At 35.0% G+C, this 72,089-nt stretch overlaps 2 protein-coding genes across 2 annotated transcripts; both read left to right on the forward strand.

The window, feature by feature from the left end:
* The first annotated feature begins 15,609 nt into the window (after positions 1 to 15,609).
* On the forward strand, positions 15,610 to 17,382 carry LOC149247052 (clavaminate synthase-like protein At3g21360). The gene is made up of 2 exons (XM_089455818.1): positions 15,610 to 16,226; positions 16,782 to 17,382. The coding sequence occupies exons 1-2, from the start codon at positions 15,964 to 15,966 to the stop codon at positions 17,029 to 17,031; spliced, it is 513 nt and encodes a 170-aa protein (XP_089311944.1). The 5' UTR covers positions 15,610 to 15,963; the 3' UTR covers positions 17,032 to 17,382.
* A 17,781-nt stretch (positions 17,383 to 35,163) lies between these two features.
* LOC149247053 (adenylate-forming reductase 06235-like) lies at positions 35,164 to 36,570 on the forward strand. Its single transcript, XM_089443233.1, has one exon. It carries the CDS (start codon positions 35,164 to 35,166, stop codon positions 36,568 to 36,570), a length of 1,407 nt encoding a protein of 468 aa, XP_089299359.1.
* The last annotated feature ends 35,519 nt before the right edge of the window (positions 36,571 to 72,089 follow it).

Raw genomic sequence — 72,089 nt, forward strand, 5'->3', positions numbered from 1 at the left:
CTCCCCCGACATACGGAAATTGATTCACAAACGAGATTCCCCTCCAAGCCCGCCCCCAAGAAAAGGGAAATTCTGCAGTGTTAGAATTTCCACACTACCAGAAAATGAAAGCAAATGGCCATGTTGTTAGCCACTGTGAGTGATTCCTCTGATTTTTCACCCCACAGTGAAAAATAGATATCCATAGATAGACATGTTATATCAGCCAGACGTGTTAAATTTTGGTAAAGAATGCATTCGATGGAAAATAGTGACACAATAATGGAAAAAAAAAGGTTGATGGGTTACGACCGAAAAGAGATACCATGAATCACAAAGTAACCACAATCAAGGTTCATTTCAAGGAAGATCAACAGTCTAATTTATTGGGAGTATTAGTTTTTGTCACCTTGGATTGGCTTGAATCATGTTTGACATGTAAAGTAGCGTTTCACCTATCTCACATTCTGTCCTAAAGCAAGTAATGAGAACGGAATTGGTAGATTTTGGAAATATATTTCAATATGAGGAGTAAGAACAAAATCAAATAAGTATGGTGTATCAAATTTTAAAATATTTTCAAATTCCACAATAAAATGTTTATAATATTATGGCAACTCGTTTCACCCATTACCGCTTTACTTATCATTTTTAATCAAACGCAGAATTTTGCAGCTAATCTCTATGGAGATAATGTGAGGTTATCTACTTTTATGGGTAGTCTTCTATCCATCCTTTCGTACCAATACAGTTGATTAAAGTATGTAACATCTAAAGATCAATATGTATCTTTTCCAAGTGAAAATCGGTCACTAATGTGTCGATACTCATAATTTATTATTTGTTTGTCTTTATTGAAGATATTAACCAGTGTTCTATGTACCATCGTTAACTTAGGCAATCAATCGTTGGTAGATCAATCAATAATTATTTAGTAAATATAAACATACACATTTGAGGTAATTTAAATCGGCTATCATATTAAGTTTATACAAAGTGGAGTTTAGCTTTAATATGATGTAACATTTCATCCTTGTCTTTAATAGAATAATTTATTATTTGTTTGTCTTTATTGAAGATATTAACCGTTGTTTTATGTTGGTTGGTAAGTTAATCAATAATTATGTAGGTAAATATAAACATACACATTTGAGGTAATTCAAATTGGCTATCATAATAAGTTTATACAAAGTTGAGTTTAGATTTAACATGATGTAACATTTCATACGTGTCTTGAGTAAAATAGGAAAACTTTTTTAGATAGGTTCACTATTGGATAGATTTAGATAGATTCATATTTTTAAAGCCTATTTTTTTTTTTTTTTTTTTTTAAATTTGATTAATCAAATTTTTAATTAATTTGTATAGTTTAAATTATGGTTAAGATATTAATAAATTATAGTTAAGATATTAAATTTATATTTAAACTTTATTTGAATTTTTTTAAATTTGTTTTTAAAAATTTAATTTTTGAAAAATATATATTAGTTATTAAATAAGTTTTGTTAAATAAATGTAAATGCACTTTAATATTCTCAAGTATTTATATTTTTCATTTACTTTAATTTTGGATCTAAGAAGCACTAATAATGTTTAGAGAGATCAAATATGATAAGATGAAAACATCTTTTTAACTACAAAATTTGAGGAAAAAATTGTATTTCTCTTAACTACTATTAAATTGAGAGTCATATTTTTTTAATTAAAATTTTAAATGTTATATATACACAACATTAAAAAAATTATAATTATGGATTTATTGTAATTATTTATTTTTTATATGTTTATTGGTTAAATTTCTAAATTGAGACTTCTGTGATCCATATCAATTGGAGGTCGTACCTATCTTCTTGCAAAGCTTCTAGCTTTAAAGCTTAAGCCCTTAGTTGGTCATACCTCGTCCTTCGTCAAGGACTCGGCTTCCTTTATTGAGGAACTCAAGGACATCAAGCTTGACTCTGGAGACATCATGGTCAGTTTTGATGTTGTTTCCCTCTACACTTGCATCCCTATAAATGAGGCCATGGATGTGATCTTCCATCTAACTGATCCTGATACCGCTCGGTTAGTTGAGATCTGCCTCACCTCTACCTTTTTCAGTTTTGAAGGTGAGTTCTTTGAGCAAACTTGTGGGGTTGCCATGGGCTCACCCCTCTCCCCTATTGTTGCTAATCTTTTTATGGAGGATTTTGAATCTAAGGCTCTGAACTCAGCCCGTCTCCTTCCTAAGCTTTGGAAAAGGTTTGTTGATGACACCAATGTCATTTGGCCTCATGGCCAGGATGAGTTAGATCTCTTCTTCAATCATCTTAATAGTCAATCCTCAGCCATTAAGTTCACTAAGGAATAAGAAGTTGATGGTTTCCTCCCTTTCCTTGATATTCTTATCTCGAAGAATGAGGATGGTTCTCTCTCCCACCGAGTGTTTCGCAAGAAAACTCATTCGGAGCAGTATCTTCATGCTAGTTCCCACCATTTCCTGGCCCAGAAGTTGGGGGTTCTCAACACCCTTGCAACTCATGCCTTGAGGATCTCTGATGAAAAGAGCTTAGAGGAGGAGAAATCCCATCTCCTTAGTGTCTTTGTCGAGAATGGTTATAGCAGACACTTGGGACAAAAGGCTTTCCTCAGAGCAGCTAAGAGTTCGTCAACCAGAAGGGGGTCTAAAGAGCGGATTCCTGGTGTCCTTCTTCCATATGTTCAAGGGATCACGAATAAGATTGTGAGGGTTCTTAAAAGGCATAATATCCCGGCCACGTTTAGACCTCTTAACACCATTCGTAAATCCCTAAGATCGGTTAAGGATCCCATCGACCCCAAGGACATGAAAGGAGTTTATGTTATTCCTTGTTCTTGTGGGACCCCCTATATTGGTGAGACTGGTCGCTCCATTAATCAAAGGATTAGTGAGTACGCAGCAGGCCTCAAGCATATGAGAACTAAAACTTCTGCATTAGCAAAACACGTGGAGAAAACCAAACATCATGTCTGCATTGATGAGGCTAGTGTGGTTGCTAGAGTGTCCCAATTCCATCACCGGAAATTTAGGGAAGCCCTTGAGATTGAAAAAAGGCCGAACAATCTTAATAGAGAAGATGGCTGGAAGATTAGCAGTTGTTGGGTCCCAGCCCTCTCCTCCTAGTCGTCTTCTTTCTTTTCCTCCCTTTTTATTGCTAGGTTTGTGATTTCTTTATTATTATTATTATTATTATTATTTTTTACTATTTATTTAAACTTGATTTATTTATAAATTTACTAATATCAATTAATTAATTTAAACTATTACCATTTTTTTTCTATGTTATAATTTAAAACTAATATTCTATTTTAATTTTTAATATTATAATATTTCTTGGGCGAATATTTATAAAAATATATATTCTTATTGTTAACCATTTCTATTTATTACTAACTAATATTTTTAACTAAACTCTTTGTCTATTAATTTTATTTTTAATTTACATAAAATAAATTTAAAATTAATCTATTTTATAATTCAAAGCTAATATACTATTCTAATTTTAATATTATAATACTATAATATAATTAACTATTACTCCATTTTTATTTATTACTAACTAATATTTTTTCGAAATTAATTTATTTTACATAAACTTTTAATTTATATTCATTAATATATTTACATCATTTATATATTAATTCTAACATTGTCCCTTACATTTTAATTTTAATATTAATAACCAATAAAATTTTCTTTTTAAAATTAATTAAAATAATAAAATGAATAAAAAATTTATATATATTAATATTAATTGACCCTTTATCTGAGTCAATCTCAATTCTAGCTGTTGGTTGTTAACTGTTAAGTCATGGGATTCTCTGCCCTATCTATTTATTGTGCTTAGTGAGATCTGCTCATTCAACTTGTCCTGATGATGAACCACACTCACTGGTTCTAAACGCGTAGACAAAAGTTTTTCTATGTGATTTTCGCCGAAGATTCCTCAAACAATTGATTAAATTTCTTTTAATGATATATGCATATTATGATTTTTTCTTCCAATTTATTTATTAGTATTTTATTAATAAAATTAAAATTACAATATAACAAATTGAATTGATTATAATTACTATTTTATTACTTTTTCTTCATCACCACCACTCCTTTATGACATTTCCCATATATTAATTAGAAAATCATCTCCAACCATTACAATAACTAAAAATTAAACTCTATTTTCTATTTTTTAAATTTTTAATTAATGTTAATAATTGATAATAAAAATGCATACCTCATATTAAATAAAATAACTAACATTTAAAAAAAACCTTAAATGTAATGTTCAACTCAAGTTATTACAAATATTTTTTTGCTGTTTTATATGAAAAACTATTAATAAAACACAAAAGTATTAGGGGCGGTTCAATTGGCTATCAAAATAATGTGAGTATCTAATAACTAAGAGTTCCAAGGTTCAAATCCTTCGGTTGAGAGATAGTTTAGATAGAAGATGGCGAATATAGACGCCGAAGGTTTATTGGCTACAGGGTTCCTCTCCGTTAAAAGATAAAAATAAAAATAATAAACACAAAAGATTCTCTTTCCAACTAACCAAATACTATTTGATGATAATGAATCTACTTTCACTATTAATATACAAATAATATACAATGTACTAACTTCTTTTTAATAATGTATCAACAACGTTTACTTATATGGTTATTGCTAATAAAATTTAAACTAAAAATCATTGATCATATTTCACATTCATTAAATTTTCATTTCACAAACAAAGTAAGTTTGAAAATCCAAACCTACTACAAAATAAACTTGTAATTACAAAAATAATTATTGCTAATAAGATTTAAACTAAAAATCATTTAACATATTTAACCTTCATTAAATTTTCATTTCACAAACAAAGTAAAGTTGAAAATCCAAAGCCGGGTACAAAGTTAACTTGAACTTGTAATTGCAAGCTAACTGCAAGGTGAACTTGTAATTGCAAGCCTCGCTCTATACCTCATCTCCTCATAACAGCAGATTGCTGAGTAATATAGGATAGATGTATATACTCTATACCTCATATTCGTACACCCAATACTCTACAATTGATCTTCATACACTTTCGGTGGATGATTTGTCCTCTTTTTATTCATTATTTTCAACATCACATCGTCACTTGTCATGTAGCTCTCGACATGACGGTGGTCATTGTTCTAATAGGGTTCTTGAGACCCACGCAATTTGTGCGACTTCAATGACTTTCCTAAGTCTCATATTCATATATATATATATATATATCACCATCACCAGTCCCAACTACATCTCAACCCACCAATATCCACAACTCAAATTCATTCCTCCCCAGCCTTCCAAGATTCCGACGTACAGAAATCGATTCACAAATGAAATTCCCTTCCAAGCCCACCCCCGAGAAAAGGAAAATTCTGCAGTGTTAGAATTGCTACACTACCAGAAAATAAAAGCAAATGATCATCTTGTTAGCCACGTGTCAGTGATTCCTCCGATTTTTGCCCCCACAGTGAAAAATACATATTCATAGACAGACATGTTATATCACCAACACTTGCTAAGGAATGCACTCGATGGAAAATAGCGGCCAAATAATGGAAAAAATAAAAAGAAAATTATGCCATAGGTTGAGGATATTGCATTTTTAAATCCTAAAAATGAGATTTATATAATTTTAACCTATTTTTAACTAAAAGTCAATGGAAACCTGTGCGCACCATCTGACCTCACAACTTTCATTGATCTTTCCATTTTTTTTTCCACACAAATTTATATTTCCACATACTCTAAAAAAAATGGTAGAAGACTTAGAAAGGTAGACGCGAGACTTCAAAAAGATAGTGGAGGACTTAAAAGGGTAGACGCAAGACTTTAAAAAGATAGTGGAGGACTTAAAAAGGTAGACGCGAGACTTTAAAAAGATAGTGGAGGACTTAAAAAGGTAGACGCGAGACTTTAATATGATGTAACATTATTAATTTCATCCATGTCTTTAATAAAATAGGAAAACTTTTTAGATAGGCTCACTATTGGATAGATTTAGATAGATTCAGTTTTTTTAGCCTCTTCTTAAAAAGTTGATTAATCAATTTTAAATTATAGTTAAGTTTTTAAATTTATATTTAGAATTTATTTTATTTTTTTTACATTTGTTTTTAAAAATTTAATTTTTGAAAAATATAAATCAGTTATTAAATAAATTTTGTTAATATATGTAAATGCATTTTAATATCGTTAAATATTTATATTTTTTATTTATTTTAATTTTAAATTTAAAAAGCAATAACAAATCTTAGAGATCAAATATCATAAGATGAAAACATTTTTTCAACTAGAAAATTTGAGAAAAATATTTGTATTTCTCTTAACTATTATTAAATTCAGAGTCCTATTTTTTAATTAAAATTTTAAATGTTATATATACACAACATTAAAAAAATTATAATTATGGAGTTATGAAATCTTATAGCTATATATGATCAAATTCTCGTATTTAAATTTATTTAATGATATATGAATATTATGATTTTTTTCTTCCAATTTTTTTTTTGTAACTTTATTAATAAAATTAAAATTACAATATAACAAATTGAATTTCTTATAATTACTATTTTATTAATTTTTCTTCATCATCATCATCACCACCACCACCTCTATGACATTTCTCATATATCAATTAGAAAATCATCTCCAACCATTACAATAACTAAAAATTAAACTCTATCTTTTATTTTTAAAGTTTTTTTTTGTTAAGCTTTGCAGATCCATTAATTTTCTATTATATATTAGGCAAATTTACACCACACAAGTTGAGTGGGTGGCTTCAACTTGCCTAGAGGGGAAACCAAGTCTGTTGGCCACCGGTCAGTGTTATAAGCCATCCAAAAACAAAATTGTTTCAGTCTTTCTAGCCAAGCTAGATAAGTCTCAGTCTCATGTCGAGATACTACATAACTATAAAAACAAACATATGCAACAGGAAAATTAAAAGGTAACCACATAAACAAAAACTATGCATGGGGAGTTTAGTCTTTCTGCTCATCTGAAACTGAGGCAACAGGAGCAGGATCTTCAGCAATCACCCCTGGCATTCCATACAGCTCCAGGATTTAAGGGATGTGGCGGTCGATTCGATCCATCCTGATGTCCTGTTTGTGTAACTGGAAAATGATTTTCTCCATGTCTTTTTATAGTTTGGCATGCCTTGCATTGTAACGCCACCCCCACAGAGATTTGTTCCATCGCTTTTCCAAGAAGGCTCTTCATTAAGAAATATAGGTAAAGGGTGTGTTTAAATTGAGTGATTCTCCCATGGGTATTCCCTGGGTCTGGGACCAGCGACCTCCAATTGTCGAGTTCTTCCTCTGATTCACTTTCCTGCTTAATCTTTGCTTCCTAGTCTTCGATCAACTTCCGAATTCCTGCGTTTGTCCTCTCTCAGTATGCCGTTGTTGGCTCTGCTATGAGGTGCTCAACAGGCTTATGACCCCTGCGAGCTTCCGACGTGCTCAGCCCCTTGTTTGTCCAGGGGGCCGAACCTCTTCTACCCCGCCCTCGTCCTCTCATTGCTCGAGTCATAACCTGTGCAGTATAACCCTGTTGACATCCAAAAGAGGTTAGGTTCATCAAACCTTGCTCATAATCCCATTTGTGCCATTCATATAGTGTCACTCTCACATTCTTCTCCGCCTGAGTATTAAGGTATCCCAGAGCCCACAAGTGGCCAAGGGAAGTGGGTTCCAGACTCTTCTCCTGGGGCTCCTCATATTACCCCTCCCCCTTGCTATGGCTTAATTGCCAATTGTCCCGCTGCATCTAGACCCATGCCCACAGGCTCTTCCAGAGCCTAGCAGTACGCCTGTAATTATACCTGCTTTTTGCACCCTCAGCCAACAGATGCGAGCCATGGCTTTGCTTCCCCCTCTGCACAGATTGCTGCCCGGGTTCCCTAGCTTTGCCCTCAGTGCTATCCAGGTGCCCAGTTTCCCAAGTGTCTCTTTGGATCCTACGACCATGGCTGAATTCCCATCCCCCTGCCCTCAGCGCTTTCGTGCCTCTCTCTTCAGCACCCAACCCCCATAGGAATGGAAATCCCACTATCCCTTATTCCCCTGGCTTGAGAGACTAAGGATAAACCTACATTTCTTCTGAGCCCGCAATTGCCAATTCCACAACCAAGGTTCTGGTTCGATTTTGGTAGAATAAAAAGCTAGAACCAGGCCATGGCATACCCTTTCCGCCCCCAATGCATCCCATACAAAGCTAACCCCATTGCGCTGGCCGCTTGCCCCTCCCTTCCCCCCAGCAGAACCCCAGCTATATCATGGAATCAATACAAGAGCGGGACCAAATTATATACCGGGAATCCGTTTCTTGTACGCAGCCAAGGTTCCTTGCTTGCCTTTTCCCCTCCCCAGCTCTGAGTCACCTCCCGTCTCCACAACTTCTCTATCCTATCCTGCACGTTGAATTCCTTAACCTTCTCTGCCACCCTTCCTTATTCCTTTCTCTACCACCTTGCTCACTCACCATCCATGCATTCATTTTGAAGGACACTGCACCTGCTGGCTTGAGCATGTGGGGGTCGGCGGTTGTTATGGTCTTCGTACTACCCATATCACATCCGAGCTTGACCTCTCTAACATTTTTTTTAAGTTTTTAATTAATGTTAATAATTGATAATAAAATGCATACCTCATATTAAATAAAATAACTAACATTTTAAAAAAACCTTAAATGTAATGTTCAACTCAAGCTATTACAAATATTTTTACTCTATTTTATATAAAAAACTATTAATAAAACACAAAAGTCTTAGGGGTGGTTCAATTGGCTATCAAAATAATGTGAGTATGTGATAACTAAGAGTTCCAAGGTTCAAATCCCCTAGTTGGGACCGAGTTTAGATAGAAATAAAAATAATAAACACAAAAGATTCTCTTTCCAACTAACCAAATATTATTTGATGATTATGAATCTACTTTAACAAATAATATACAATGTACTAGTTTCTTTTTAATATTTCCATTAATTAAAATGAAAAATAATCTATCAACAACTTTTACTTAGATGATTATCGCTAATAAAATTTAAACTAAAAATCATTAGTCATATTTAACATTCATTCAATTTTCATTTCACAAACAAAATAAATTTGAAAATCCAAACCTGCTACAAAGCAAACTTGTAATTACAGAATTGTAATTACAAATATGGTTATTGCTAATAAAATTTAAACTAAAAATCATTCAACATATTTAACATTCATTAAATTTTCATTTCACAATGTTGAAAATTCAAACCTGGCTACAAGGTGAACTTGTAATTACAACCTAACCGTGAACTTGTAATTGCAAGCCTGGCTCTATACCTCACCTCCTCGTAATAGATTGCTGAGTAATATAGGACAGATCTGTATGCTCGCACCACTTGGAGCCTTTTACTACAACTTGAAAAGTGGGGCTTTATTTTGGACGAACTATATACCTGATATTCGCATACCCAAGACGCTACAATTGATCTTCATACACATTCGGTGGATGATTTGTCTTTTTTTATCATTATTTTCAACTTCACATCGTCACTTGTCATGACCTTGGTCATTGTAATTTAGCTCTTGACATGATGGTGGTCATTGTTTCTAACAGAGTTCTTGAGACCCACGCAATTTGTGCGACTTCAATGACTTTCCTAAGTCTCTTTTTATATATACATATATCCCATCACTAGTCCCAACTACATCTTAACAAATATCCACGACTCAGATTCACTCCTCCCCAGCCTTCCAAGATTCCGACGTACAGAAATCGATTCACAAATGAAAATCCATTCCAAGCCCACCCCCCGAGAAAAGGAAAATTCAGCAGTGTTAGAATTGCTACACTACCAGAAAATAAAAGCAAATGATCATCTTGTTAGCCACGTGTGAGAGATTCCTCTGGTTTTTGCCCCCACAGCGAAAAGTACATATTCATAGACATACATGTTATATCATCAACACTTGCTAAGGAATGCACTCGATGGAAAATAGCGACCAAAAAATGGGAAAAAAAAAGTTGATGTGTTATGACCGAAAATAGGTACCATGACTCACGAAGTAACAATCAATGTATCATTTCTAGGAAGATGAACAGTGTATCCCATGTAACTTATTGGGAGTATTAGTTTGTGACACCTTGGACTGGCTTCAATCTGGAAAGTTAAAATCATGTTGTCATTTAAATGAGCATTTCACTTGCCCCACATTTCATCCTAAAGCAAAAACAACGATGAGGATGAAGTTGGTAGTAAGCGTAATGTCAATGTTGTTATTTTAATGGTAGATTTTGAAAATATTTCTGAATGTTAGGAATAACAGCAAAATCAAACATGGTGTGATTAAAATTTTTGAAATATTGTGGAAATCTACAATAAAGTGAAATATTTATAAAAAACTATCAAATAGATAAATAACCATATTACTATCTATTGTTCTAATGGTAGATTTTGAAAATATTTTTGAATGTTAAGAATAACAACGAAATTAAATATGGTGTGCTTAAAATTTTTAAAATATTTTAGAAATTTACAATAAAGTGAAATACTTATAATAACCTATCAAACATATAAATAACCATATTACTATATATTGTTTTAATGGTAGATTTTATAACAGCGAAATCAAATATGGTGTGCTTAAAATTTTTGAAATATTTTGGAAATCTAGAATAAAGTGAAATAATTATAAATGCTATCAAACAAATAAATAACCATTCAAACCATTAAGCAATATTGTATTAAAACATAACCCCTAAGGAATTTTGCAAGATGACATAACCTTTCATGACTGTCACTTGTGTTCATACATGGCCATACACATTTTGTATCGTCACACATGGTCAACCATAGTGAACATGCTAAAAATTGGTCAGCTATAGCGAAACATGGAAAATATAGGTCAACCATGGTCAAATATAGCCATCCATTGTTACTTATGGTAAACCCTAATCAACATGGTCTTCCATAGTTGACTATGGTCTACCTCGATCAACCATACTCAACTATAGCCAACCAAAAACAACCTTGGGTAAACATGGTTAACATGGGTAAGTAGGTGAGTTGTAGTTTATTATAGTCTACTATAGTTAAATGTGGAGAAACAAGGGTAACCATATTTAGCCATGGGTAAACATGGTTAACATGGATAAGTAGGTGAGTTGTAGTTTATTATAGTCTACTATAGTTAAATGTGGAGAAACAAGGGTAACCATATTTAGCCATGGTCTACCATAGTGATCCGTAACTGACCATATTCAACTCTCATAGACCTAGCCAACCATAATCAACATTGTTAATCATAGATAACCATAGTCAACATGGTCAACCATTTTCGACTATAGTCACATAAGTCAATGATGATCTACCATAAGCCACCATGGATAGACATAGTCAGCCTTAGTCTATAATATTCAACCCTAGTAAACACACGTAACATGGTCATTATTGTCAAACATGGTCAACCATGGACAACCATCCTCAATTATCACCTTTCATGGGAAACATGGTTAAGAATGGCCAGGCATGATCAAAGATGGTCATACATAGTTTACATTGTAAAACATGGTCAATGACTCTTTAGATTGCCAATAGTGTTAAATCATATTGAAATATGATCACCCTTTGTAAAATATGGTCAATGACACTTTACATTGTCAATAATGTAAAATCATATTGAAATATGATCACCCTTTGTAAATAATAATTAGTCGTGGTCATACATAGCCAATAGTGGTCAAGAATGGTCAACCATAATTAACCATGGTGTACCTTGATCGACCATATTCAATCACACTCAACCATGGTCAACTATAAGGAACCTTGGGTAACCCTTATAAACCATATTCAACCATATTATGGTCAACGATATTCAAACAGTGTTAGCCATAGCAAACCATAGCCAACTTTCATCAACCATATATAACCATAGTAACTCCCATTAACCATAATCGACCATATGTTGACCATGGCCACCCATGGGCAACATTGTCTTCAATAATTAACGATGGTCTACAAGTGACCAACCATATTCCACCATAGACATCCATGGTCAACCATAGACATTCATGGTAGACAAGCTTGGACAACCTTGTCAGCCATCATCAACCATAATCAATGATATTCAACTATTCTTGACCATAGTCAACCTTGTTAAACCCTTATCAATGATATTCAACCATGGTTAACCATTAGCCAAACATGGTCAATTGCGATCAAGTATAGTCAGCTATAGTCAACCATACTTTTCCTCCACATCAAGTAGCAACAAGCACTTAGATAAAAGTGGTTGATATATTAAGATCATACTTGAACTTTTGAAAAAGAAAAAACTTGTGTATCAACAACTTTTGTTTAAGTTGTTATTGGTAGGAAAATTTCAATTAAAAATCATTCAACATATTTAACACCCTTAAATTTTCATTCCCCAAATAGAGTAAGCTCAATTCCAAACCCGACTACACAATGAGCTTGAAATTCCAAAGATTGAAATTCCAAACCTTACTACAAGATAACTCATTTTACAACCCACTATGAGGGTAAACGTGGAGTTGAAACGTGACCCTTTTAAAATAAAAATAAAATTTCTTTAAATTTAAATGTGGAGTTGAAACATGACCCCTTTAAAATAAAAATAAAATATTTTTTAAATTAAAAAAAATGTTCACTATAATCAAAATTAAATCAAACTAAATATAAATATTTAGTTTGTTTTACTTAAAAGTATTATAAAACATAGCCTTACTCTAATTGTGTTGGATTTATTAGTCATTAATATTACAACCAGATACAAAGGAGACATCTTACTCTTACTCTTACTCTTAGTTATAAATAAAATATTTCTCTTTCTCTTAGTTATAAATAAAATATTTCCCGATAATCTTATATTTCTTAAAATTATTTTAATGTAATAAAAACAAAAAACAGATAAAATTGATATTATTTATATATTCATATTTCATTTCAATACTTAAATAAACCATTTTAATATCCATGTTAAATAATTTATTTTAATATTAAATTAGAAAAACATAAAAATATATTTATATATATGAACTATTTCAATATGAAAGAGAATAAATAATTAATTTAAAGTAGTATTGAAATGTATTTAAAAATATATTAATAGAAAGAAAAAAAATTCTAACATGGGGAATGTAATCCATACATAAAATATCTCAAAGTTTAAGTTAACTAATTATTGTGACTTCAATTGCTTTCCTAAGTCTCTTGTCACATATCTATCTATATATATATATATATATATATATATATATATTCCGAACAACATCTCAACCAATATCCACAACTCAAATTCACGCCTCCTCCGACATACGGAAATTGATTCACAAAGGAGATTCCCCTCCAAGCCCGCCCCCCAAGAAAAGGAAAATTCTGCAGTGTTATAATTTCCACACTACCGGAAAATAAAAGCAAATGGCCATCTTGTTAGCCACTGTGAGTGATTTTTGACCCCACAGTGAAAAATAGATATCCATAGATAGACATGTTATATCAACCAGACGTGTTAAATATGGGTAAAGATTGCATTCGATGGAAAATAGTGACACAATAATGGAAAGAAAAAAAGGTTGATGGGTTACGACCGAAAAGAGGTACCATGAATCACAAAGTAACAATCAATGTTCATTTCAAGGAAGATCGACAGTGTAATTTATTGGGAGTATTAGTTTTTGTCACCTTGGATTGGCTTGAATCTCGAAAGTTAAAATCATGTTTGACATTTAAAGTAGCGTTTCGCCTATCTCACATTCTATCCTAAAGCAAGTAATGAGAATGGAGTTCGTAGATTTTGGAAATATATTTGAATATCAGGAATAAGAACAAAATCAAATAATTATGGTGTATCAAATTCTAAAATATTATTTTCAAATTCTACAATAAAATGTTTATAAATTACCATACAAGTTACGCACTTATAAATTATATTATTGCAACTCGTTTCACCCATAATTGTACGCGTTTACTTCTCATTTTTAATCAAACGCAAAATTTTGCAGCTAATCTCTATGGAGATAATGTGAGGTTATCTACTTTTATGGGTAGTCTTCTATCCATCCTTTCGTACCAATATAGTTGATTCAAGTATGTAACATCTAAAGAGCAATATGTATTTTTTCCAAGTGAAAATTAGTCCCTAATGTGTCGATACTCATAATTAGGCCGATAGGCCTTCCTATGAATTAACAATCGTCAACACTTTTACCCTGCTCCGTTAGATCAGGTGAGACACTTTCAACCATTGATTTGAAGTGTGACTGCTTTTTCCAAATATCGGTTGAGTTTCTTCTTGGCATGGCAAGATATTTTTACTGCTTTTTCCCATTTTTTTATGTCACTCTTGAAGATATTTTTACTGCTTTTTCCCATTCTTTTATGTCACTCTTGCCCTTTGTTTCTTTGGTATGCCAGTTGTTGTTGTTGTTCTTCTTCCCTGGCTTTTGGCAAGCACTGATTAGTATTAAATTATATACCCCATACACCCATTAAAACTACCTGCGGCGAACTCTTTAGCTGTATCTCTGCAGACTTAATCCCCAAACCCCCAAAGCCGTGATCTGGTGCATCTTGAAGTTGTGTTTCTAAGCTCTATAGCTGCATGGTTCATTCATTATCGTATTTGAACTAAACTGATAGAGCATTTCTCAAATTTTGGATTTGAATGTCTCATTTTAAGCAAAATCTCGAATTTCAGGTTGTTTGAGAGGAAGCGAAGCCCAGCTAATCTGCACATTTAAATTATAGTAATGTCATCTCGCAAAGAGATTGTGTTACCTACCAGCCCTGACCTTTTAGTCGTCTCGTTGTTCTGCAAAAGCACAAGGTTCCCTCGAGTTTTGTATTTTGTTTTGTAATTTAGAACATGGAGATTGCATCTGAATCATTTGCAACCATGCACACTTTCTTAGAAGGTCGAATACCAGAGCAGAAGATGACGATTGCAGGAGCGTCGGAAGAAAACAGATTATTCCCCAAGGTTCTTCTCCCTGCTCAGCAATGCGCTACCTCCCACGATCGCAAAGGAGGGATTGCAGATGTAACCCACAACATACGCAATAACAGAGATTGGATACAACGTCAACTCACGGATCACGGCGCTCTGCTTTTCAGAGGATTCCCTCTCAGATCCGCCGCAGATTTCAGCTCATTTGTTAAAGCGTTTGGGTGGGAGGAGCAACGTTATGAAAGAACAAGTCAAAATATCATTCAGCCTCTTATAATATCTAGGAAATATATAAAAGATATGTTATTTGATAGATGTACAAAGATATGTTATTTGAAATACAAATCTTCAATGCCTTGTTTCCCTAATCTATTATTTGGTACCAAGTGAACTTCAACAACTTTTACAACAGATTTCCCCCTTTGGTGTTATTCAATTTTAGACCTATACAATAAATTGCCCCTTTTCTATTATTCAATGTGAGACCTATACAATAAAATGACCCTTTTCTGTTTTTCAATTCAATTTCTGTTTGCCACAATTGAATTTAAAAACTTCTGCAACAAATTTTCCGCTTTGCTGTTACTCCACTTTTGAGACCCACATTTTGCTGTTACTGAATTTGGTTACCCTCTTATCCTCCATATCTCCAGAATATTCCAAAACCAGGAACGAATTCTCTCTTTTGCTGTGTTAATTTGAATTCTCCCAACAAATACTGCCATCTCACCAATTAGAATGCCCAAAGTTTTGGGGTTTTCTAAATCTTGGGATAGTTACCAAAACCCAAGCTAGAATGGATTGATGTCTATTATTCATTTATGGGTTAATATATCAAGATGGAAATGAACCTATAGCTAAACATGGCCATGAATTTTGGGGTTGGGTGTTTCAGTTTTTAAGAGCATGGATCTAGCTGAAGTTGAAACTTGTGTTGTGCCAATTTTCCATCTTTGTCTACTATTCAATTTTCTGTTACAATGGTTCGATGCAGATGGATGAGTGGCCGTCTAAGCTGTTTTTCTTCTGCGAGACTGCACCTCCCACGGGTGGAGAGACTGCCATAGCTCTCAGCCAAGGCATTGCGCAGCGAATGGAAGTCAGAATGCCTGAATTTGTAAGAAGAGTGAAGGATACAGGGTTGGTCATGTCTAAAGTAATGGCTCCCACCCTAAACACATTTGCTTCCTTCTCTACCGGAAACTGGCAGACTTTTCTGGAAACGAACGACCCAATTGAGGCGAAAAAGAGGTAAGTGCAATGTAGCTGCTAGAAGGCATTAATTAGCGTAAGTCCATTTAAAGTACCACCTGGTATAGCTTTCAGAATCTCAATTCACATGGTGTGTATACCAGTTGGTTTCACATGGTGTGTATATTAGTTGGTTTTAGTGGGTTTGGTCTCAGTTTACATTATAAATTTAAACCTTTTGGGAAGGGTTGAAAATGAAAATTTGTTGGGAATTAAATTTCCCCAATCTTATCTAGCCTCCCCTAAACTTTCACACAATTCTGATAATAAACATCCCATTATATAAACAAACTTCGGTACCAACGCGGCAATTTTGGAGGTGCATATAATTTTATCTGGCAATTTTGGAGGTGCGAACTTCACAGTTTGAGGATGGGTATTAATCCTGGGTATCAACTTGACATGATCTTCAGATGAGACCTCAGGTTCACATGGCTTTGTCATAACTTTATTATTTCACTGCATTTAAGCTCATCATCTCATTTTTCATTTTGTTGTTCAGTTATTATTGCTTTCAAAGTTTAATGCCTCTGCATTTGAATGAATGATAAGCAGAGCAGTAGAGGTGATGGGTTGTACGAACTTTAAGTGCCTAGAGGACGGATCAGCTGAGTTCGTGTTCGGCCCTCGGGAGGCGATCAGAGCATTCGAGGGATATGGAGGGAGGCGAGTCTGGTTTAACACCATAACCGGCTATGGCGAAAGAAACCTGTCACTGTCTTTTGGAGATGGGTGTCATATTTCTGGTGAAGCAGCGGAGGCATTCAAGGCCATTGTTGATGAAGAGTGCGTAAATTTAAGGTGAGAGGAAGGGGATGTATTGTTGCTGGATAACCTGGTTGTTCAGCATGCGAGAAGACCTTCGAAGCCTCCACGTCAAGTACTGGTTGCTATGTGCAAGTAGACGTTATTCTCTGGTAGAGAAGGAACCTGAGATTTTTGCACAGGAAGATGATTTAGACGTAAAGAGTTTTGCATTTCATCTGTTTGTATCTAAACATCAAGATGATTTAGACGTAACGAGTTTTGCATTGCATCTATTTGTATCTAAAGAATAACTATTTGCATTCCCTCTACATAACTCTTTCACAGTTGAAATATGCGTTATAGTGTATAGTTTTTTAAACTATTTATGTTTGGTTTTTAATTTCATGAGTAGAGATATTCTTTAATATAGACTCAGTTATCGAATGGATCAGCAAACCCTTCTGGTTTTTTAAATTTCCGTATTCAAATTCAGATATTTTTAATTAAAGGAGGTTACATTTTTGTTGGAAACAATGGAATTTCAGGTATAATTTTGATAAAATCAGGTGGAAATTTTGGGAAATCTTGGTTATAACTGTCAAGTTTCACAATTTTGGGAAATCCTGGTTATAACTGTCAAGTTTCAGAATTTTGGGTGCTCAGAAATTTTTGATAGTGCTGATTCCACTTCCACCATAAAAAAAAATATTCAAACAATTCCATAATCACAAAAACAAAAAACAAAAAACAAAAACCAAAACCAAATTTGAATGAAAAATGACTATCCTCAATAAGCAATTCCTTATCAAATTACTCCCTTTATAAATCAAATTTCTTTGGAAAAAATTGCTTATCAACAACATAAAATATATCTCTAACATATTATTCCCATTATTTTATACCTTCGAACCCCAGTTCCCCTTAAAAAAAACTCCCCATTTAGAAATGTGTAGAATGTCTGTAAAAAGTACCAATATTTTTAACCAAATTTCCAAATTCTTTACAAAATAATAAACGTCTCTAACAATAATCTTTTAACGCCAATCAAAACAAAGTCAGAGACATAAAAACGAAATCCATAAAAATCCCCATTGAAAATTATAGCTTTTAAAGTAAAGTTAATTAAAATATGAAAAGACATGTTCAAGACTAAGGGCGGTAGCTTTCAATCTTCTCATTTTTCTTGTTAAATTCTCTTTCTATATGGACTCCCTCTTCTCTCTTGCATCGGTATTCTTCTCTTATTAATTTTATCAAACTTTTGCCCGTATTCTTTTCCTATTAAATTTATCAGACTAAATTTTGATGCTTCCAAGGGAAACCCTAGTCCTTCATGTTACGGGGAGTCATTTGCTCAGAAACATGAAACATTATTATTTTATATTTTGTTAGATTGATCATAATAATAGAACTTAAAACTCTTGAAATGGGTCTAGAATTGTCTCCATCATCAATCTCTCTGGTCTAATTTTAAAAAGTGATTTTCGTTTTGTTATTTCTTTGATTATTAAGTTTTTTTGGACTTTTCCCTCTCAAAATTGTCAAATATTAAAAATAAGTGAATCTTGTTATTTTTTTATTACTAAATTCTCTTATAGATTTTCTTTTTTCAAAATTACCAAAAATACCAAAAATTAAAGACTCTAAAACTCTTTGAATCTCATCGAACAATTCATTCCTTGAATCTCTACCGCCATTCCTTTACACATCCTTAGATTTGCATATCCATTAGCCGACTAAAGATTGTACGACTCTCTCAATGTTCAACCACTCTCCCCCACTTCCTCACTAAAATAAAAATACCATAAAATAACAGCCTCGAGATATCATTACCATAATAACTTCAGCTAGATCCCTTTTCCCTTTTACCATAATAATGGGGAAATGAAAAATAAAGACAATCCACCACTTTGAATATCACAATTTATTCCAAACTCTTAGCCTCCTTGAAGTCTATAGTTCTAGACATGTGAAATTTATTTGAGCACCAACTTCAATAGCCTTGAAGTGTTTCGTTGGAGTACACAAGATTTACAAGGGCCCTATCATACCGCCAGAGACAGCTTCTCCCGAAAAGGAATACAACGAATCTGACTTTGGCCTTGTGAAATAAATGCACGAATGCACCTGCAACTCGACACTCAGCTCTGAGTAGAAAAATAAGGGATTTGATGAGCATAAAGTTTCAACTTCAGCTAGATCCATGCGCTTAAAAACTGATAATAATATCAACATGATATAATAATAATAATATCATGGTTTCTAATGGAATTAATTTTTTAATAGCAATATATCAACATGTTTTCTAATATTATGTTTTGACTTTCTAAATGCAATATACAATTATGGTTTTCAATGAAATATATTGGTAGGGGATAGTCATGGTGGTTATTGCCTCGGTCACTAGCAAGCTTCGTATATGCTTGGCCATCTATAAAGGTTTCTTGATTTTGGGTAATTAACTTAACCTCTTGATTTTGGGTAATTAACTTACTCTAAAATGAAATAAGACATTCAATGTGCTCCTTGTAATATAGATATAAACAAAACATTTAAAGAAAAGTAATTTCACAATGATCCAGTCCAAGAAAACAAGGTTTTCCACAAACCAATTAACTCTTCTAAAAAAATTCAACACTTCCAATTTAATAATCTTATCGACCTCTCTTTGTACCTTTTGAGACAATCGCTAGTTTATTATTTGTGTATCTTTATTGAAGATATTAACCCTTGTTTTATGTACCATCCTTAACTTAGACAATCAATTGTGGTAGGTCAATCAATAATTACTAGGTAAATATAAACATACAGATTTGAGGTAATTCAAATTGGCTATCATATTATACAAGGTAGTTTTTACAACGTTGAGTTTCGATTTAATATGATGTAACATTTTATCCGTGTCTTTAATAAAATAGGAAAACTCTTTTAGATATATTCACTATTGGATAGATTTAGATAAATTCAGTTTTTTTTTAAGATAAATTCAGATTTTTTTAGCCTGAAAAAGTTCTTAAAAAGTTGATTAATCAAAATTTTAATTAATTTTATAATTTAACTTATAGTTAAGATATTAAATTTATATTTAGAATTTATTTGAATTTTTTATATTTGTTTTTAAAAATTTAATTACGCCGTAAGGCGTTTCCCTCTGAGATGAATTCCCCTAAATGTCTTTCTGTCATAATCTTAACCGTCAGATCTATTGTTAGATGATTGAACAATTATCTGCCGTCCAAAGAAAACATTAAAAAATCAATTAAACCTAGCGCATCCGTCCGTCTACCTTTTTGTGCACGAGCTTTTTCTGCATGAGGAGGAGGAGCGCCAAATGGATGAGGAGAGCCGCTTAGGGCGGATTTTTCTGCAGGAGGAGGAGCGCTAGGCCAGGTTTCTTGCTTTGGGCTAGGCCAGGTTTCTTGCTTTTACTTTTTTGTTTTGTTTTTAGGGTTATCTTTTTTTCCTGGTTTTCTGGTTTTTGGTCTTTTGAGTATTGTTTACGTTTTGTTAATAAGATCTTTGTTAATCTTATCACATATTTCCTTACAGAAAATTGGGTTTATCTTTGAAGAAATTGCAGGGCTCATTAGATTGGAGAAGACTTCAAAATTGTAAATCTCTGTTCTCTACTTGTGCATTAACTTGTTATGAGTTATTTTCTTTGGTTTACTTTTAAAATATATGCTTTATTGGTTGCTTCCAATGAATGACAAAAAATTTGTCCACAGTTTGTGGGAATTGTATAAAATGGAAGCCTAGTGTGCTATATTGCATCTCAGATCCGTGTGTTGTTCTTCTTAATCTTCAACCTTTTTGAAGGCCTACCTCTCCTACGTATCATCCCTCTCTCCTAACTCTCACATGTACCAATCACAGTGTAATTCCCTGGGTTTATCATAACTCTCACATGTACCATTCACGGTGTGCTCTGCCTTCTCTTTAATCTTCTCCTTGAAATGAGAAAATTTTTGTGTGTCAGAAACTACCAAGTGCTCAGATTTCTCGATTTTATTATGTCCTCTCTCTTTGTATGATTGAAACTAATTTATTCAAAGCATTTGAGAGCTGGAATTATTCATGATACTTCATAAACTAGACGCCAGTAGCGAGCACGTCTTTTCAAAACCATCTGAACTTTTGACGATGGCAGGAATATTTCAAAAATGACAATTAGGAAAGGGTCAAAGAATTGGTCCTCTGCTGATAATCAAATTTTGAGATATTCCCAAATTATACAATTGACATAAATATACCAGTCAAAATCTTGATTCTCATATATGAACATTTTCTTTATAAATTCTGCCAAATAAGTTGTGAATACCACATTTCAACTCAATTTGAAATGAAAGGCTGAGAGGCTAGAGTTTACCTCTCTTTTCTATTACTTGCATCTCGCCAAATTGTATTGGCCTCGAAAATTGTTGTAGTCATCCCTTTGCTATCAAGTAAGATAGCTCTCATGCCAACTACGGGGTTACACACTGAAGCCTTAACAATTTTGACTCACTTGGTTCGTTGTGTTCACTGCCACTGTCTGTTCTTTTTCTATTATCAGAAATGAGATTGCATAACTTTTTTTTTATCGATTTTGAAGCCTCTCCTTAGAGTGCCAATGATTTAAAAATATTTTTTCATGTTGATATATTTTGTGCAACATTCTCATATGCAGAAAGCTGTCAGTGCAGAAAGTTACTACTAACAGTTTGACACTTTCCATGTTGATATATCTTGTGCAACATTCCCAAAAGCAGAAAGCTATTAAAGCAGAAAGTTACCACTAACTGCAAGAAAGTTAGAAGGCACGATCCCAAGTCTAGCTGCAAGAATTGGGCAGACTGATGGAGAAGGTGTTGGATACTACTGGACTTCTTGCTGAACATCTGAATTTGAAAGGAGTGTGATTTGGTAGGAGATTGATACAGCACGAGGTGACAATTTGGGGAAATTGTTGGTATTTTTTGCTTTCCTTCATCGAATAGGAACTGTACACCACCTTTCTGTTTAAAGATTCCTGGTCAGTGGTATGTTTTCATTGGATCAACTAATATAGTGCTTCCCGCTTCTTTCTTAAATCATTTGAATCCACCGGCACTTCTGATCACTTGCACTTCTTATACCATTGTATTGATGATGTAAAATATGTAAATAATTGTATAGCAAATTCAATGGAGTTGGCCTGTAGATGATCATAGTTCATTGTTTGTGATCGACTTGACTGGGGGTGGCCTCTATATACCTCTGTATCCTATGTTTCTTTATCAGCCCATAATAATAAAAGTTTATTACAAATGTGTGTGGTGCTTGTTTTTGCTATTGTTCTTTGTATTATGTTTGGCACTTTTTATGAAGTAACCGCGATGATGATACTTCAGGTATTTCATGGCAATGTTGATTTGCTCTGTCTGATTTATAAGATTTCTGTTGTTATTTCATTGGAGGTTGCTATGCACTGTATCATCTCCAAGTGCAGCCGAGGATAGTTAACAACAAATCGTGAACTCCTATGGAAAATGAGCTTTCAAAGGATCTAAAGAAAGTGAATTCTCAAGGAATTTATGTCTTATTTTTAAAACTAGGGTTTTAAGTATATCACAATGTTCTTTAAATTTCCTCAAGTCAATGGCAATGGTTGTTAGAGAGTTGTGGACTTACAGGAATGAAGAATAATGAATTTCAAGAAAATGTTGTGTTCAAAGATATCCTTACAGTGTTGAAGTACAAGTAGGCATTGCCTGACATAAAATGGATAACTAAATAATTTTAATGATAAGACAATCGGTATGGTTTATATATGGTTTAAAATTAAAAGTAACTCATCTAAAATAGGAAAAACAATCAACATTAATCATCTTAAATGCATTTGAATCTTCATCTCAGATACTTTGATTTGCAAAGCTTGGGGACCTATCTTAGATACTTTAACTTACAAAGCTTGGGGACCTATCTTAGATGCTTCGACTTGCATAACTTGGGGACCTTGGACGAATCTAACCAATTAGTAATTTGACCTTCCATTGTGAATCAACAATATCCATAAAAGGTCAAATTGTATGATGAAATTGATGTTTCAAAGCTCATTTGTCAACACAACTATCTGAAACTTTTTATAGTTGAAATTGTCTTACGTACACTCTACCATGATTGCAATTTTTTAAATCCAAAAAATAGTTCAAAGTTTCGTAAACTTGTCTTTTGTTAATGACTCTGCAAAAATATTAATGATGTGATCACTTATCTTGCAATAAATAAGATTCACAATATCTTTATTTTGTCAAATAATGGGCATGAAGCCTCCACATACACTATCTTACTATGAGCAAGAAGATTCACAATATCTTTATTTTGTCAAATAATGGGCATGAAGACCCTAGGTCTCAAGGCTGCCTGTGATGGTTTATTTTTGGTGGCTCGGTCTAACATTACTTTATTTGTTGTCAATCCTCTCACTACCAAGTTCAAACGTTTGCCAAGGATACGTCCACATGCTAGAGGCTGTGATAAATTTTTCAAGTGTCTCATTGTTCATGGAACAGCTAAGCTGCAAGTTAGTAGAGATTCAGGGGATTATACAGTTTATTTGTTTGGTAATTGGCAGGACAGAAGGTATTTGATGTTGTGTAAACTTGTCTGCTTTTTGATCTGGATCTTTGTTGCTTTCAATGAGCTCTCTCTTGATCTCTGTAATTGTAATTTGAATATGCACTATACGGTTTTACTATCTCATCATTTTGGTTTCTTACAAGCGACTTGACTTTTCATAGGATCTTTGTTTTTTTTCAAATGTTTAATTCCTAATTTGATTTTGTTAAACCAGGTATAGGTGGTTTCAGATCACATCCCTAATGGGATTAACATTGAATCTAAATTAGGTTAAAGAAGATTTGGGGTATTTATTTCCGTTCTTCTCTTTTGTGATACAGGAGTACTACATCAGGCATACTGATGGTTGCCCTGTGTATTCAGAAGCAGAGAAGCAGCATGTGATTCAGTGTTTGGAGGCTACCATTAGACGAAGAACATCAGAGGTATGAGTCCAAGGATCAAATCCATGGGGGAAATTTATTCAAAACCCTAAGACTTGGGATTCCCGGTGCATTCAAATTTGATCCTTTTTAAATTTTAGTCAGTTTAGTGTGAGTTTTGTTGATGATATTTTATGAATTCAGGGTATGCGACTGGAACTCTGCACCAACGACCGTGTTGGGCTTCTGTCGGAGGTGACTCGCATATTTAGAGAAAATGGGATGTTAGTTACAAAAGCAGAGGTGTCAACGCGGGGTGATAAGGTAGCTGATGTGTTCTATGTGACTGATACAGCTGGAAACCACGTTGATGCCAAGACAGTAGAAGTTGTTCGCCAAGAAACTGGACTAACAATTTTTCAAGTAAAAGACAACTGTATGCATACAAAATCTCCTCCAAGGGAACCTGCCATCCAATTCTCCCTTGGTGATCTCTTCAAATCAAATTCAGAGTGTTTTCTCTATAGTCTTGGATTGATAAAATCCTATTCTTAGATGTTGTATTTTGGGCCTCTTGCAATGGAATTAAGTAATTGCCTTTGAAGGTTGTATCAGTATGTATGGACGATGGTTCTCTAAAAACCATCGTCGTTCATCTGTTTTCCACTGTGACAATTACCTTGCTAAAGACAGAAATTGGGTACAATAATGCCAAGATCTGGAAAGCACAATACCACTGGGATTTGCCAAATATGATTTGTTGATCATCGAACAGAAGACCAGAAATGGAGAAATATTCACCACACTGGCTGAACATGGCCCTGTCATTTGATGACCCAGGAATTGTGAAATTGACCTCATCATAGAGAAGTCTGTAAAATTGGTAGAACTAAAAGAAGACAGTGCTAATTACAGTGGTGGTAGGAGAAAGGAATTAAATCCACCTAATCTAGAATTGCTTATACAATTTGTACAAATTACAAGCTGATAAATAGTCTTTTTTCTACAGAATGACAACTCTTCAAACTACAGAGGTAAAGACCATTGATGAATCACAGTGTTAACATAGATTCTAGTGCTTGACATAGATTCTTAGCACTTCTTGGCCTTGTAGGAAGTAAAATACTCCTTTTAGCCACTGGAGTTTCCTTTGAAAGTAGAAGGCATGATCCAAAGTCTATTTGTAAGAATTGGGCAGACTGATGGAGAAGGTGTTGGATACTACTGGACTTCTTGCTGAACATCTGAATTTGAAAGGAGTGTGATTTGGTAGGAGATTGGTACAGCACGAGGTGACAATTTGGGGCAATTGCTGGTATTTTTTTCTTTCCTTCATCGAATAGGAACTGCACCCCACCTTTCTGTTTAGAGATTCCTAGTCAGTGGTATGTTTTCACTGGATCAGCTAATACAGTGCTTCCTCCTTTCTTAAATTATTTGAATCCACTGGCACTTCTGATCACTTGCACTTCTTATACCGTTGTATTGATGATGTAAAATATGTAAATAATTGTATAACAAATTCAATGGAGTTGGCCTGTGGATGATCATAGTTCATTGTTTGTGATCGACTTGACTGGGGTTGGCCTCTGTATAGCTCTGTATCCTCTGTTTCTTTATCAACCCATAATAATAAAAGTTTATTACAAATGTGTGTGGTGCTTGTTTTTACTATTGTTCTTTGTATTATGTTTGGCACTTTTTATGAAGTAATCGCGATGATGATACTTCGGGTATTTCGTGGCAATGTTGATTTGCTCTGTCTGATTTATAAGATTTATGTTGTTATTTCATGGGAGGTTGCTATGCGCTGTATCATCTCCAAGTGTAGCCGAGGATAGTTAACAACAAATCGTGAACTCCTATGGAAAATGAGCTTTCAAAGGATCTAAAGAAAGTGAATTCTCAAGGAATTTATGTCTTATTTTTAAAACTAGGGTTTTAAGTATATCACAATGTTATTTAAATGTCCTCAAGTCAATGGTAATGATTGTTAGGGAGCTGTGGACTTACAGGAACGAAGAATAATGAATTTCAAGAAAATTTTGTGTTCAAAGATATCATATCTTTACAGTGTTGAAGTACAAGTAAGAATTTCTTGACATAAAATGGATAACTAAATAATTTTAATGATAAGACAATCGGTATGATTTATATATGGCTTAAAATTAAATGTAACTCATCTAAAATAGGAAAAACAGTCAACGTTAATAATCTTAAATGCATTTGAATCTTCATCTCAGATACTTTGATTTGCAAAGCTTGGGGACCTATCTTAGATACTTTGACTTGCAAAGCTTGGGGACCTATCTTAGATACTTCGACTTGCATAACTTGGGGACCTTGGACGAATCTAACCAATTAGTTATTTGACCTTCCATTGTGAATCAACAATATCCATAAAAGGTCAAATTGTATGATGAAATTGATGTTTCAAAGCTCATTTGTCAACACAACTATCTGAAACTTTTTAGAGGTGAAATTGTCTTATGTACACTCTACCATGATTGCAATTTTTTAAATCCAAAACATAGTTCAAAGTTTCGTAAACTTGTCTTTTGTTAATGACTCTGCAAAAATATTAATGATGTGATCACTTATCTTGCAATAAATAAGATTCAAAATATCTTTATTTTGTCAAATAATGGGCATGAAGCCTCCACATACACTATTTTACTATGAACAAGAAGATTCACAATATCTTTATTTTGTCAAATAATGGGCATGAAGACTCCACATACACTATTTTACTATGAACAAGAAGATTTTGTATTGCATAATACATTGAATCTATTGCTCAAATGAGAAGCCAACCTCATCCATTATGTGGATTCACATTGATTTTGTCAACATTAAATGCACCCTTATATTCAATTTTAGTGGTCAATAGTTCTGCCTGCTTCTTACAAGACCAAAGTAACTGACTAGTTTCATATTCTTAATGCAATACTTCATATTGTGCTAATATGTATCTTTCATAAACAACCCTTTTTGTGGCCTCTAAGCAACTCTCTTTCATATCCTACATGATTTTGTAGACCACACTAACATCAAATAATATATCAAATATGCTATGAATCAAGTAAATGAGGCTCCAGTAGTCTTCTTGTACTGAGTACCATTAATTTTCAAAGGCACACTCAGTCAATTTCTCTCTTGATTGATATGGTGCCAAAAATGGTTTATAGTGTTCCATCCTAAACATGTATAATGAATGGCGATTTATATTTAGGTAAATAAATATATTGTTATCCATTTGCAAAACTTGCTTCCATAAGGAAAAATACAACACACTCAGGTTTGTAATTGTAAATATCTCTATTTATTGTTTTTTCAAACCCAAAATTAGGTTGACACTACTTCAATTTATGATTAAGTCACCAACATGTAAGTATCATCGTTTGCAAAATATAAACACTACAATCAAATTCATGATGCTTGAAACCAAAACTAATAATCAATCAATCTTCTTATACCACACTATGGAGGCTTGCTTCAAAGTGTAAAAGGATTTCTTTAGTAGACAAACAAGATTGTGGCCCTTCTCAAAGCCTTGGGTTGCTCCATATAAATCTCCTCATTGAGAACACCATGTAAAAAAATTGCTCCATATAAATCTCCTCAGTGAGAACACCATGTAAAAAAACACTATTGACATCCAATTGATGTATGTTATAACTCTTATACAGAATGAATAATGTGTGAAAGAATAAGTAGATAAGAGTTCATATTTGTAGTAGGTGCAAAGATTTCAATGTAGTCAATATGAATATGATCTTGTTGAGAGAAGATTTTTGTGATGAGTAAATTTATGTTTCTCAATAACACTTGCAGATGGTAAATTTAGTCTTGTAGACCATTAGACATTTAATCACATTCTTTCTTTATGCCTAGGGAACTAAGTATCAACTTTTATTTTTCATCAAAGGAATTGCACTCTTTAGTCATATCATTCTCCCATTTAGATTAAACTTGTGCATCTGAATGTCTATTGAGATCAATTCCTTTAGGATACATGCCATGAAAGCAACAATAACACACGATTTCTATCAAGTCTTTCTTGAGTCATTTATCATACCTACATTAACATCGACAACTTCAATTGTCTTAGTCAACCATTGGAGAAGACAAATGTCCCTTATAGATGGAATTTTTGTATCAGATTCACCATGAGAATTCATAGTCAAATGATTAGATAATCCATTGCTTGTAGTCAATTATATTGGAAAAGATCCACTCGAAGTGAAATCCATTACACTAGTTGATTGCCTAATGGAAAAGCTAGTCAATGCATTAGTTAAGGTTGTATAATAATATGCTGATATAGAATTTGTCATAATCTCAAATGCATCATTGCTTAATAATCCATATGGGGACTTTAGTTTGGCAACCCTTGGAAGTCTACTTGTTAAAAGACAACATCCCACCTGCAAATAACTTTTCATTTTATTATAATGAAAAATTTGTAGGCATTTGCCAATTTGTAGCAATTTGTAACCTTCATGGCCAACCTTCAAGCAACAAAATTTGTTACAATTAGATGATTTATCAAATAAAGAATAGAGCTTCATACATGTATGATTTTTCTTTTTGCAATCATGACTCCCATCATGACCTATCAAATTTCGGCATTCCTCCAATTCATTTCCTTGGTGTGATTCAAGAGAGAAATATGTGCACTTTTCATCGCAACAATGGTTACCCATACAAGAGTGATCAGAGGAATGGCCCTTCTCTAGAACACATCGCCAAAAACATACAGAACATTTACAAACACATACAGAGAGTCCCTGTTTCAGTTCTGCAAGTGATAAAATTGCCTCCAGTTGCAAATTTTGTACATCAGCATTCCCAGAAAATTTTGCAGTGTTGCAGTGAAGCCACTTTTCAACACGATCGCGCCGTCTATCAGACAATGGCACTTAGAAATCGAGAAATTTAGAGTGCCAAAAATCACCATTTTTGCCTCTCCTTTCCAAGACACATTCTAGTTTCGATTTGAGATGATACAAAATTTTGCCATTTGACGTAGATTCATCCAGAGCTGCAAGCTCCAAGCCAGTGTCCTGCAAATCTAGAAGGAGATCCCCAATTACCATTGGAGCGTCACTTACCTCTTCCTCTAAGTCAAATTGGCAGCCTCCAAACACTGAATCATGATTAGATAAGCCATTGCTTGTAGTCAATCATGCATGGATTCACTTGACTTTGAATTGGCTCTGGATAATACAAATGTATTGCGTGCATTCCAAATTGTGCTCAAGGAGATTTACACTAATGTGAGCAAGAAAATGCTGAATTCAGATTCCTATAAGTCTCAATTGTCTCTCAACAGAGTTAATATTATGGATGTATATGGAGATGGGGATGGAGTGGAACCACCCAAGACAAAGAATTCTTGCTGTTGAGGATTCAGAGAAAAAGCTCCTTTGTTTCTGGGCCTTCTTCAAACAATTGTATATGTGTCCTTAATTGGAAGAACAAATATGCAGCATAAGCTATCAGCATGATGATGCTGCTGACTCTAGACAGTTGTAATGTTGATGCAGCTGCTTCACTATATGCCATAGATTGTTGAAGGTCTAAGGGTAGCATGAGACACAGTGAAGCCATCATGAGAAGACTGGAGTCGATTCCAGAAATAACCTACGTCATATAGCAATACAACACCCATGGTTAGGCCTTAATGAATGAATATCATGAGCAGGTCGGACTTGTTTTGGTGGCCTAGGTTGTTAAGGAAAAACTAAAAATGTATCACATGCCTTTTCAAACCGTTGTTCTTTTTTCATGTTGGAAATTCCTCCACAAAAGAGAGATGTGCCAAGCACAAAAAGTAAGTTGGAAAGAACAGAGCCTAGTAGAGAATACTTGACCACATTGGTCTTCCCATGGTAAAGTGTAAACACTGCAATGAGCATCTCTATTGCATTTCCACATGTGGCGTTGAGAAGCCCACCAACTATAGGAGAATTAATTAACAATATATTTGCATCAGTTACTTCGAAATGTCAAACACTTTATCATATATATCAATTAGCTCATATCTTGTATCCACAAATATGAGTACATAGTCCATATACATATAAGAATCTCACTTGTTGGTCCAATGTAGAATGCAATTTGTCTACAACAATTTACAATAAAACATCAGATTGTAGAACCAACAAACATAATATTTTATGAAGTCACTGCACTGCAGTGACCATTCCAAGTGTATAAACAATTGCAGTATAAGGTATAGATTACACGTAACCTATGTACATATGCCATGCAATTTTTCACTTACTCTGTGACAAAGCCTATACGTTCGGCAAGAGGTGCAAGGCCAAGCAAACTTATGATGAACACCCAAACTTGCAAACAAAAGAATGTGGAAAATGATGCCAGAAAAACTTACAGAAAATGTCAGAAATGATAAACTTTCAAGTAGCATGAACCCTCCGTCCTTTCTATTGATAAACTTACAGAAATGATGATGCTTTCAATAAAGAGCTTGAAAGACAACTTGTTATTGTTAGATTTCTTACAATAGATGGGCTGGAGATTCCATTTTTGGTTGCTCTGTTTCTTCCACTCAAAGAGGATGAGTTCATTTCCATCACGTATTCCTCCCACATGGCTATCTGCAGCTTTCGTATCCATATTCAAATTAATGTTGTTCACAGGCCTCAGAGATTGATACCTATTTCCAACATCTACAGTTAAGGTCCACAAAACAGACTGCTCTGCCTTGTCATGATTATAATCTGCCAAGTATATCTGTTCAACAACACTCAACAAAAACTATGGATTAGGGGACCACCATTGTAAATAGCTCTATTGCAGCCCATAATGCCCAAGACCCTAGCATTCCGAAACCCTGAGTTAAGGTGGTTTATAGCATTGCAGTGAATAAGACTTCTCTACATATCCAGAGGAGAGGCTATATTAAACAATGAAACTAAAAGGAAAAGGGAAATAGAAAGTTTTACCTAGTCCCATTCTTTATCCCCGTGTTTCAGAGCATGTCTGCCTTGTTCACCAAGGTAAACGTTGGGAAGCCAGCTTCATCCTTGACTCGAAGGCCCCATGAATCTACTTTGATCCATTACTGACAAAAGGTTCCATCGAACAGGGGAATAAGGATAGTGATTAACCATCAATTATCAGATGAACAAATTCTTTCAGCGAGCTTCAAATAAAGTAGCTCAAACTGATGAACATACCTGATGAGGATCATGTGCGTTTTCCAGCGCAAGCACTGCAACATCACCACGAGCAGCCAAGAAAAACTCTGGGTTGGCTTCACAATTAATCTTAACTGTATGTCCTTATGCCTCAACATTAGCCTGTGGTGGATAGAATGAACTCTGCTCACCTCGTGGTGGATGGACTCCTTGTGAAGCACCCACTGTTCAATTTACCAACAAATATTAAAAATCAGCACTCACCCAATTACACTTGAACATGAAGGTGACGTCCCCTGGGTGGTGAGCTGCAGAGCGGAGGAATTGCTTGGGCCGGAGTTTTGTGGTGAGCTGCAGGCACAGAGTCGAGGAGGAAGGTGCGTGAGCTACAGAGGCCGAGTCGTGTTGGTTGGGGGAGCAGCCCGCAGTTTAGCAATTCCTCCATTTCGAATTGGAAAGGGCATCAACTCTCCGCTGCAGCAATTCCAACACCAATCTGATCTGTCAGAGAATGTCAGGATTGCCAGCTCCGATCCGATCTGTCAAGAAATGTCAGGAAATGAAAGTGGAGCAGTGGATGGAGGGTGGCAGAGCTAGGGGAGGGTGGCGGAGGACGAAGGAATTGCCGACGACCGGAGCCAGACGATTTTTTGGGCGGTGACGGAAACTGGGCAATTCCTTTGCCTAGGTAGACTACTCCAAAAAAATCAATTGTGTAAATACAAATAACACACCCTACAAAGTGATGTCTTCTTGAATATTGATCAATATGAGTGATTTTCCCTTCACAGTTCTTGTGTTTTGATTCTTTATGAATAGGAATTGATTCATTCAACTAAAATTGGTATTGTTGATTTTGATGGCACTTTTGTTGTCCAGCTTGATGATTGGGTGTTGTGCTGAATTTACAAGAAAAATGGTCATTCTCAGAGAGTACAAGGGGTAGAACGAGATGAATCACTGAGTGCAGATGAAGTGATGGCTTCTTTTCCTGATATTGATTAGCAAAACAAACTACAATTGCCCAAAATTTTCTCTTTCAGTGGGTTGTTGGAGAGTGACGATCCTTTCATAGATGGTTTTTTAAACGATGAAGCCATGGATGGCAATGGAAACAGCAGCAGACTACCTCAAGTCCAGTCCTCCAACCTCTCTCAAAACAATTTCAGCAATAACAATGACAACACTAGCGATTGTCGATATGAAGTTGTCCCAAAACAAGAAGAATTAGCAGCGGAGAATGACAACAAATTCAATTCTCTCAAGAGGACCCTCTCCTTAGCATATGGGGACGATGAAACCAACCCTGCAAAGAGATTCAACAACATGCAGGACAACTACAGCTACAACGTCAACAATAATGTTTCAGCCTTGCTTAATTCAATGCAGCCCAATCAAACTTTCCAACAGCAGAACTTCCTAAGCGCATGGAATGACAGTCAACAGAATTTCAGACTTCCCTACATTCAGAACATGCATTGGCCCACCTAAGCGAACAGAAAAAAAAATACTTCAATTCCAGAAGCGCAGGTATGCGAATGTGTTCGGCCTTGATGGCAGCTGTATATCAGAAACAACTTTGGCTGTCTAGTCTAGGAAGAAGAAGACATGCCACTGGTGAGATTGTAAACTACATAGCTGTAGATGCATATCGTTTTGGAGAGTTTCCAAGGTGGCTGCATTGGGGTTAGACTGTCCCTTTGAAAATTTGTGTAGCAATTGGCATCCTTTTTGCCACAGTTGGATGGGAAGCTATTCCAAGTTTGCTCATCATCATTCTTACTCTCATTCTAAACAAACCTCTGGCCAAAACGCTCAAGAAGTGCCAAAACTCTGGCCAAAAACTCTGCTAGCTCTAATTATTTAGGGCATTCAGACTTCTGGATACTCTGCAGAAAAAACAATTCAATGCCTATGAAAAAAATTGCAGTGTAGCATGAAAATCATATTATGATTGTTTAAACTGATATAATATGCAGCTTTCATCATAAAAATAAAAATGCTAGCACATACTACTTGACACAACATTACCATTTAGAATAGCCATAATTGTCCAAAGGACATAGCTGGCACAAATGCCGCTTGAATGAAAATAACGTTGAAGCACAATTCCCATTCTAAACTCTAATTTCTGCATCCCTGTAATAAAAGTGGCATCATATAGAATGTCTCAAGATAGGTTTGCAATTAGCTAAGTAATTGGACTGTTGAGAGGCCATGATGGATAAAATTTGTATATATTATTATTCTCCAAGGACCACGGAGCTAACTAAAATCCATTTTTATATGATTTGTGACACAGGCAGAGTTAGTCAATATTACCATACTAGGAGTAATGAACAAGAGATGTCTCTCTGTACGATGTTGCCATGGAATATAATAGGCATAGGAACAGTGTGGGCTGGAGGAAAATATAGAGCTCCTTCATGAGCCCAAGCATTTGTTTTCACCTCCTTATCAACCACCTGTGGCTTCTCTGCGTCATAAGGAATATATCCTAGCAGGGATTCAGTTCATCACAATGTGATATGGTTTAAGGTCTTCATATTTCTAGGAAAATACATTAGAATGTTGTTTGAAAAGATTAACATACCTCTCCTTAAAATTTTGTATATCAATATGGATACCTAGTTGTTGTTTGCGTGAATTCATTTGTTTAACTTCACCTTCAACTAGGCAATCTTTAAGGTATCTAAACAAGTTCAATGGATATTTATGACTACTTTTATTCTATTTCATAGCCACTTTAACCCCCGAATATGGTTTTCAGCATGGCTTCCTCAATTCAAACTCATTATCATCGACCCTTGCTTTCAAAAAACCCCATTCACATTTCAATATTCTTCCGCACACTATGCCTTACGGCGTTTCCTTTGCAACATTAGGTGCAAATGCTAGTTTTTGAAAAATTAAATTAATTATTAAATAAATTTTATTAATATATGTAAATGCATTTTGATATTGTTAAGTATTTATATTTTTTATTTATTTTAATTTTGGATCTAAGAAGCATCAATAATGTTTAGAGAGATCATAAATATGATAAGATGAAAACATCTTTTTAACTATAAAATTTGAGAAAAAAATTGTATTTCTCTTAACTATTATTAAATTCAGAGTCATATTTTTTTAATTAAAATTTTAAATGTTATATATACACAACATTAAAAAAATTATAATTATGGATTTATTGTAATTATTTACTCTTTATATGTTTATTGATTAAATTTAAATATAGAATTATAAAATCTTATAGCTATATATGATTAAATCCTTGTATTTAATTTTTTTTTTTAATGATATATGCATATTATGATTTTTTCTTCCAATTTATTTTTTATAATTTTATTAATAAAATTAAAACTACAATTACAATATAACAAATTGAATTGATTATAATTACTATTTCATTACCTTTTTTCATTATCATTACCACCATCACCACCATCACCACAACCCCTCTCTGACATTTCCCATATATTAATTAGAAAATCATCTCCAACCATTACAATAACTAAAAGTTAAACCCTATTTTCTATTTTTTAAATTTTTAATTAATGTTAATAATTGAAAATAAAAATGCATACCTCATATTAAATAAAATAACTAACATTTAAAAAAAACCTTAAATGTAATGTTCAACTCAAGTTATTACAAATATTTTTATGTTATTTTATATAACTATTAATAAAACACAAAAATCTTAGAGGCGGTTCAATTGGCTATCAAAATAATGTGAGTATCTCATAACTAAGAGTTCCGAAGGTTTATTGGTTGCAGGGTTCCTCTCGGTTAAAAGATAAAAATAAAAATAATAAACAGAAAAGATTCTCTTTCCATTTTTAAATTATATATGCAAAGCTGGGTAATTAACAACTTAACTTCAGATAGATTTTCCCACCCTATTAAAGTGAAAAATTATATACACATCAAACAAAACTATCAAAGCGCAGCCTCCCAATTCTGTATGATATTTCTTCGTCCTCGAGCCTTGCTTCATACAACTCGCAGAGTCCAACAACGCATAGTTCTGCAACCAGCAATTTCTGTGCTGCAGATATGGGCGACAACAAGGATTATGAGCTCACTGTCTATCAACATGAACATGGCGACATAGAGAACCCCTTGCCGCTATCACCTCACGCTTCTCAGTCCAAGAAATCAAAGCCCGCAGAGTCGCGTCTGTCAGTGATATTGTTAGATCACGGCCTCCTTACTGTCTATTACGGCCTCCTGACTTTGTGCTTGGCACTGAACATACTTGGATTGGTAGCAGCAGCCACTGGTTATTTCCCGTACGCTAAAGAGAATGCCGTTGTCTTCTCCATCGGGAACATTCTCCTCTCCGTGCTCTGCCGAAGCGAGGCTTTTCTGAGATGCATCTTCTGGGTCACAGTGAAGGTGCTGGGCAGATGGTCATGGGTTCCACTCCCCGTAAAGATGGCGGCTACTTCGTTTCTGCAGTGCGTGGGAGGAATACACGGCGGCTGTGGTGTTTCGTCGAAGCTGTGGCTCATTTATTCGCTCACCCAAACGCTCTCCCACCGTGAAAGCAGTTCTGATGAGATTATAGCCGTTGCATCTACTATTCTAGGCCTGCTGTTCATATCCTCACTCGCGGCATGTCCTGTAGTACGTCACTTGCACCACAATCTCTTCGAAAGATTTCACCGCTTCGCCGGCTGGACTGCGCTCGCTATGCTTTGGGCATTCGTCATACTCACTGCAAGCTACAATCCGCTGGACAAGTCCTATAACATTCGCGGTTCGAATCTCGTGAAGAAGCTGGAATTCTGGTTCACTGTAATCATAACGTTGCTGATAATCCTGCCATGGGTGTGCGTGAGAAGAGTTCCGGTGAAAGTGTCGGCACCTTCCAATCACGCGAGCCTAATCAAGTTCCCAGGCGGAATAGAATCAGGCATCATGGGCAGAATCAGCCGATCGCCTCTGTCGGAATGGCACGCGTTTGGGATTATATCCGACGGGAAGGAGGAGCACATGATGTTGGCCGGCGCCGTTGGGGACTTCACCCGACGACTCGTATCGGAGCCTCCCACACACTTGTGGGTCCGTGGCCTTCACTTTGCAGGATTGCCTTACCTGATAAACATGTATAAAAGAGTGGTGGTGGTGGCAACGGGGTCGGGCATCTGCGTCTTCCTCTCCTTCCTTGTGCAGCCGTGCCCCGCCGATGTATATGTCATCTGGGTGGCCAAGGGAATTGAGCAGAATTTCGGCGATGAAATTACGGGAATGTTGAAGAGTTACCCTTCGGAGAAGGTGATTATCCACGACACCGCGGTGTCAGGTCGACCAAACCTTCCGGATATGACAATTGAAGCAGTGAGAAGGTGGGGGGCTGAAGTGGTGATGGTGACCAGCAATCCAAGAGGAAGCAGGGATGTGGTGGATGGATGTGAAAGTGAGGGCATCCCAGCCTTTGGCCCAATCTGGGACTCTTGATTCTGCACTACTTACCCGCTGCTTCTCACTCACTCAGTATTGTTTGCTTCCTCCGCTATCTTCACTCAGTATCTTTAGAATCTTCGAACATGACGGAAGTGTATACCTCCTTTGGTTTGTTTTCCATCTTTAATTTAGTTTTGGCTTCCCTCCAGTAAATGTAATACTTTATCGTAATATTCTATCTGGTTTGTTTTTCGGTTTTAATATAATTTGGATGGGCTTAATAGTTAATACCATATATTTCTTCTCAAAAAATCATAAATTCAAAACTAAAATATGCTCCGATAAGTTTAGCACTTAAATAACTGCGCGGTACTTGCAGTACTTTCTTTCGAGAAGAAAAATAATATAGTTCGAATGACGAGAAACTGTCTACATGTAAGCTTAACTTTGCCGTCCGATCATTCTTGGAAGATGTGATTTTCACTTTCAAGTCTGATCATTCTTGGAAGATGTGATTTTAAAAGAATTGTTATCAGAGTTAGAAAATGGAAAATAGTTGTTTAAATGAATGTGAAATTGAAATTAATAATGGGCCTGGAGTATGCCCTAAAACCGCTTCTGCTTGGCTAAGAGCTCGTCTTCCTCGGACGTAAGGAAACAGGTTAACGGCCCAAGACCCAGAGGCATCTGGCGGGAGTGAAAGCCTGCTCCCTTACGGACCACCAGCGGGTTATTTCAGGTGGCGTGGTTTTCCTTGATAACAGTGATGTGTCAACTGACATTCGCGGATAGCAGCCAGAGATGGCTGTCCTCACTGTTGGTTTGACAAACTGAGTTTGATAGGTTTTTCCACCTTTTGAAGAAATTGAAATTAATATAAGTATATCAAATTTTTATTAATGAAAGTTTTTTTAAATAGAATGGTTGTGACTTCTTATCATTTTTTGTTAGTGTATTTTGGTGAGTTAGAAATCAAGGGCGTTACATTTCAAAAACTGTGCAAAATCTAAAATATGGCATTAAATCTAACAAGATTGAAGAATATATCCAGTATATGTAGGATCAGTTCATCATATTATGGCCCTTTGAAAAATATTTGCTTGGATAGGATCAAAATAAATGAAACCTCCACGGTCAAATAATACTAGAGCTAGGGATAAAAGGTTCTTCCCAATCATTTTCTTTAGATTGGAAGATAGATTTTGAAGGAGGACTATATTTTTTCAACAATGCAATTCTCTTCATGCGATGTTGGAGGGAGCAGTATAATCCAAGAATGAAGACTTTCTTGCTACCCCAATGTGGGTTAACTATTTTCTCTTCCAAAGGAAATTTGGGAGGAGGAAACCCTTAAGGCATAGACAATTCCATTGGCAACTTTATCAAGGTCTCATAGGCTACTAAGAGAGGGAGGTATACATCATATGCTTGGATTTGTGTTTATATGAATATCTCTCATCCTCTTCCACTTTCGATAGATATTTATTATCAAGATAGTCTTTCGAAGTAACATATAGATTATGAACGTGTCCCCTTTAGATGTACATGTTGTTATGAATACAAACATCTTATTAGGGATTGTCCAATGAATGAAAATGAATCACCCAAAGAACACTCCTAAAAAAGATCAAGATGATTTGAGAAAAGTCCCCTAAAGAAGAAAAAAATTGAGTGCATAGGGTACCGCAAATCTTGGCGAGATCCCTAGATAGAAAAATAGGTTTGAGTCTCTCTCCTCTTTTATATATATATCACCACCACCAGTCCCAACTACATCTCAACCAACCAATATCCACAACTCAAATTCACTCCTCCCAGCCTTCCAAGATTCCGACGTACAAAAATCGATTCACAAATGAAATTCCCTTCCAAGCCCAACCCCCGAGAAAAGGAAAATTCTGCACTGTTAGAATTGCTACACTACCAGAAAATAAAAGCAAATGATCATCTTGTTAGCCACGTGTGAGTGATTCCTCTAATTTTTTCCCCCACAAGTGAAAAATACACTTGCTAAGGAATGCACTCGAGGGACACAAAAAATTGATGTGTTACGTCCGAAAAGAGGTACCATGACTCACGAAGTAACAATCAATGTATCATTTCTAGGAAGATGAACAGTGTATCCGATGTAACTTATTGGTAGTATTAGTTTGTGGCACCTTGGATTGGTTTCAATCTGGAAAGTTAAAATCATGTTCGCATTTAAACGAGAATTTCACCGGCCCCACATCTCATCCTAAAGCAATAACAACAATGAGGATGAAGTTGGTAGTCAGCGTAATGTCAATGTTGTTGTTATTTTAATGGTATATTTTGAAAATATTTCTGAAGGTCAGGAATAACAAAACAATTAAACATGGTGTGATTGAAAATTTTGAAATATTTTGGAAATCTATAATAAAGTGAAATATTTATAAAAAACTATTACATAAATAAATTTTTGGAAATCTACACTGAAGTGAAATATTTATAAAAGTTATCAAATAAATAAATAACCATATTACTATTTATTGTTTTAAGGGTAGATTTTGAAAATATTTTTGAATGTTAGGAATAACACCAAATCAAACATGGCGTGGTGAAAATTTTTATTTTTTTTGGAAATCTACAATAAAGTGAAATACTTATAAAAATCTATTAAACATATAAATAACCATATTACTATTTATTGTTTTAATGGTAAATTTTGAAAACATTCTTGAGCAATAAGATTTCCAATACCTTGCCTCGTGGAGGTTTCCTTGAAATACTGTCAAGGTTTTACCACGTAAAATGATTTGTGTTATGTTATGTGTTTGATTGAGTTTCCTAATTTCATCTCATTTCTTTCAAAATGGAATGATAATGGCTCTAAAACCAACAAGTGGTAGAACAACACTCCGACTCTTTTAACATAGCCATTGCGGCTTTCCAACTTTTGGGTCGAAAGATGATCTCGACATATGTGGTCTCTCTGTGATAGAACCTATAACGTTTAATGGCCTAGAGGAAGAGGAAGAATCAGAGGGCCAAAATTGAATCGTTTCGCAGGCTGATTACTTTCCTTGCGCATTATTCATTGAATAAATTGGGGTAGATTTTGGATTTGAGGGTTTCTTCCCATTTCGGATTATTGCGAATAAATTGGTTTATTTTTTGTTTTGCTGCTTCTGCTTGTTTTTGGTCATCATATACCGGATTCGAGTCTTGTGGAGTTGCTTCAGACGTGTAATGATTGATGGTGTTCAGGCATGAGAGAACACTGGAGAGAAGGGGAATCTGGTCAAGCCACAACCAATAGAGAGAAAGAATTGAGGCTACCATTGTCATTGAATTCAAGAGTATGATTTTATTTTTTGAGGCTTGATGCTGGTGATTTTGGTATGTTCAGTTTGCAGAGCTCGAAAAGAAGGAGCCAAAGTTGAAGAAGAAGCAATCGCTCATTGGCTGACTGGAACCTGCAACAAGCAGAGGAAACATTTGTAGTTCGAGTCTCATTGGCTAACTAGAACCTACAACAAGTAGAGGGAACTGTTGCAGTTTGAGTCTCGTTGGTTGACTAGAACCTGCAACAAGCAGAGGAAACTGCTATATTTTGAGTCTCGTTCGCTGACTAGAACTTGCAGCAAGTAGAGGAAACTGTTGTAGTTCGAGTGTTGTTGGCTGAGTGGAACCTACAAAAAGCAGAGGAAGGCACGTTGAGGGTTCGTTGAAAGAGACCTTCCCTGCAACTGGAGTTTTTAGAATCGCCAGTTTATCTTTACAGAGCTTGCCATCATTGGGTAAAATTTTCAGAGTTCAAATGCTGTTTCTAAGGTTTTCTGTGAAGATTTTTCTTTCTTGCTAAAAAAAATAAAGAAGTTGTTGAAAGATTGAAGTGGGCTTTATCAAAATTGTTGGGTTTGATTTTGTAGAAGGTTTTTAAGTAGGAAAAATATTTGAAAATTCTAAAATTATTAAAAAGCAAAAAATTAAAGAGACAAAACCCTAGATATTAGAAGGGAAACCTTGAAACATAATTATTTTTTTTCACTGTGTAGGCAGATTTGGCAAAAATGACAAATGTTAAGTTTGAGGTGGAGAAGTTCATCGGCAAGAACAATTTAGCATTGTGGAAACTGAAAGTTAGGGTTTTTTTGGTGTAACAAGGGTTGTACAAAGCTTTAGACAGGGTAAAAAAAACATGTTTCCATGACAGATTTGGATTGGGGGGACTTGGATTCCCAAGCTCTGAGTACCATCAGTTTGTGCCTGGGAAATGAAGTTCTCTTCAATGTTGTTGAAGAAACCTCGACATTAGGTTTATGGGGAAAACTAGAAACATTGTGTATGACCAAATCTTTAACCAACATAATTTATGTGAAAAGACAATTATATAGTCTTTAGATGAAGGAGGGTACAAAAATTGCAGAACATTTAAATGTTTTTAATACACTTATTTGCCAATTGTCAAATATGGAAGTTAAATTTCAATAAGAAGACAAAGCTATCACCTTGTTGTGTTCTCTGCCCGAGTCCTGGTACCACTTTGTAACTTCTATCAGTTTGAGGACAACTGAATATTTGGAATTTGATATAGTTGTGGGAGCTCTGTTATCTGAAGAAGTACGGAGGAAGTCCAAAGTTGAAACCTCTGCACATGAAGCCATGGTAGCCAAAGGCCGGCCAAATGAAAGAGGGGAGAAAGCAAGGAGTTCTTCCAGATCAAGATAAAAGGGAAAAATGTTTAAAGCCAATGTTGGTACTGCAACAAAATTGGACACCTCAAGAAAGACCATTGGAAAAGGAATGACTCCGCTGAAAACCCAAAGAAGGAAGCGAATAAAGTTGAGTTAGGTATGATTGATGAAGTTTTATCTCCTGAATTGGGTATGGTAGATGAAGCTTTACCTATTTGTAATGTCTCTCAGAATTATGAAAATTGGTTGTTAGACTCTGGTGCTTCTCATCACATGAGTCTGCACAGAAGTTGGTTCAATTCATATGAAGCTATGAATGGTAGTCCTGTGTTTAAAGGTAATAATGTATCATGTCAGACTATTGTGATGGGAAATATCAAAATTAAAATTTATGATGATACATCTAGAATATTAACTTATGTTAGACATATACCTAAGTCGAGGAAAATTTTGATTTCTTCGTTAGTGTTGGTCTCAGAAGGTTATAAGTTTACAGGTCAAAATGGAATGTTGAAAGTTTCAAAAGGTGCTTTGATTGTTATGAAGGCATAGAAGATCATAAACATTTACAGACTCAAAGGATGTACTCAGTTCAGTGAGGTAACGACTATATTTGAGAAGGCAAAGAAAGGTAATTGCCTATGGCATCAACGGATCAGTCACATGAGCGAGAAGGTTATTTAGGTATTGATGCATCGCAAGTTGCTTCCTGATTTGAAATCCTTGAGGTTGGAATTTTGTAAACATTGTGTTTATGGAAAACAATGTAAATCGAAATTTAAAACTTTAAGTTAGAATAGTATAGAAATTTTGGACTATTTCCATTCTGATATTTGGGTAGCATCTCCTAGTATATCTTATGGAGGTGCATAATACTTCTTAACCTTTATTGATGATTTCTCCAAGAAAGTTTGGGTTTATATGTTGAAAATAAGATCTCATGTATTTAATTCCTTTAAGCAATTTAAAGCTATGGTGAAAAATAAAATAGGAAAATCAATTAAATTTTTAAGAACTGATAATGGGGGTGAATTTACTTCCCCATAATTTGAACAAAACTGTAAGGATGAAGGGATTATTATACATTCTTAGACAGTATTTTGTCACACCTCCTGTTTACTCCCTATTCCACATCCCAAAGTGCCAAAATGTTGACAATTGTGAAGTGTATTCATTATGAAAAACATACTACAACATCTTGAAGAAGAGAAGAAAAACTACCCCAAGTAAATTATAAAGATGGTTGATTGAAAACCTAAATTTCAGGACCAACGCTCTTTCCTCCACTTCTTGGCCATGTTGATGGCAGGTTGCAGCTCTTTGACCTAGTGTTGCCAACGTAGTTTTTGATATGAAATCCCACGATGAACCTCTTCTAGTAGGTTTTGGCTTCATTATGACTTATTAGTGGTAAATTTTAATTGAAACTCAGATAAATCACCTCCTCTCCTTTTGTTTTTTAGAAATGGTCATTGTGGCAGAATCGTTGAGTTCGCCTCACATATTCCCTTCACAATATCACACTGAAGGGTCACCACGAGGAGTCCACCCTGAGATTCTAGAGTCACTTGAAGGTCAAGGTTTTGAACTTGGAATTGTCTTCAGTATTCAACCCCTTGCTTCTCGTCCTCCACCTCGAGAGTCATTGCCATCATCTCAGGAGTCTGACCCAAAAATTCTTGAGGTCCCTCAACAATTTTTGTTGTTTCCCCTGAATCTTATTTACGATCCTTTGATAATATCTCCTCAATGCCCATATATCCTGTTTGATAATCCTGGTGTACCTTTGGAGCTTTCTCCTCGATCATCGTGGATTCCGCCTCGCCAACTATTTCTACCCGTGAGATCAGAAGGTGGGATTCCAACCTCTCCTTGAGATCCTCCTTTGGAAGTCTCAACCACCCACACTCTGAGTATTGGTGATGAATCTCAATATCACTTTCCTCTTAAAGGATTTCCATATATTTCCTCGCGTCATATGGTGATCGGGCCAAATCCACCACCTGAAAGTAGTGAACCTTTATTCCCGCCAAGTTATACCTCTCTTGGTCATTTAGTTTTAGGTAATCCAAGCACATATTCACTTTATCATCCTCTAATGTGGTCATATGGCATTACTCCTACCTCTGACCCATTCGTTTCAAACATGGCTTCCTAAATTCTTGTTCAAACTGCGGTTTCTTTGGTTCCTATTCAACCTACAGTCACAGTTGGGACAATTAATGTCCCTATAGGTTCTTAAACTCCTCTTTCAACCTTTATAGTGGTTACACCTCCTCCATTGAGTGGGAAATATGTACCACCCCCTATCCCATCGCATGGGGGGAAACCACCTCCTCCATATGTACCTTGTGTTTTTGGTGGAACCTATGTGAGTGGATTCAAAACTCACGTTATGTGAGAAAGTCAAACTGTTGGTAGTATTCCTTTTGGATTATGTCAAATTCCTGATTAGCAGCCTCTTTAGGCTCAAATACCTTAGCAACAACATACCCTCCCTATGGTTCACATCAACCTCAAAATCCACCTTTCAAACAACAAGAAAGATCCCAAATGCAGTCTGGAACTAATCCCTCATTTGGGTCGTCTAGTCAGTTTCAGTCTGCTCCTAGAACTTATCCTTTAGGAGTTAGTTATCCTTTGCAGCAAGGACCATTATAGTAGTAACGAACCTATAAATATTGACAACGAACCAATCAAATTCCAGAAGGAAACTATCAACAACAAGGACCTTTTGTGAAACAAGGAACTTACATGCAACAATGGTCTTATCAACAACCTTTGGAGTAGCAAAGGAAATCATTATAGCAACAAGGTCAATCATTGCAGTAGTAAGGCCAACCATTGCAACAACAAGGTCAATTGTTGTATCAACAAGATCAACCGTTGCATAAGCAACCCTATGCTCAATACTCCTCACAAGCTGTTTATCCCCCTTATGGTTCTCAACGGCCTATGTCGAGTCAATATAAATCTTTTACTGGTAAGAACCCACCTCTGTGGGGACAAAATTAACCTTTGTATGGTCAAAATTCCTCCAAGTGGGGGCAGTATCAAAATCCCTATTCTCAAAATCCACCAGCATAGGGGTAATATCAGTACCAACAAGGTTGGAATCTTCAATCTAGACCTTATCAAAGGCCTCTCATGCCTTTTAATCCTCAATTATCATTTGTACCTACTTTGGAGTTTCCGGATGTGTCGAGGCTCACAAACGTCCCAATACTTCATTCACCATATTGGCCTTCGGTTCCTACAAAAATTCCTAGTTCTTGTCCAAAATTCAAAGGGAAGTTTAGAGAAGACCCCCAAGCTCATGTCATGACCTACCATTTATGGTGTTAATCCACCTCTTGGGTCAACGATTCCATTTGATTATGTCTTTTCCAACAAACCCTAACGGCTGTTGCCACCAAATGGTACATCGAGTTACGTCAAGGTACCTTTCAAGATTTCAAAAATTTGTCTATGGATTTTCTTACTCACTTCTAACTACCAGTTTTGTATGAAACTCGTACCCATATCCTAACTTGTTTGAAATAAAATACTACTACCCACATCTCCAATCACATCCATGAATGGAGACATCAGCGTATCTTTATTAAGTTTGAAATCACTGACTAACTTTTAACCGAATGGTTTACTAATTCATTTGTTAATCAAATCGCCAAAGACATAGCTATGGGTGGTTGTGTGACTGAAGAACAAGCCATCGCCCATGCTCAATATCTAGATTTGGTATATTCTTAATCTCGCACGCTTTATGATCTCTTGCTTGATGCTTCGTGATCTTTAACTGATCCGATATCTTCTAAACCTACAGAGACACCACCCGTTGATGGCATTATTGGGTAAGTAGCTCAAACTTCTAGTAATTCTTCTTCTCCTTCTACGAAGAAGAAATCATCTTCGGCTACTGCACCATCTCCTCCTTCGAATACTCCCAAAAATCCCGATAAAACTTCTGAGGTGCATGTTGTACAATTTACCACAGAAGACAAAGCCTCGAAAGGGAAAAACAAGGGTAAAGATAAGGCTAAATATGATACCCCAAAATAGGATCCTCTTAAACCATCTGCTAATGATGCATCCAAATGTAAGTCGAAATATCCTTGTCCTATATGTGACGAAGGTCATTATCCCAAGGATTGTGCCTATCATGCTGAAGTTAGTCATCTATTTAAAGGCACCCCAGGGACATCGGCTATGTTGAAGGAACCATTTATGTCACAACAGACTTCATTGCTAGATCAACATCAATATTCTACATCTTCAGCCTCTAAAGTTTTTATGAGTGGTATGACACATGTCTTTGTTGCTACTCAATCAAAAAATTATTAGAGCTCTACAAAGCTAGTTGTGGAAAATCATGCCACTAATACGCCTTCTACTTTCACTTCACCCAATTCTGGTCCTCTTCATATTGAATGACCTAGTAATGATTCCATTATCCGACCACCTCCCAAAGGTGTTCTTTGGAAGTCATCGTATAATCTAAATGTGCAAGCTGCTCAACATACTAATATTGTGGAAGATTTAGCTCAAGCACATTCGACAAAGTCAGCTTTGGAAGTCCTCGAGACTTGTTCATCACAAAGGAAATCATTATTATCTACCATAGGAGGCACTAGTACAAAATGGCTAATTAGCTAGTAAAAAAATGACTAAAATTTGCATATAAACGACTATTTTTCGGTCGGTGACCAATAGTAGCTAATTTACATTATATTATAACGCGACCAACTTTTATTCGTTTTTACCTTAGTCATTGATTGGTTGTCTCAATTTTATTATCTAGTAGTATATTTAGTCATAAATTTGGTCATTAATTGCCATAATTAATGACCAAATATATAACAAAATTTATTACTGAACCATCGCCCAAGAAACTCAATTAATGACTAAATAAATATGACCAAAATGTTGGTTGTGTTATAAGATTATAAGATACTGTAAATTAGCTACTAATAGTCAAATATACGCAAACTTTAGTCATCGTTTGAAACCAATTAATGGCCAAATAAATATGACTAAATTTTGGTCGTTTTATAAGTACTGTAAATGAACTACTAATAGTCATATACATGCAAAATTTAGTCGTCATTTCTAATTACAAATTTATCATTTGCAGTAGTAATTTATCTTTTTTTGGTAATTTCATATTCATTATATAAGTGACTACTTTAGTAGTTTATAGTTGTTTCATTTACTTTCATTAACAACCATTAAAAGCAACTAATTTAGTCGTATATTCATTTTATTTGTAATCATCATTAATCAACATAAAATAGTAATTTAGTAGCTTTAGATTGATTTTATGCCTTCATTACTAATCCACATAAATTAATTAGTATGATTTTACAACTAAATTAAAAAAAAATGTCATACAATGTACATGTTCATCTAATATGAAAACATAAAGTTACAAGTGTTAATTATAATACTAAATAATTTCAAGTGCAACTATAAATATTTTCTACCATGAAAATTATATTATATAAAATTTCAAGTATTACAATATGAGTTTCCAACTTAATGGTGGTTGGAGTAAAATTTACACATGAAATCTTGTTTCATCGCTTCAAAACATTATCATTGTGTTGTCAAGCCATTGCATGTGAATTCAACAACTATGAGGACTTAACAATCAGTCTCTCTATGTCTCTGATATGGGATATTAGCTCTACAAGTACCACTATACTAGTTCTCTTCTCTCTCTCTCTTTAATTTTTTTTTTTTTTTTTTTTTTTTTTTTTTTCGGTCCAGTTTTATTGTTGTCCTCTTTCTTCAACTCTTGCTTCTTACCATCAATACTAAGTTCCTTTTCTGAAAAATAAAGAAGATACAATGCAGAGTATAAGACATGAAAAATGATGAACACCGGAATATAAAATAAGGAAGACTATAAAGGTACTATATGATATATACCTTAACATCAACAATATTGTCAATGCCATTTTTCCCGTAAAAGCAAGAAACTCGAACAAGTTTTCTTCAGTCAAGAAATAGTGGCCATTATGTGGCTAGATGACCTGTATAAACAAAGCAAATAAAACATCACCATAGAAAATAACACCTTAGTAAACTTAGTATTCAACCTTCAAGGAATGCTAGGCACAATCATGCCAACTAACTTACGTGCTAAAAATCTCAAGTTGTAGATTACTTATACAGTGTGGGAGCGATTACAAAACTCTTAGAAAAAACTAAAGCTAAGTCTAGAATAAAATGAAATGAAGTAAAAGAGATATAACAATATGATATCCTTGTATACATGTATATAACTAGATAATGTAAAAATCTAGGTGAATAATTCCAAGGCTGGAGGTCGATGATGTCAAGAAGGGCCAAGTCTGATGAGCATTTCTTCAACTAAGAACTACTATTTGGGTCCATTATCACATATGAATAAGCCAACTAGTATATATCAAATTATTAATGTTTTTCTTATATTTATGGATCACTACAATATAATTGGATAAATTGCAAAGAAAATTCCCTTCGCATTGTGTTCTTGACCTGTGGTACAATATATTAGTTGTGATTTAGAGAAAAATTCCAACATCAAAAATATGCAGCAATCACCACTAGGGATCTCCCAAATAGGATTATTTTCAAATGTAACTTTCAGATTCTAGTTGCTATATGATTCTTGTATGGAAAATCCACATTGAATTCCAACACCAAACTTCCAATTTAAGGGAACACTTGTGGCCATCCTTAATCACTCAAACTCAAGACATCAGTGATCATTATAATGAAAAGATAAAATAAGAGTAGTTTTGATCTGTTTTGCAGATTTACAAGCAAAGAACCAATAACTTTCCCATATTTACCATACTTGTAATTTCCAAGATATAACACATCGACTGATCTTTTACAACAAATACTTGATTCAATATAAACAAGAATTTAACATATTACAACAATGCCACCAATGTTTGATCCTCAATTAGTTCAAACTAGTTAACACAAAAACTTCAAGAAAGAGAAACAAGTAGAAATAACAAATCCATCAGTTAATAATCATTCAAAAAAGGATAATTTTTTTGTTGAAGATTGATAAACAACTATAAATTATATTGGAAATCCACTACAACTAATGGTCTTATTCAAAGAGAAATACTGCATGGAGAACTCATCTTCCAAATTCTTTGCTCTATCCATGAAGCTTTCTGCTATCCTCAAAACAAAATTCGCATTCAATATTTTAGTTTTCTAAAGCTTCCCAAAGGCCTTGCCAAATGAAGCTGAGAATTTCATTTGTTTTCACAAAATGCTTCTTGTACTGAAAAGATATAGTTTGACCATGTGATATATAATTCAAGCAAGTAAAAAAGTACGTACAATATTTCTTAGAAGACTTCATGTTAAAAGGAAATCTTTCATATTTTGGATAGAAAAAGAATCTTAATAGAGATGGTCAATATTACAAAAAAATAGAGTGGATATAAAACTACAGGTAGAACTAACAAAAGCCTAATTATAATACAATTAATTGATCATTCTAAGTGAAGTCAACTAGATACATACAAGTTTTCATTTTCAGCTTTCTTTCCCATATCTTTATTAGACGTAGAAGCTAACTTGCATGCATCTCTCAAGGATGTTTTAGAAAGAGTATATGTTACATTCATATTTAACACTTAATTTTCCATGAAAAATCACAGCAGGTATCGGAGGAATTAGTTGCTATATCAGCTGACTTGTCAACTTTCATTTTCTCGATTTTTGTTTTCCTCCATTTGCATTATTTGAGTTTTCCTTACTGGAGTTTTAGATAAGAAAACAATAGGTATAAAAATAAAAAATTCATCATGCAAAACAATGACTAATTATATGATGCCAACCCATATTTCCTTATTGTTGGAAGAAAACTAGTCAACTACATTCAACTGACATCATTAAAGTTATCCAGAACCAACCTGGTGGACATTTGAAGTTCTGCTACATGAACTTGTTCCTTTGTGTGGATAAATTTCTCTTTTTGTGTGGCAAGGGCTATTAACTTTTCTAAGAGTGATGACTTATACTTACCATCATAGTCTACCATTTCCAACTGAATTCTTAGCATCTTGACAGGTAATGTTTTTTGTTGCATCTCAATTGTCCATGATCTCATTTCTGCTAACATATATGACCTACGCATGAGGCTACTACTACAAAGAATATAACACATACCCAAAAATTTTAAGGGAATTAATGATTATAGATGTCTATGGATCAACACTATAGTTTCAGGAGAAGTTGTTGTTGCCTAGAGATCTTTAGGAAGGCCCTAAGGGAATGAAGCTAGGACTAATCAATGGTCCAAAATTGGACCCACTAATTTATTTATTTTTTATTTACAGGTAGCCATGATGAATTTTCTTAACCCTTATTTTAATATGTAACAAGGTGTGAATTTGGATTAGTAATGTTCCTTAATGGATATACTTATTGGTGATATTTTCTAACATTCAACACATTCGCTCTATTCATTATGTTTCCAATTTTTTTCTTTTATTCCATTGTGTATGCTCCCATCCACAACTATAATACATAACTAAAATATTTCATGAATTCATTCTCCTGTAATTTCGTATGCATGCTCTAGGCCGAAGGTGATTAATATGATATTGTTTGCAAGAAATATGAACATTATATTACAATAAACAAGCACAAATGTGGCCATAATCTAGAAAGCCAACCAAAATAGGAAATAAGAAAAATGTCAAACATGGTTGAGAGAGATGGAGATGCATATATCAAAAAGTGATATTTATTTGTATCATAATTCAAATCACCCTGGATAGATCTATCTTAACACTAGATCTATCAAGTACCAAGACAGACAAAATCCTTTGAAGTGTGAACCTTTCCTTAAGTTTTTGCACACTAAAAAATGATTGCACCTTGAATCTCAACATATGATAGATACACAGTTAATACGAATCTACACCAGTTTATATTTTATTGATAATACATCAACTTTATATATTTATGGTTTTTGGCATACTCGAGATCTAGATTATAGAATGCACCTCTTGATGCAATGCCAAATGTCAATATATTTAGTTGAAAAACTACAAAGAGAGGATATTCTCTAATGGTTTCGTTATAAGGCTAATATCATAGAAACTTGAGAAATAAAGAGAAGAAAAGAAACTAAAGATAGAGAAGTCAATTAAGAATTTTTTTAGCAGGAGAAGTTGTTGATATCTTAAGCCATGTTCGCTCTAGCTCAACCTTAAGAAAAGCATGTGACTCGAAGGGATTTTAGAGACAATAGTCCTAAAATAGTTTAGGAAAGATTCAACAAAACTAAAGGTGAGCAAGAAAAAGAGTTAAATTTATGTCAAAACAGAATAGAAAGAATATAAAGTGGCCTTAATTAGCCAATCACATGTGCATTCTTGTTCTTCATAGACTATAACTAATGTAATATCACATCCATGAATTCACATTATGAAAATCGGTCATGCATTTAAGTAGGAACCTTCACACCTTTGGTCTACGATGTCTTGCCTACCACTACATGCACCAAATTTCATTGACAGGGTCATTCATAACCTTGTCTGCTTGGAAATGAAGTATTAGTTCATTGTTCAGGTCGACAAGCAATTAATTTGTCCACCAGGATTCCATTTTTAATGTGCTTTGCCCAACTTGAATGGCACAAATTTGAAAGGGATGGCACTGGGTAAAAGTCCTAGGTGAAAGCTCTTGTTGGAATTAGATGAAATAGCTTCTCATGGTTCCCCCATCGATCCAGTAAAATTCAGTCAATTTTTGTAAAATAGTACATTACTGGTAGCAAAATTCAGTCTTAGGGGGTATTTTTCCATATTAATTAGTGGTATACAGTATTGTTTTGTCTCCAAGTAAAAAATGCAATAACAAGTTACAACACATAAATATCATAATTCAAATGTGACATATCTCCTACCATATACAAAATTTTACATGAAACAGGGGACTCAGCTATTTGATTGTAGACAATGAATATGCACTTAGCACTGCATCATTTGATGAGCATACAATAGGGATATACACCATGAGATATTCGAAACCACCACATCCAATTGTGTTATCCCAATGTATACACTCTTAAATGATGCAATGTTGTGTTTATTAATTGCTATTAATTGTATCAACATATCCATTGTGACTGTCTAATGTTAATCACTATTATGTTAAGCTAAACATGAGAATGCAACCTTCACTAATATGCACTTCAACAAATCAATTTACAATGTATCATCCAATATACATTACAAGGAGATAATGTCATTAATACATATCAAAATCCTCATGGAAATATATGTCACTTAAAGTTCTTTTTTTAAGTTAGCTTGCAATTAAAACGATATCACAAAGACAATAGGGAAACACAAAACACACAAGTACCTCTAAGAAATGTTAGTGCATAAATGAGGGATAATATGTTACAATTATAACAAAAATTAAAATCTCTTCCTTAAGCTGATGATATGACCAAGACATATATCTCATGTAGTTGATTGTAGGGGTAGATATGTCATGAAGGTCCTCCTATGCTAAATACTATTATGCTACACTAAATATCAGAACACCATCTTCACTAATGTGCATTTTTAAGAGAGAAAATTAAAATGTATCATTCAAAATGAATTACAAGGAGATAGTGACACTCATGCTAAACAAAATCCTTAAAAAGGGATATGCCATATTAATTTTAATTTAAAAAACTTGTTGTGAAGAAGACATCACAAAGTCAAAAAAACCCTCAAAACGAAATATGTTACATTACTTTTAATTAATTTTCTTATAGACATCACAAATACAAGAAGGAGCCACAAAGTGGAGAAGCACCCCTGAGCAACTTTAGTGCCTAAACAAAGAAATACACATTGCAATTTGAGTAGTAAAGATTAAAATATGCACCTGACGAAGCTAATGTGAACACCAATGCCCATGTGGGATTCCTTCTATTAAAGTCAAAGCACATCTTCCATGAATAAAAATCACATCAGATTAGATGATATCTACAGGAAATTATAAATACATATATAGATCTGGTCTCAAATTTCCCAAATCACATTAAATTTGTTGTGAACGATAAAAAACAATGTAACTGCAACGAAAGTTTTTTTTCTCTGGCGAAAATATTTTTTTCCATTAAAGAAATAAATTAGCCATAAAGAATTTGAAGAGAAAAAACATGGGAAATATGAATAGAACCTTATTTTTGAGTTTGATCCAGATCTTTTTGAATACAACATTTTTGTCCATAAAAACCTTGGTAGCCATTGGTGAATGATGAAGGTAATGATAAAACAATTCCCGAAGTTTTGAAAGTGAAAATATTGCAGTACTATGTCTTCGATCAGAGAAATGTCTTCTTCATGCGAGCCCTCCTCAAGCATTGCTCGACTCTTCTGTAGCGATTTGTATATTTTTGGTAGCTCAAACTATAAAGTGGTTTTTCAAATTATTCACAGTTATACATATACTTTTATGAATATCCTATAGTTCCTGCACAATTCTTCCTATGGTTTTATAATTTTTCCCATAAAAATATAATTCAAAAATTTTTACTGGAAAAATAAATTGCAAGATCGAGGCCAATTTTGGGATTTTGAAGAATTTAGGTAACATATGGTTTTAGAATTTCCCCGTTAAAAATATAATTCAAACAATTTTACTAGGATTTTCTTTTGCAAGATCCAGTCCAATTTTGGGCCATCCCTGCAAGTTTTTGGCCATCCTAGTTGTGGCCTTGGTATATGATGCCCTTTTTTATTGGCAAACTAATTTAAATTGTTATGTGGCTTATATTCAAATTTGATGGCTATGGTTGGATAGTGAATTCCTCCCTTTGAAGTCATCATTCCAAAGAGGTTCCATTACATAATTTGGACTTGTCTATGGAGCTCCATAAGAATGTTGGGAGTAACTACTAAAACAGTTAGAGATTCAATTTGATGGTAATTGTTTAATGTATCTTTTTTTAATAATGGAGATGCCTAGTATAGAGTACATGTGTAAGTGTAATGTAAGTATGTAAGCAAATTTAAATATCAAATTAGTTAAAAAATAGAAATAAATTAAAAGTGATATCGGGGATGACTATAAACATTTAAATGTTGGGTTAATTAATAATAAAAATTTACAATAATAAAAATCAATTTGTTATTAACATGTGAATATGATTTTTTACAATACCATGGGCCAATACCATAGCTTATCAATACCACATGCCCAAAAACCATAACTTATTTCACGACCAAAATATTTTATAATAATATCACAAGATTCTTAACCATCGATATTCGCCCCCACATTACCATGGATATCATTAAATTCTAAAAACTAGGCTCTATTTCAATATCATGGCTTATCAATACCACATACCAAACAAAAGATAACTTATTTCGCAATCAAAATATTTTAAAACAATATTAAAATATTATTAACCATGGATATTCACCCCCACTTTACCATGGATATTATTAACTTGTAAATAAGCTTTGTTACAATACCATGGGCCAATGCCATCACTTATCAATACCACATGCCTGAAAAAAAAAAAAAAAACTTATTTCACAATCAAAACATCTTATAACAATATGACAAGATTCTTACTCATGGGCATTCACCCTCACTTTTCCATTCATATTATGAACTTGTGAATAGGCTTTGTTATAATAGCATGGGGCTAATACCAAGGCTTATCAATACCACATGCCAAAAAATCATAAATTATTTTACAATCAAAATATATTTTAACAATATGACAAGACTTTTAACCATGGATATTTACCCCCAGTTTACCATGGATATTATTAACTTGTAAATAGGCTTTGCTACAATGCATTGGGCCAATACCATGGCTTATCAATACCACATCCCCAAAAACCATTACACATTTCACAATAAAAATAATCTATTTTAATTTAATTTTATAACATTTTTTAAATTGAAGGTAAAAGGAAAAAGGTTATAAATAATTTTGAGATATATCTAAACTCTTTATCCTCACCACTACTAAAAATATTTCCACAAAAATTAAATTAAGGTTTTAATAAAATTAAAAATGAGAATACTTTTATATTTAAAGATGTGAAATTTATATAATATAAATAGTGTTAGTAAGAACCAACATAAATCCATCTTAACTAAGCATCCAAGGGATGACAAAAAGAAAAGTGAAGGGGTGAGAGGGGGGGGGGGAGATGGGGGGGGAGAGAGGGAGATATTGACAAATCTGGAGGGTAGAGAGAGAGAGAGAGAGAGAGAGAGAGAGAGAGAGAGAGAGAGAGAGAGGGGAAAGGGAAGAGAGAGATAGGGAGAGAATAAGAAAAGAGAAAGAGGGAGGCACATAGATGGAGGGGGGAGAGAGAAGGGAAGAGAAAGGACACAGATGGAGGGGAGAGAGAGAGAAGCGAAGAGAAAGGGAGATAGTGATAGAGTTTGGAGAGAGGGAGATATTAACAAATCTGGAAGGCAAAGAGAGAGAGAGAGAGAGAGAGAGAGAGAGAGAGAGAGGGTGATAGTGATAGAGCTGGAGAGAGAGAGAGGGACAGAGTTTTGGAAGGAAGAGAGAGAGAGAGAGATGTGGGGGAGAGATAGAGGGAGGTGGGAGAGAAATGGGGAGAGAGGAATCAAGAGAGAGAAGGAGAGAGATATGGAGTTGGAGGGGGGAGAGAGAGGGAAGGAAAAAGAAATACATAATGGCAGAAAGGTGGAGAGAGAGAGGAGAGTGGGAGGGAAGAGAGAGAGAGAGGCAGAGAGGAAGAGGGAGGGGAGAGAGAGAGATAGATGTGGAGAGGGTGTGTGCATTATTAGGGGTGAAATAGAGAGAGTGAATAAGAAAGAGACACCTAAATACAAAAACAAATGTTATATAGTATTTTATAATCATCCTAGATCAATCTTAACTCCGGATCTATCAAGTGCTGAGAGGGATAAAATGTCTCAAGGTGCACACCTTTCCTCAAGAGGTTGGGTCCCTCTTGAAACTTGATAGATTTGGGGTTAAGATGGATCCAGGCTAGTTATATGTATTTTAAGTTTTTATGAGTAAAATCGTACTTGGATATTTTGTATAATTTTAGCATAATTACATGTATTTGATGTATGGTTTTGTATAAGTTATAAATATATACTTTTCATGAAATTTATTTTTTCACATAAATACCAAAGAATGGAGAGTTTAACATAGGTTTTAAGGGGTGGCAAAATGTTCTTGTAAGATTCAAGGTATTGTCTTGAAACCTCAACAACATTTCATACAACACAGACAATATTGTGCCTACCAAGTTTCAAACCCCATATTCACATTCAACAAGTTGTGTGCACACCTATGGGTTCACATGCCTATTATGAGGAATCTCAACCATCACAAAGCCATTATAGAAGCCCAACATTGACATATGGTACCAGGAAGACAAATAGTTATCATCATTGTTATGAAGTCAAACCATCTTTAGCAACTAAGCAAAGATTCTTGTAGTTGCATGGATTCCTACATAAATTATGTCTAATAACTTAGGTGGTTCGAAATGTCATAATTTATTTTTCCAATAAGAAAAAGACATCATTTTTGTATTAATATTAATGCAAAGATGTAATTTACATCATCTAACATATACTAAATTTGCTTTACATGAATGACATGATATTGTAATATTTTAAACATCTAATGTTTGGGCAATATCAAAATCCCCATTGGATTCAAAATAATTTCATAAGTCTAGTATTGCCATGTTCATAATGTATGTTAAAACTAGATAAACAACATGGTATCCAAGTTAAAATTTAGTATCCTAATTTCACTAGATATGACCCTGATAAAAAAAAATGTAGATATGCATGAAAAGTTAAATCTTCAACTAAAGGAAATGTGTCATCTACTAATTACTCAACACTTATCCTTGTAGGTATTCTTCATAATGTATTTGACCCAACTATAAGCCCACTCCCATTTTGGATAATCTATCAATATTTTAATGTAATTCCCTGTGAATGTGATCAAAGGGTACAACCCTAAAGATTCTCATCAGCTCCATAACTCTAATATTCTATTGATGCAGTAAAGAAGTGTTTAAAGAAGTATAACCTTTCAGCTAATCTATAACAATTTTTGAATCCCCTATCACTTGTAAGTTTAGATTGTTGAAGTGACATAATTAAAATGACTAACATTAACAACTGATTTGTAATATTGTATTACTTGTTAAGTAGTCATACTTATGTTACTACACTAAATTAGTCATTCACGTTAGTCATTTTTAGTTGTATTACTTATTAGCTACTCACATATGTTAACGTTAGACTCAATTAGTTTTTTATGCTAGCCGTTTTGTTCAATCACTTAAGATTGCTCATTTTTTGTAGTATTTCACTTGGAGAAGCTATGGTGACTAACATTTTTCAGTCACCTAGTCACCAATTTAATGATTTTCTACTAGTGAGGGATTAATCCTACTATTGGGATGGGGTCCCCTAGGGTCAATTTTGGGGCAAAAACCCACGTTTTGTTGTATAAAGATGTAAAGTCTCTACAAATTATGGTCGCGGAGAGTGTAGTTAGTTAAAGAATCATAAAGGGTTTTACCCTTCTTTATGTAAGTTGAGTCGGCTTTTTGAGGATCTACTCATGGTCTGCGGACCATGGGATTGTATAAATAGATGTGTATTAGGATGTCTAAGGTAGGAAGTAATGAATTTTGTATATGGGAGAAATATAGAGAGTTAGCAGAGAAGAGTTGGAAGAAAGGCTCTGCGGCTATGTGTGCAGAGGCCTAGAGTAGAGTCTGTAGCTGAGTGTGCAAACCCCTGCAATTGAGTGCGCAGGGAAGTCTTGAGTCTATAAGTTGAACTAAATATTAATAAATAAGATTGTTACAGAAATACCCGTGTTATCTCTTACTTCTGTTTTATATGAATGAGCTTTATGTTATGATGGGTTTATGAAATAATGATGTATTGATGCCCAACTTTACACGATTTATATTGTTATATGAACACAATTTATGTTAATTTTTTATGCGAAGATTATCTTGTTTTCTGTTAAAGTTATCAAACACTTAGGTTGATCTGACTAATTGTTGGGTTAAGAGTAATCTTTGATGCACATAAGTAACTGATTAGTCTGTTCAAGGTCCACGAAAGACAGTCGTAGACCTTCATGGAGGTCTAGATGTTGATTAAAGGGAGTTATATCGATAAGACATAAGGGCTTATCGATAGGTGTGAAGGCAGATTTAGGGCATAAAACGACATCACGCTGATCTCTGGGTGCGAAAAATTGGTTCCAACATTCCCCCATACTGCTTCGGGTGAGACTTTAGTCTGCGCTCCACGGATTGATGCTGAAAGGGCTAGTAGTGTAGGGATTTGTTTGTACAACTAACTCTGAACTTGGGTCAGGACCCAGTAAGCCAACAAATGGTTCCGTTGTCGGGACCAGGATCTGCATAAAGAGATGTGTGATGTCACATCACTCGAATCCAACAAAGAAAGAAATTGAGAAGTGGTTGGATAGAAAGATCCACGAATTTGGGCGCAAGAAAATAGAAATCCGCGCCTGAAAAAAGAATAGTGGTTGGATAGGTATCTATACAAAGAAATGCATGAAATTTTCTTCTACACCTTCCCGATCGAACTGCACGGTCCAATAGTGTGGACATCGGAGATCGTGCGCTCTGTCGATCACTGGCTTGATCAAGTCATAGGAGGATTTGTGACATAATTTTTGGTCAATACCTCAGCCAGCTACAGTGAAGCAGAGCAACGCTTTTTCAAAGGAGTGCGAGGTAAGTATTTGATATCTTTGAATACTTGGATTAAGATGCTCTAATGTGAAAATTGGGTTATGAGATTCGTACACAATTACCTTGTCATTCTACATTAATACTCCACCTACACCCCCTTTGCACGCATCTGTGCAAACTATAAAACATTCTTCAGGATCTGCAATCTTTAGTACCGATGCTATGGTGAATAAATGCCTTTTCAAAACTTTCCTGATAGTATTTAGACCATTTGAAACATGTTCCCTTTTTCTGCAAAGAGTTGATTGGATAAGTGACTTTAGAAAGCCCCCTTATAAATCTCCTATAATAACCAGCAAGACCCATAAAGGAGCGAATGTATGCCACATTGGTTGGGATAGGCCAGCTCATGATGGTCTTAATTTTCTTTGGATCTACAGCTATTCCTTCAGAAGATATGACATGGCCTAGATTCTAAATCCGGTCCTTAAAGAAATCACACTTGCTGAATTTGGTGAAAAGTTGGTTCTCTCTTAGAGTTTGTAACACTATTCGAAGGTGTTCTTTATGTTCCTCAATACTTCTAGAGTACACTAGAATGTCATCAATAAATATAAGAATGAATTTATCCAGGTAAGGATAGAATATTCCATTCATGATGCTCATGAATGTTGTTGGAGTGTTATTGAGTCCGAAAGTTAGGACTACAAACTCATAAAGGCCATAACATGTTCTAAATGTAGTCTTGTAAATGTCTTCATCCTTAATTCAAATATGATGATATCCTGATCTTAAATCAATCTTTGAAAATACCACTGCTCCTTTAACTTGATCAAAGAGGTCATCAGTTTGAGGTAAGGGATACTTATTCTTAATTGTTAACTTGTTTAGTTGTCTAAAATCTATGCATGAGTGCAAAGTACCATCCTTCTTCCTTACGAACAAAACCAGGGCTCCCCAAGGGGATGTGCTGGGTAAAATATAACCTTTATCTAACAGCTCCTAGAGCTATATTTTTAGTTCAGTTAGCAGAGGGACACTCAGTCTATAGGGGGCTTTGGAGACTGGGGCAGTTGTAGGGACCATTTCTATGGTAAAATCAAGGTTCCTTTTGGGTGGTATTTTAGGGATATCTTCTAGAGACACATCTTTAAAATCTTGGATCATTGGTATTTTCTCCAAGACTAATACTTTATCTTTAGAGTTTGTATAACCTACTTGAATCACATAGATTTGACAGCCTTTACGCATGAATCTTGCTATTTGGTGGGCTATAACAAGTCATAACTTGACTTCCCTTTTAACACCTTGAATTTCTATTCTTGTGCCATCATTTGACAGAAAATTAATGGTCTTATCCTTATAGTTCACTAAGGCCCACTGTCGTTCCAACCAGTCCATGCCTATCAAAACATCATAGGAACCTAATGGTTGTATATTTAAATCTATCTTAATCTGTTGTCCTGCCAGGTTTATTTCACAGTCTTCTATTTTTTCACTTACTCTTCTTTTAGTACCTGTGGCTAGTTGAACCAACTACGGGTTCTTAAATTTTGAACTTTTAAATGGCATAAATAAACTATTCTTGGACTGACATAGCTCAAGCTAACACTTAGATCTATTAAAATGGAAATAGGGTGATTGGATATTTACTTTCGAGTTCCACCATTGAGGGTTGATAATGTTCTTGGCGATCTTCCAGTGTTGCATTAATCTGGGCTATGTTTCGGGCCATATCAACAACCGTAGAAGCTCCATGAACATTTGCAACAAGTTTTGTTCTCCCTCTATGAGGGAAATTCTTGTAATAATGGGGTTCCACACAACCCCAGCACTGTAAGGGAGGTTTAGGAATCTGACTAGTTTCCAGCTTACTTGATGCTTCATTTTGTTTTATTTTGTTCTAAGGTCTGTACCTCTGTTGATTTCTATTAGCAGATCCATTTGGTCCCTTTCATCCTAGATATCTGGTAGCCACAGTCTTCATGTTCTTATTATTTATAAAAGAATTCTTCCCTTTCTTACTTGGCCAACTTTTATTAACTTCACCCTTCTGTTTCATTTGTTGGTAGCATATCTGAGACTTTCAGATTGCTTCATCCATCATTTTCGGATTATAAAACTCCAATTTCTCCTTCATGAAGGCAGGTAGGTTGCTGATAAAGCACTGGACATTAGCCTTTTCTTCCTAGATGTAAGGAACATATCTTAATAGAGTAGTGAACTTGGCTATAAATTCATCCATAGTTTATTGTCCTAGTTTCAAGTCATGAAACACTTTTGCTTTATCATCATAGAACCGCTCAGTCAAATATCTATCCTTGAAATGCTTTTGAAATTTCTCCCAGGTGACCTTCTACTCATTGATTTCTTTGATTGTTTTGATTTCTTCCCACCACAGGGTGGCCTTTCCTTGTAGCTAATAAATCACTAACCTTGCACTCAAGTTGTCATCACATTCATATATTTGAAATTATTTATTCATATTAATTAACCAGGCCTCCACCAGTTCTTCAGCCTCACCATTATATATCGGTGGTTTAATATTTTTGAACTCCCATTGGAGTTCTATCTTCTGCCTTTTTAGTCCCTTTTTACTGGAGGCATTATCTGATCCTTCTTCATTATCGGTTTCTCCTCCTTCAGACTCCTGATGTTCCTCTTGCTGTCTGCAAGATTCAGTCCTGTTCTCTTCTCCTTGACTAGGGTCTAGATTCCTTTGATTCTGCCTATCTGACAGACTTTTCATAATATTTTCTTGTTCCAAGCGTAATCTTTGGTTATCAGCTAGCAAAATTTGCATCTTTGCTCGTAACTGCTAGATTGTTTCTAATAAAGCAACATTGGTACTTTGATGTGCTTCATCGAGCTGTACCCATACCTCTGGGTTATGTCCTGCAGTTCCACTGGAAGTGGTGGATTCTACTACTTGTCTCCTGTTGCGTCTGTTGCTCCTCTGTGCATCATAACTATTTTGTTATTTATACACTCATTCACTCAAGCCTAAGTGTAGTAACCCGAGAGTTCTCATACCAATTGTAACATCTACTTAATAATATAAATATATATTAAAAAAAAATTATCATAACCTAGGAAAAAGGGTCACATTCTCCTGGTTAATTATTTCACATTAAATACTGAAATATTAATAGTCCACATTATGGTGATTGCTTGTTTTCATGCACTAGGTTATGTTACTCCACAGATTACAATGTACTCACCAGATCATATCACACATGCTTTTAGATCTACAGACTGATACACATTATACATGCTTTAATGTTCTATAATTAAAGCTTCACTATATGCATAGCTATCATTAATCCCCCTTTACACTTGTTGGCTAGCATGTGGTTGAATGGCTGCCAACTAGCGGGCCTTTCATCCTTCGATTTCCATTTGTAGTTCGCAGCACCGTTCGATCAAAGGACTTAATCTGACAACCCACCGGGATTTGGGTTGCCCTGGTAACGAATTTGGTATGCTACCTCTACCTCCAGTCATTTGCCTTGGTTATGCTCTTGGAGTTTTTCTCTACGGAAACTTGGTTCTGTCAGTGTTATCCTCCTTCAGGCCGCTCTAGTTCCTCCTACTATGCATGGTGGATGGTTCGTCTAGAGCTCAACAATGCCAGACGTTTTGCTGTGGGTTTCTCCATTGCTATTTCATGGGCTACTTACGCTCTACATGTAACTTTTTGTTAGAAGGGTAAATCATTTGTGGTTCCAACCTTTCAGTTTAATTGCTTGAATTGGGTTTTTCTTATTGCATATCATACTAAATGAAATACCTCGATTGCAGGCACCACAACTATGGCTACCTTCAGTCTTATGAAGCTGTGGATAAGGCACTCCTAGTCTCTGAGACGGTAAGGTAACTAAACCCAATGGTTTTCTCTTTAGTTGTCATGATCTCTTGTACTATCACGTGGTTTAACCCTTTCAAAACTTTGCTGCAGGGTAAGCTCTACCCCAAGGAGCTGGGTGCATGTGCTCAGGCTCTGAATGTCGATTATGAAGGTGCTCACCTTCTATTTAGTGTTGTTAAACGGGTATGAGTGCCTTTCCTGAAGTTTGAATTTCTTGGTCTACTTGCATGTAAGTTTTTGAGCTCTTTCCATGAGAGTCTTCTTCCAGACTCTAATTGTTTTTGGGTCACAAAACCCTTGTTGGTATCATGAGGTGGTCTGAGAGGTGACATGCTTCATTGTTATTTTCTTTTGGAGGGTTCTACTACCCGAGGGTTTGCTCGACCTCGCGGCTGTAATGAAATTCTGAATTATTTGTTAATATATATATTTAGTTATTTGATCGTTTTGTCTTTCTGCTACTTCTGTTAACAACAACGAATCTGCTTGTTTGTTTATGTGCAATTTTTTTTCTTGATATCTATGTCTGTATATTAGATTGTAGCAACAATGAATTCATTTATATTGGCTGGCTTCTATTTCTGTTTGGCATACGTTTTGGTTATTACAGTTCTTTACCCAAACTAACCTTACAATAACTTGTCCCTTGGTGTCCACCCTAGACTAGCCAACAAGGTCAATTTGGAAGGTGGCTTGACTATGTTGAATCCCAGTCCTTGATATATACATTGTTCCCTATTCATCTTTTTGCAATGGTTTCACTGTCATTTATATTTTTTTGTTTGATTATCGATGTTCTAGAAACAATGCTAACTCATGTTCTGTATTTAATTATTTCATCTACTAGAGGGAAAACACTACAATGATGCGCACTTTTATAGATCATTTACTTGTAAATTATCATAAGCATGCATAACCCTAAGGCTTCTTATTCACCTAAGCTCACTTTCTCGGATTATATATTTAGTGTTTTGTTCTGTTACAAAATGTAGTCAACATTTTACTTTCCAATAGCACAATCTTGCTGTGAGGATAGTGATTGACTACATAGACTTCTGAGTGCGCCCACTATTCACTTTTAGGTAGACTTATATTAACATTTATTCTTTTATAAAAATCCATTGTTTCTCTATGACAGAATTAAATCATATTTCTTTGAGCAATTGATTTAACCCTGTACATAATCTTTTAATTTTAACGGCATAGTGCTAAGTCAAGACAACAGAGGTTGTTCCATCATACATTATTTAAAACCTCTATTGGACTATGAACACTCTGTAATCATCAAACTAAAATACATTACCCATGTTGCGGTAACTAAGTAATTACAACCATATAGTCATTCCCAATTAAATGTTAAACTTTCTTAATCCATTCACTGTATAATACATTCAATAATACAACAACATGCAATATTAACTATTAAAGAGGTTTATACTTTTTCCAGACAATATTAACAAGTTTGTGTTCTCCTAATTAACCGTTTTAAATTCTTATAGTTAGCAAATAATAAACAAAAATGCATATTTAGTACTTATCTGCCATCGAAAGGCTCATTTCCTGTCTGATGAACCTCTCCACCCTTCTAATGAGAGTTTGGCTATTACATCCAATACTCTCCCCCCAAGCTCCTCTTTGTTCCTCAGATCCGTTTCTCAAGGCAACAGTCTGTTGTTTAGTCCTCAAGACCCATCAGGACCCCAAGTCTAGCTTGCAAAAATGACTCTTCCTCCACGAAAGTCACTCTTAAGGGTTTCCCACTGAACACTTGTTCAGCTCAAGGAATCTTTTCTCCCTTCATCTTTTTCCAGCCCTTTCTCCCCTCCTTCTTGTAAGGGAAGAAATAGTTAAGGAATAACTACTCCTAATTGATAATTGTCTGGTGAAAAGAAAGTTACTGAGGTTCATCAGTAATTCCTTAAATCTTTCTTAGAGCCAGTGGTAATATTTTTATAACTTAACTTAATTTATTATTCATAACTAATAATACTATACTTAACCAAATTGTGTATCAGTTTACTCAATCATAAAAGTAAAAATAGAAAAGTCCAAAATAACTAAAAGGTCTAAGAGTGTCACAAAAACATAGCCTCACTCTAATTGTGTTGGCTTTATTGGTAATTAATATTACAACCAGATATAAATGAGACATCTTACTCTTACTCTTACTGTTAGTTATAAATAAAATATTTCCATGTCCATATGAAATAAGATAATCTTATATTTCTTAAAATTCTTTTAATGTAATAAAAAAAAACAAATAAAATAGATATTAGATATCATTTTGGGATTCAACTACATTAAATAAGTCATTCAAGTATGACCATTTCCATGAGTCTCATGACTGGAATAGTTCACTTAACACTCACTGCATCGGGTGATGCTCATAGGGGTGAAGAAGTGGGATTGAAACTAGTGAAATGAATCACATAGCAAACTAGTGAAATGAATCACATAGCGTCAGTCATCACTTCCGGCTAAGTCATTCACGTATGACCATTTCTATGAGTTTCTCATGATTGGAATAGTTCACTTAGCACTCATTGCATCAGGTGATGCTCATAGGGGTGAAGAAGTGGGATTGAAAATTTCCATGAGTTTCTCATGATTGGAATAGTTCACTTAGCACTCATTGCATCGGGTGATGCTCACAAGGGTGAAGAAGTGGGATTGAAACTAGTGAAATGAATCACATATCGTCAATCATCACTTCTGCGTGATACTCACAAGGATGAAGAAGTGGGATTGAAACTAGTGAAATGAATCATGTTCACAGGGGTGAAGAAGTGGGATTGAAACTAGTGAAATGAATCACATAGCGTCAATCATCACTTCCGGGTGATTCTCACAGAGATGAAGAAGTGGGATTGAAACTAGTGAAATGAATCACGTAGCATCATTAACCAAGACTTCCTGGGAGTTAACCCATCTAAGATTGCCTCTGGCTCATGCACGCTTAACTATGGAGTTTTCCCCACAATCAAGCCCACTTAGCTTGCGACCCCATTTACAAAACCTTAGCAAGTGTTGTGCCTCATGAACCATTCAAGTAGAGATCCCTTCACTCTTTTTGAATTTAAGTATAGGGGGTTTACAAAGTGCATTATATTAGATATCATTTTGGGATTCAACTGCGTTAAGTAAGTCATTCATGTATGACCATTTCCATGAGAGGTAGTCGTAACTGACTAATTTCTCATGATTGGAATAGTTCACTTAGCATTCATTGCAACAGGAGATGCTCACAGGGGTGAAGAAGTGGGATTGAAACTAGTGAAATGAATCACATAGCGTCAATCATCACTTCCGGGGCTTGCACCCAGAAACCAGGACTTCCCAGGAGATCACCCATCTATTGGCATTATGACACAGGTGTTGTCCTTGATGGAAACTCACTCAGATGACAGATCACATTACAACAAGTTAATAGCACAGAGTTATAGATCAGACTTCACAAAATGAAGAAAGAGAGGTATATGCAGGTTCACCATTGGCCAAGACGCTTATACATGTAGGTTCACTGTACAAAAAGTTGCGTATACATACACACGCACTTTCACAAAAGGAAAAGTCCATATACCTTGGAAAACTAAGTTTTTGGTGTGAAGTATTTGGTCCATGGTATTTTGATCCATGGTATTAGTCCATGGTATCGGGTCTGAGGTATTGACCTTAGGTATTTGGTCCAAGGTATTGGTCCTAAGTGATTTTGGTACATGGTATTAAGAAAGGCATATAAACTATAAAAGGAGGAGAAGATCATTAGGCCAAGTGTGCAAGTATCGAATATCTGATGAAGTGTGAGATCTAATATGTAGGTTATTGGCTTATGGTGCTACGTTTGATTTGAACCAAGGATGAACCTTAGCGTTTGATGAAGGATAAGATCTAATGATGTATCAGGATCTTAAGGCTTGAAGTGAATTATCTTTATGTGGTTTGATCATGTATCTAAATAACTGGTGCATGTTGTAGTATGTAAACATGATGATCTGGGTATGACTAAAGACTGGAATAGTTGTAATGTTTAAATCATCATTTACAGATCTGTATGCAGGTTCACTTTAGAAAAGGGGTGTATACATGATGGTTCTGCATATCAAAGCAGCGTATATGCTGGTTCGCTTTGAGGAAATCTCGTATGCACGCAAGTTCGACACATGGAAGTAGCGTATACCTCATAAAATATGTTTTAGTTGCTTTAGTTTGTTGTTGCAGTGTTTTGGGTTTTGGCTTGGGTTCTGGTTACTGTATTCTGGTGACAATATTCTGAAAGATCAGATTGATAGTTTGTCAAAGTGATTGATTGATTCGGTTGTGGTTGGTTCAAAAGGAGATTAGTTGATGCAGATATATTTGATGATTGAATGATGTTGTTGATGGATCCAGTCTGAAAATTTATGAAACGTGGTCCTTGGAAGAAAAGAGAAGGTTGTAGCCTTCTGTAGGTCGACACCTACATATTAGTAAACATATTAGCTAGTACAAGAGCTAGAGGGTTATAGCTCCCTTCTAGTAGAAGTTGGAGAACGAGAGAAGGTTGTAGCCTTTTGTAGGTAGAAGCCTACATACTCGTATAAGACTGCACCAGTACAAAAATTGTAAACAAATTTTTCTTATTATTAAAAGAAGACAAGGACGACAACAACAAGTGGTTTTAACCCACATTGGGTTTCCACCTTATATCTTGGTGTTCTTTTGTGTTGCTTATGTGTGATGCTTTATTCTGCTGTTACTGCACTTTCTAATGAATTTTTGATATACTAGTTAAAGTTCAATGCATGATAATTTGGGAAAATCAAAAGATCTCTGCATACACACTGGTTGCGTTAAGTATAGTTGCGTATACATGCTAGTTCACTAAGCTAAAGTAGGGTATACAAATCAATTTTGAAAATTAAATTATTGATCTGATAATATTGATTCACCCCCCCTCTTAGTATTATTTCCAACAATTGGAATCAAATCAGGTCCTTCAGAAGAAGCTTGATTGCTTGAAGGAAGATCCATCATCATGAGTAATCAAGAAAGCAGGGGATCCATCAGACCACCAATCTTTGATGGAAGAAACTTTGTTTATTGGAAGGTAACAACCACAACCTATCTTTAATCTCTTGGAACATATATCTGGGAAATCGTGGAAGGAGGATATACATTTCCATCAGCAATTCCTAGAGATACAGTAGGTAAAAAGCAATATGAAACCAATGCCAAGGCTGTCAATACATTGTTTGGAAGTCTATCACAATTAGAGTTTGTCAAAGTTATGTAGCTCAATTCCGCCAAAGAAATATGGGACAAAATATTTCTAAGCTACAAAGAAGACTCTCAGCTAAAACGTGCTAAACTGCAAACTCTCAGAATTGAATATGAAACTCTCAAGATGCACAATGATGAAAGTTTAGCTAGTTATTCTTATGTATAGATGAGATTGTTAACTGCATGAAGAATCTGGGTGAAGAGATAAAGGAAGTTACCTTAGTTGAAAAAGTTTTAAGATCCTTGTCTGCTAAGTTTGAATCAAAAGTGTCTGCCATAGAAGAAAAGTAGGATCTACAGACTATTACTATGACACAGCTGCATGAAATCTTAACTGCCTTTGAGATGAGAAAAGGAGGTCCATCAGATATGAGAGAAGCTACATTTAAAGCTTCAGCAAAAGGAAAAGAAGAACTCAATGAATCAAGACATCTTTAAGAAGAAGAAGAGGAAACAAACTTTGTCAAGAAGCTTCAACGAGGTTCTGGAAGATTCAGAGGTAAACTACCTTTCAACTATTTTTCCTATGGTAGAGTCGATCATTATGCTACCAAATGTCCCCATAAAGATAAATATGATAAAGGGAAGGAATCTACAAAATGGAGTAGAAAACAAAGTGTAAGTAAAAAGAGCTACTATACTCATGAAGATAGAGATGGTTTATCAAATAGTGATGAAGATGAAAATAGTAATGACCATAGACTTCTGATGGCTTATGAAGATGATGATTTTTTGGATGATTTAGATGAAGATGACCTTTATGAAGAAATCTCTAAACACAAAATATGTTTAGAAGAAAATAATATGACTATAGATACATTGACATACCAACTTGCTGAAAGAGAAAAACACAATGAAAAACTAGAATGTGAAATTGTGGGTCTAAGAAAGGATCTTGAGAAAAAAAAAGATCTCAATATTAGATTTGTTAAAGGATCAGAAACCTTAAATGAAATTATCAAAGTGCAACGTTCTCCTCTGATAAAGACAGGTCTTGGATATACTGAAGAAGCATCTCAAGCATAAAAGTCGTCAACCTCCACTAAAAGCTATCTTGATGCAGCAAAGAGTAGTGAATAGTTTGACAACCGTCAGCAAAGGCATAAAGCAGACCACCAAGTAAATCAGGCTCAATTTAATTCAAGGATGAACAGAAGCCACAACCAACCTTCGGTAAATCGTACTCAATTTGCTTCAAAGATGAATATCAATAGAAACTACAATCACCAGGTCAGTAGATTCGATAATCGCAGGAACTTCTTTAATGGTTATTGTCTCTCATGTCATAATTTTGGACACAAAGCTATTCAATGTGTTTCTTACAAAACCATCATGACTAGAGAAGCACGAAATCAAAGGAATGTGACAAGGATCAAGAAAATTTCCTATAATAACTTTTCTCTTCTTGAAAATGAAATAGAATGCTCAATCTGTAACAACTTTGGCTGTGAAGAATCTAAATGCAAGAGTAAATTTCAGAAAATATCTCAAAAGGAACAAACCCCACTAAATCCCAAAATATGGAGAAAGAAAGAACCGCAAACAGAAAGATGTGGTATAGCCCTGTATGTAGAAGGACAAGAAAACCAGTGGTACATCGACAGTGGATGCTCAAAACACATGATAGGTGACAAAGAAAAACTACATTCATATAATGCCTTAGAAAAGGAAAAGAGTGTCTCATTTGGAAACGACACTCTTGCTATCATAAAAGGTAAAGGCTCTGTTTTCTTGAAAGAAAAAGTTAAAGTTGGGAATGCTATGTATGTTGATGGCTTAAAGCATAACCTGTTGAGTGTGAGTCAAATGTTTGATCAAAGAAATGAAGTAGTGTTTCGATCAAATGGATGTGTTGTTTGTGAGTTTGATATCGGGGAAATCATGATTAAAGGTACAAGAACTCCAAACAACCTATACATACTAAAGGGAGGACAACACTAGTGCTATCTAAGCAAAAGTGATGAAAACTAGCTATGGCACAGAAGATTGGAACATCTAAGTTTTTCTCAAACAAGAAAAGCAAGAAGATTCCAGGCTATTCGTGATATTCCAGATATCAACATTCCTGAAAATACTATATGCAAATCATGTCAATTCGGTAAGCAAACCAAATCTCAATTCATCGAAAAGGAAGGGTTAGCTAGTAAGCCTCTTGAACTTGTTCATACTGATCTATGTGGACCATCAAGGAAAAGGTCACCTCATGGAGAAGAATACTTTATATTTTTCATTAATGATTTTTCCAAAATGTGTTGGATAGGTATTCTAAAGCATAAACATGAAGAATTTGAAAAGTTCAAAGCCTTCAAAGATTTGGTTGAAAATGAATTAGATCACAAAATCAAATGCCTTAGATCTGATCGAGGAGGGGAATTTACCTCAGATGAATTCTTTGACTTTTGTGAAAAACATGGAATGAAAAGGCAGTTCTCCACCACAAGGACTCCTCATAAAAATGGAGTGGTATAAAGAATGAACAGAACTGTTCAACAAATGGCTCATGTTATGCTAGATGAATTTGGAACTCCTGCAACCTTCTAGGGCAAAGCTGCATTCATCGTCGTCACTATTCTAAACCAAGCAAATGTTCGGGTAAACAACACTCAAACTCCACATGAACTTTGGTATGGCAAGAGTCCTATTGTAAAATACTTCAATGTTTTTGGAAGAAAATGTTACATCAAAAGGACTGATGAAAAACTTGGTAAGTTTGAACCTAGAGCAGATGAAGGTATTCTTCTTGGCTACTCTTCTCGAAGTAAAGGATATAAATGTTATAATAAAAGACTTGGGAAAATTATTGAAAGTATTGATGTTGTAGTTGATGAGGCATGCAAAAATCCAAAATAGATAAAACCCGAAGATTATGACAATGAAGAAGATGTGTTATGAAACCAGCTCACAAAAAGATAGAAAAGAGAGATCCACGCCTTAGAATTCAGCCTCTTCGAGGGGGAAACCTCCTTTACATTACATAAATGAACAATTCTTGGATGATACAAATGACAAAACCTCCTTTCTATATATAGGAGTCTAAGGAGTCACAATATAATCCAGCTGACCTAACAATAATAATATAAAGCCACAAAAATAACAATAGAGGGATTCTATGGGGCACATAAATAACAATATGGGGGTAATAGGGGCACAACAATATAAATAGGGGGTATAACTACAATAGTAATGGGGTAATCACTAGTATTATAGGGACCCAACATGCCCCTTCCTTCAAAAAAGTGTTGTCCTCAATGCTTGCGCAGTTCAGGATACTTCTGCATAAAATTCTCATCCTCCCATGTGGAATCTTCAGCGGATAAGTTCTTCCACTTGATAAGATACTCTGAAATTGATCGATTTCGTAGCTGTCGAGTTCTTATTTCTGTGATTGCTTCCAGTTCCAATATAATTTTTCCTTCCTCGTCAAGTTCTGGCAATATTGTTTGAATTGGGAGCTTGTCACCTATAACCTTCTTTAAACATGAAACATGGAAAACTGGGTGCAATCGAGAAGCTGCAGGAAGCTCCAATTTGTATGCCATAGTACCAATCTTTTCCAACACCTTGTACGGACCATAATACTTTGGTGATAATTTATTATCCTTCTTAGCTTGCTTTAGGGACATTTGCTTATATGGTTGTAGCCGTAGGAATACCCAATCACCTACATCAAAACTTCTTTCACTGCGATGTTGATCTGCCTGTTGTTTCATTCTATTTTGTGCCAACACGAGGTTATCCTTTAAGAGTTGGAGGACTTGTTGTTGATGTTCGATGTGATGTTCCACTACCTGAACCTTAGAATTTTCTCTTAAATATGATGTGATGGATGGTGGTTGATACCCATAAAGTGCCATAAATGGGGTCATTTTTGTTGCTGTATGGAAGGAAGTGTTATACCACCATTCAGCCAGAGGCAACCATTTGACCCATTGTGTCTGTTTATCAGATACAAAGCAATGAAGATATCCTTCCAAACATTTGTTTACTATATCAGTTTGCCCATCAGATTGAGGATGATAAGATGAGCTATGAGCTAACTGAGTACCAAGACAAGAAAATAATTATGTCCAAAAATTTCCAGTGAAAATGGGATCTCTGTCACTTACAATAATCTTTGGGTTTCCATGTAGCTTTTGAACTGTTTCCATAAATGCAGTAGAAACTGTACTGGCTTTAAATGGATGTGATAATGCACAAAAGTGTGCATACTTGGTAAGTCTGTCAACTACCACCATGATGACACTCTTTCCCTCAGACTTGGGTAAACCTGTGATAAAATCCATTGAAACCTCCTCCCAACATTGGCTTGGAATGGATAAAGGTTGTAATAGACCTGGTGTCTTAATTGTTTCAACTTTATTTTGCTGGCAAACCAAACATTCCGCCACAAACTTTTGAATATCTGATTTAAGGCCATCCCAAAAAAATTCCTTCTTAACCCTGTGGTAAGTTTTTAAAAATCCTGAGTGCCCTCCTAAGGGAGAAGTGTGCAATTCCATAAGAATCTTTTGTTTTAGCTGGGAATTCTTACAGAGGTATAAGCGATCTTTGTACCATAACGAATCATTTTGCCAGCTAAATGTATCAGAAGTACTGGAATCTTGTTGTATCTTTTGAATAAGTGCCCACACTTCTTCGTCATTCTTCCATTCCTCCCTTGCTTCGTTTATCCAATCTGGTTGGATAATAGAAATGGCACACAACAATGCTTCCACATCCTCATCCTTTCTTGAGAGTGCATCTGCCACCACATTTTGCTTCCCTTTTTTGTAGATGATTTCAAAGTCATAACCCAACATCTTTGTGACCCACTTTTGTTGCTCTTCAGAGGATAATCTTTGTTCTAAAAAGTATTTAAGGCTATCATGATCCGTTTTTACCTTGAAGTGTCTTCCCATTAGGTAGGGTCGCCATTTCTTAAGTGCATGGAGTATTGCCAACATTTCCTTCTCATAAATAGCTTTGCTTAAAAACTTTCCCTTGATTGGACGACTTTCGAAAGCAATGGGTCTTTCATCTTGCATTAGAACAGCACCAATTCCATTTCCT

Source organism: Pinus tabuliformis, chromosome 7, assembly GCF_031772625.1.
Source record: "Pinus tabuliformis cultivar Carrire ecotype Pingquan chromosome 7, CPIR1, whole genome shotgun sequence".
NCBI lineage: Eukaryota > Viridiplantae > Streptophyta > Pinopsida > Pinales > Pinaceae > Pinus > Pinus tabuliformis.

Excerpts from the sequence above, each read along its gene's own strand:
- LOC149247052 (XM_089455818.1), top strand. The coding sequence starts at position 15,964 with ATGCAGATGGATGAGTGGCCGTCTAAGCTGTTTTTCTTCTGCGAGACT. Across the intron at positions 16,227-16,781 it reads CCAATTGAGGCGAAAAAGAG|AGCAGTAGAGGTGATGGGTT; the intron begins GTAAGTGCAATG and ends AATGATAAGCAG.
- LOC149247053 (XM_089443233.1), top strand. The coding sequence starts at position 35,164 with ATGGGCGACAACAAGGATTATGAGCTCACTGTCTATCAACATGAACAT.